This window comes from Emys orbicularis, chromosome 2 (genome assembly GCF_028017835.1).
Source record: "Emys orbicularis isolate rEmyOrb1 chromosome 2, rEmyOrb1.hap1, whole genome shotgun sequence".
NCBI classification, from domain to species: domain Eukaryota; kingdom Metazoa; phylum Chordata; order Testudines; family Emydidae; genus Emys; species Emys orbicularis.
In genome coordinates, this window is record NC_088684.1 from 203,470,993 (window position 1) to 203,543,081 (window position 72,089).

The 72,089-nt window shown below is 39.5% G+C and overlaps 1 protein-coding gene and 2 gene segments (V, D, J or C); 2 read left to right on the top strand and 1 right to left on the bottom strand.

Moving 5' to 3' along the window:
* The first annotated feature begins 7,931 nt into the window (after window positions 1–7,931).
* Window positions 7,932–32,113, top strand: LOC135873777 (immunoglobulin heavy constant gamma 2-like). The segment is given in 5 exon segments: window positions 7,932–8,247; window positions 18,902–18,976; window positions 28,664–28,969; window positions 30,170–30,253; window positions 31,452–32,113. Coding segments are annotated over 5 exon segments (924 nt in total).
* A 14,200-nt stretch (window positions 32,114–46,313) lies between these two features.
* Window positions 46,314–55,353, top strand: LOC135873778 (T-cell receptor gamma chain C region C7.5-like). The segment is given in 4 exon segments: window positions 46,314–46,398; window positions 51,929–52,234; window positions 53,798–53,851; window positions 54,677–55,353. Coding segments are annotated over 4 exon segments (579 nt in total).
* A 3,378-nt stretch (window positions 55,354–58,731) lies between these two features.
* Window positions 58,732–72,089, bottom strand: part of STARD3NL (STARD3 N-terminal like) — a 23,696-nt gene continuing 10,338 nt past the window's right edge. For 2 of the 3 annotated variants that reach the window (XM_065399217.1, XM_065399215.1), the window contains 5 exons: window positions 70,789–70,842; window positions 70,587–70,704; window positions 67,308–67,406; window positions 60,447–60,518; window positions 58,732–59,251 (listed from right to left, as the gene is read on the bottom strand). In XM_065399217.1, coding sequence (XP_065255289.1) covers window positions 60,466–60,518; window positions 67,308–67,406; window positions 70,587–70,704; window positions 70,789–70,842 — 324 coding nt within the window. In that variant the 3' untranslated portion in view covers window positions 58,732–59,251; window positions 60,447–60,465. The remainder of the gene's footprint in view (window positions 59,252–60,446; window positions 60,519–67,307; window positions 67,407–70,586; window positions 70,705–70,788; window positions 70,843–72,089) is intronic. The other variant, XM_065399216.1, reaches the window with a different exon arrangement.

A 72,089-nucleotide genomic window follows, 5' to 3' on the forward strand; every position in this document is an offset into this window, starting at 1 on the left:
ACCCAGTTTGCATTGGTATACCTGACTGCACAAACACAGGACAAAGAAAAATCAAGTCCTTACTCTCTCAGAATCATGATCTGCACAATTATATAAATCATCTAGAACGGTCAGTCTATTTTAAACCCTAATTCACAATCAAGTTTACCTCAGTACCCCTATAGCTCTCAACTAAAGGTAATTTTTTGTAATACTGCCAACTAAAATGAATACGCTATCATAATTAATTCTAAGCATATCAGATCAGAGTCAGCATGTTGCTTTAAGTGAATATTCTATGGACAAAACTCCCATAGATTTACCAGGTGTTTTGACTGTGTAAGGAATGGAGAAGCAAGTCTGTAATATGTGCAGATTGTTTATTACAGTATGAAGACCTAACATTGCTCACTTGATTTATTAGTGTATTAAAACTGTAGGATACAATAAAATGTTTTAGTAACAAAATATCTTCTCAAAGAGAAATATCAAATATTGTCTACGTAAATTCCTCCTAAGAAAAAAATAACACTAAGATCATGGAGAAATTCAGACCCTGGCACAATTCTAAGTAAAATCAAAATTGTGGCTGTTTGTGCCAGGGCTGAATTTGACTCCAGAATTATAGTAGTCGCAGCTTTTCGGTTCTAAGAACATGAGGTGAAATCCTGACTCCAGAGAACTCCATGGCAATGACTTTTCGGCCAGGATTTTACCCATGTTGTATAACCGTACTTCTTAGCAGGGACAACATTCTTCACATATAGTATATTGAACAAGCAGAAATTGCTTTTAAAGTCATATATAGTTAGCAGTCCTGATTTTGCTCTCACACTCGTCATTCCTCTTTTTAAACTGACTTCCCTCCATTCATTTAAAATGGAGTTACTCCAGATTTACACCAGTATAAGTGAGAGCAGAGGACCTACCAGAATTCTTCAGAATTCTTGCTTAGTGGAATAGATGAGTAAAAAGATTTGGAAACAGTACCAAGCTTACTGCTTTCAACGAGCATGACATAAGAATAATGGTGCTTCTCATATTGTATCCATTAAAGTGCATCTAGTCATCATTAAGAAGTTTACATTAAAATGTTATAACTAGATTCTTCTGAACACAATATGATAGAAAAAACCTGGCAGGCTCTGTGCAAAAGCCAAAGATTGAATTGAATGTGGAGACTGAACTATCCCCTCTCATCTCTAAAGGTTGTCCTTTCAGGACAAAATTGACATGGCTTGGTGGCATGGTGTGAAGAAGCTTCCTCTGCCCCTGCCTGTGTGGTATCTATCCTGTGTAGAAAGGGATTCGGTCTACAATGCTATCTATATGGCAACTTTCAGAAGCACTTGGTCATTTTATTTTAAAATAAGAAAAATAATTCACCAACATTTTACATTAAGTTTCATAGCAGAAATAAATGCAAAAATATTTAGCATAAAACATAGACGCAAAGATCATATTTCACATTATATGATGGAAGTTACTTGTTTTTTTATAAAACAAAGTGCATTAAGAACAGAGTGATCAGTGTAGATCATTAGTTATAAAGTACAAAGGAGCTACTATTACTGATAATTATTTTGATGATAAGCTTCTCAAGTGGTCTACGGTTGGTTTAAATTGGTTTCCTGCCTTTTGAAACAGTTCTAGGTATTGATTTTTAAGAATAACGATTGAATATAACAAACTCTTTATAGAAAAAATATATAAGTATCTAATCCAAACCCCATTGGCCCTAAAAGACCAAATCCAAATTTATGGCAGAAAGTGATGTGCAGTTGTGACCAAAGAATCTTCAGAGGACAGGAGTCTACCTTAAAAAACTTCATCATGATAGGTACTGTTGCTGGCACTTTTCGCAGAAATACCAAGAATTTAAGGTATATTAAGAATAATTTACCGTCTCATTCTTTAAAGGTGACCTTTTCAAACAGATTTCAAATACACCGTTAGGACCAGGTAAGAAATCCAGCATTAAATAAAATAGATTCTCCAGCAATGGTCAAAAATTACCGATCACAATTTACAATAGCATTACTAAGCACTGGACCACTGTTGTAGAATGCTGAAGTATTTTCAATATAGGTAGTTTCCAGTGCTGTCAATTTGGCACCTTTCACAAGGACAACACTCACTTTAAAAGAAAAATAGAAATTTCAAGTGATGCTGAGGGATCCCAGCCCAAGGAAATACTAAGCCTTTGGTATGTAGAATGCACTTGAAGTTTTTGACTTATTTTGCATGTCCGCTCCTAAAGAACTCCAAATATCCAATGCAATCCATTGGAGTTTGGGATGTCAGAGGAATACAGGATCAAGCATTTGCCATTTTGTAAGGGAAAGCCATTTTAGTCACGTCTAGAATATTAAAGTGATTCTGTCAACTTCTGTTCACAATTGCACATCGAATAATATGAAGCTATATTGGACCATATGGAAGCTATATGGGCCAGATCATCAATGGAGCTCCTTTGATTTCCAGCAGCTGAAGATCTGGCTCATGAGTTTTTGCAAAGCACATGAACACAGTGAGAACAATGATATCAAAGTCTTCGGCTCTGGCACAAAGCTCGTTGTTTCAAGTAAGTTCTATAGTAGTATAGAGAAAAAGTTACTTGTGATCATATAAATTTAGCAACTGCCGAGTACAATTTATTCAAAAAGGATAACAGACAATGGAAACGTGATATGCAATCTACAGTAGAAGAATGAATGTCTTTACTATCTAAATGTGAGGTTAATGTACAGAATTCAAAGTAAAACAGATTAGTGATCACATTGACTATTAATTATTGACATAGAATTTTTTTGATCACCCCGTGTCAAAGCTGGGTTGTTCTCTTGTTTAGGGGTCAATGCCCCAGACCAGGAGAACATCCACAGTTCCATCCAGTGTGGGGGGCAAGCCAAAAAGGCAATTCTAGGGGACCCCTGTGCACCAAAGAACAGTGGGGACCAGGGGTAGGTGAGTGGTGAGGGCATGGAATGGCCAGTGGGTCTGTGACTAGGGAGATCAACTGGTCAAAATCCCTGTCCCCTGTGGGGACAACTGTATCGAGATTATTAAAGCTCACAACCTATGATGCACTAGCTAGGTTGGGGGAAAGATTTCATCTTCCGGTCCATCATATAGCTTCCTAGAGAAACCCCCTTTACTCTGCTTAGTGTGGTGACCAGGATTTAGCCTCTCGTATCACAAGTACGTATTAGTCAGGAGATGTAAGATGTTAGGGATGAAATCTCAGCCCCGTTGATGTCAATGGGAGTTTTGACATTGACTTGGATGGAGCCCGGATTTCATCCTATTTTTTTTTTCTCTTTGTTAAGAGCGTAGGGCAGGTGGAAGGTCTGGGAGAAAGGATGTGCACTGGAACCAAGAGAGCCAATATTTGTGAATATTGTATATGTCATTACTGACATGAGCATTTTAGATTAGTATTGTAATTTTCTATTGCACAAAATCAATTCAAATTCATACTAAAACATAAATGCCTTCACATAAGAGTGGACGGGTGCAGTAATAAAAGGGCCTGATTCAGCATCAAAATTCCCCATATTTTTAATAAGCATAGGATTGAGCCTGTAACATGCATTGTGAGCCCAATCCTGAAAGCTTCTGATCTGCCATTGACTCTGATGGGAGTTGAGCCTCCTCGGTATTTCACGATCAGAGTCCCTGTCAGTTCTTGACAAATTTAGTCACACTGCATGGGAGAGAGGGTTTCTTCCCTGACATATTGAAATACTGTTGTCATAAGGAATTTTCCAAATTATGCAACAATTAAATGAGTGATTGTTCTCAAACACAAGCAATATGAAGGAAAATATTCTATCTGAATCAAATTATCCTCTGGTTACGTCAGTACAACTCTTATCTCTGCTCTGTCGAGAATTTGGCCCAACATATTTTTTAGCATGTTTATATCGGCGAGACTCTACGCAACATGTGCTATAGAATGTCGAACTAGGATTTGGCACTTGTTTCATAGTGTTCAATAGAGCCAGCTAGACTTAGGTAGCTAAAATATGCATCTCAAAGTATCTCTCTCCTTTGTCATTGAGACTTCAGTAGCAATATAACCAATCCCCAAGCCTACTGGCCTTTTACGATTCCTTTTAATTATACTGCACAGGAAAGCAAAATTGTATTAGACAGTTTTACATTTGAAAAAATTCAGGAAACCATTCAAAATAGTGTTTGGTGGGTGGAAAAATGTCATGAAACATCTTGAGAAGAGGGGATAGGTCACAGTATAATGTAAAATTAGTATTTTTTTCTAATTATGTCTTTATTTATATTGGTATTTTAAAAATGCACCCATTCGACCACTGAGCATCCAGCAGAATTTAACTGAAATAGTCATTTCCATCAATCCACTAAGCAAGAGAAAATAGTACAAGTCCAACATTACGTTTCAACTGTCAAACAGATCCTCTCTGTCAGTGAAATTAATGATTTTCTTTTAAACAGAATTGAAAAGCTACTAAATTACAGTATTTGAAAATACCAATAACAATACCAATCTAAGCTCACCCTGAAAAATACATTGAAATTTCCACCATTTCTTTGGTTGAATTAACTGGCTCGAAGTTGTGCCTATTTATGCTGTTTGGTTAGATCTGGGCCCTCTGAATAGAAATGGCTTGGGCAGATTTTGTAGTAAGTTGCAGCATTGTGGGAGCTGTGAAAATCTTTGGAACTGGCACAAAACTTGTCGTAACTAGTAAGTTTTTAAAGAAACTATTTTAAATGTTTAATGGCATAATCTATCAAATTAAGTTCAATAATTTATCTCAATGCAAGAATGTACACTGGCAATAATTTATTAACAACACTAATATTAATGAAATCATAAGTCACTGGCTAGCAACAGAGAAATGTCGTAACAATCCTTTTCTCTTTTGGATGTAAATAATACCAGGTGCTGAGCACCCTCAATGTCTGTTGGTTTCAATGGGAAATGAGATGCATTCAGAACTTCAGAGGAGCATGTGGCACTTTGCTGGACCAAGCACATAATGCAAAATTAAAATTACAAGCATACCATTTACTTATTTTTTAATAAGTGGCATGCAGATTGCAAACACACACAAAAAATAGTTAGCAGTGAGTCACTTACAACTTAGCCCTGGAATCCTCCCTTTAGAAAACCTCCCATTGAAATTAATAGGAATTTCTTTTGAGCAAAGAGTGAAGCCAAAGGGCCCAAAGTAAACTGCTGTCTTAAAAAAGAGAAGTGATAGTTAAAGTAATAAGAATATATCACATATATTCTTTTACAACATACCTTCCTTGTTAAAAGTTCTACTTAAATAAATTAGACAAGCAAGATGTTTTGAAAAGTTAGGTTGGGACTGATCTTCTTAAAGTGTCTTATCCAAAGCCCATTGATGCCAAGGGAGAAAATCCCATTGGCCTTAAGGGGTTTTAGATCAGGCGTAAAATTAGGTGACAAATTTAAAACTGATTTTGCTCATGCAGCTGCAAATCCACTTATGCAAACACACATGCTGCTTATATATGTACAAAATTCAGATTTTATATTGGATAGACACCCATCTAACCATCATGTGCAAATACAAAATACTACATGTACTTACAAAAGTGTCAACATGTAAATATGACTCCAATTTCTAAAAACATCTAGAGAGAAATGTCAGAAATAATCATTAGATTTTGCAAAGCACAGCATCACTGGGCAGGAAGCTATGTAAAGATTTTTTGAATACATACAAGACTTGAGTGAGTAATATATTTTGTGGAGTATAGGCCAACTCTTTTGTTAAATAGCCTCTAATTTTTCACCTCTATATAAGTGTTGGAACAAACACAGAATGACATGATACCTGATGCCCATTTGGGAACCTTCAACACTACTGAAATATCGACAACCTTCCGTTTCTTCTTTGTGATGCACATTTATAACATGAGAATGTTGCCTCGTTCTGTAGAGAATACTTCTTTGGCAGTTAGCTGGGTTGGGAACCTTATTCTCTTGGTTGTATTCCACAGTGACAAACAGGAGACAGAGTTTAGAGGTAGTAAAAGTGTTTTGAACCTGCTCACTTTTTGTGATAACTAGTAAATTCAATATACTGTTTAAAAAAATGTATCATTTACTGTCAGCCATATGAAATGAGCAGACAGATAGTGATTTTAGTAGGGGAGTCTTTTTTGGTCCAGTTCAGTATTTATTATTTCATGCACTTAACAAACTCAGGGATCAAATAATATTTTTATCATTTCTAGTTTGGACTTTTAATAAAAATATTTTGATTGTTTTATCCAATTTATAGCAGGCAGCAATTTTAAGAAATGTTGTGAAGTGACAAAAAATTGATTTTTTTGCAATTTTTTTTGATCAAATCTATTCCTAAAGTGACAAAATGAATACTGTGGCAGAATTATTTAAAAATAACTCAGGAGATACAGCAGAAGTTCACTAATTGGCACTTTGCTAATCCACTCCAGGATTTGGACACAAACAGCAACATTCCCTCTATTCCTCAGCAAAGATTTGATAATTGAGTTATCTTGAGAGCTCCATTATTATTAATGCTTCATAATCAAGATTTTCAGAAGTGGTTGATTAAAGTTAGGTTCCTAAATACTTATTGGGGCATTTAAGTGACTTAATTTTCAGAAGTGTTGAGAATTATGCGTAACACTCCATTACATTTACCAAATACATGACCAACGCATTTTAGGATGCATCATCCTTGCTAATTTCGTAATTGATATTTGTCATTGAGAGATACATGTTAATGTATTTACTGTAATATCCCAAAATGGCGTTCAGCAACAGTTTCCCCAAAGTTGTATTGGCTGGGTCTGCAATAGAACATATCTTGTATGTTCTTATATCATTTTAAGGTGAATAATTATAATTATAATTGATTAAAAAAAACATTTCAAAATGGTTCAGTTCGTTAGTGTGGAAAAGGCTTAAAAATTACTTTTCTAACTCTCTTTTTAAAGGTGTTAACCAAGGTTCTTAAATAGTATATACAGTTAGTTCAGGGCAAATTTATCTCCTGATAAAATATTCTAATGATATTTAAAGAGAGGCCTTATTAAAACGATTGTGGAATCTTTAATACCCTTCCATTCAGGTACATCTACACTGTAATAAAAATCCCATAGCACCAAGCCTGGGTCAATTGACTTGGGCTCATGTGGCTCAGGCTTTGGTGCTAAAAACAATGTAGCCATTCAGGCTCTGACTGGAGCCTGGGCTCTTAGACCACCTCCGTCACTGGGTTTCAGCGCTTGCGCTCCAGCTCAAGCCTAAACATCTACCCTGCAATTTTTAGCCGCACCACCCCAGCCCTGCAAGTCAGAATCAGGAGACTTGGGCCAGTCGTGGTCATGCCGCAGGGCTTTTATTGCAGTGTAGATGTACCCTTCCTCTCACTATCACGGTGACTTTTATATACAAATTTTGGGTAAATAAAGGGCAGATTTTAAAAGTCACAAATGTTTTGAAATGAACCAGAACATAAAGCTGTACTCAGGATTCATTCAAAAAGTGTTTAATATATTTTGAGTCTGGAAACTAAGTTAGTGGGCACTCTCACAGATTCTTCTGTTCCACAAAAACCTGCATTCAATTTAAGCACGTAAACTTCTGCAATTCCAACTCCCTAAAGCTGTAACTCATAAGTGGATAATTTACTCCCATCTTCAGAGTTTAATAGGCAGTAACAATATATTATAGACTTGAAGTAGTTAAAATACATTTGGCAATGAGATATCGTTCTCATGCTGAACTCAAAGTTAAGATTGAGTACTTGAGTGCAATTTGGAGGAATTGGATGCAAGAAATAAAATTGCCTCTCTCTTCTACTTTCAAATCTTTGAATTCTTTATTGTTTCAGAAGTAAAGCATGATACATATAATGTAATTCTGAATTTACTTAATTTCTAACAAATTCATTTCTCTCTCCAAAATGAATCCAGATATACAAGCAAAACTTGATTCCACCAAGATTCAGGTCCTGCCTCCTTCTACTGAACAAGATGGGAAAGTATCATACATGTGCCTCATTGAGGATTTTTACCCAAATGTTATTAAGGTGACTTGGGAAGATGAGAAGAAGAATGCAGAGAAAAATGCAGTGCACAAGGAAATTTGGCCCCCTGATGACAATCAACAATCATACTCAATGAGCAGCTGGCTGACCATAGATAAAAATAGCAACAAGAATTATCACTGCAACTATCAACATGAAAAAGATACTGGTTCTGTCCCTATCGAATCTCAAGGTATATACTATATTATTAAAACTAGTTCTATATATATATTTAGAGAGTTCACTGTTTCTTTACAATAAAATGTATTACTGTTCCTAAAAGGGTTTGCGCTCTCCAGGCCAATATTAGTTTCCATCTCTCCATAAGTGGGCTATCACTGAAGCTTGCTTTTCCATCAAAAGCTCAGTTTTGGCTCCTCTCCCCCAGTTTAAAATTTTTCTATAATGAAAGAAAATGTTGGCTGAGATCCTCAGCTAGTGTAATTCAGCATAACTCCACTGAAGTCAATGGAGCTCTGTAGATTTACACCCGCCAGAGACCTGGCCTACAGTGTTTTGTTTTGAACAAGTGCTATATACTGCAACAAAAGTAATAACATACACAACCCCCTCATGCACATCAAAAATACCTAAGAGATGGGCCTTAGACTGTCTCCTCATCAGGACTATTTTCTTCTGTGTCTTGTACAGCTATTAAACAACATTACCACTACCCTGAATGCCAACAGTCTCAGGCTCCCTCAGGCTAGAGACAAAATCAGGCGGCCAGGTTTTCATCTGCCGAGTATACATACACATTCCAAAAGGGCAAATTCAACTGAGTAATTTGGTGGGACAAAATGTATCTGGCTCTACGTAAACAAAAACTTGCATACACAGAAGGGCCAATGCCCAGACCCTGCAATCAGATCTACTAGTCCAGACACCGGCACCCATGCAAATGCCAAAGACTTCAAGTGAGCTTGTTACAGGCACAGGGCTCTGCACTGCCTGAGCGTATGCATTTTTCCCAGTTTTATCTCTACTTGGTTTTGCACATCAATTATGTGCTACAGAGCATTTATTCTGTGAATGGAATCTAGGTGTTCATTTTTTAAAATATTAACTTTCCATATTTCAGTCAGTGTAGTTATAATACTTTTACCATCTTTCTCTTTGAATTCTATCAAGAAAAGTATGCCTTAATTTTCAACAAGAATCCCATTTGACAATTAAAGCCTTTTTACGTGATATGCTTTTATCAGACACCTTTTCAGACACAACTGTAATGCCTCAAACCACAGGAGGTTGTATCAAGAATGCTGAGAATGGCACCACGCTTGTATCTCAATTCTCATTTTCTATGCAATACAATTAAGAATTAAGCATTATTCGATATGGTTAAGATAAAAGTGAAAATATTTTCTCTTTCTAGATGTGGAATACTGCTGTAAGGATAGACCCCGACTCTGTTGGTGCTCCGGGGCTGTAGCACCCATGGAAAAAAAATAGTGGGTGCTGAGTACCCCCCAGCCACCTGCCGATCAGCTGTTTGGTGGACCCAGCCAATCAGCTGCTCGGGGGCAGGTGGGAGGCATTGGGGGTGGGGCCGGAGCAGGGGGAAGAGGTGGAGTGAGGGCAGGGCGCACTCGGGGAAGGGGGCAGAGCATGGGTGGAAAGAGGTGGGGCGGGTGCAGGGCCACAGGGAATGGGGCAGAGTGGGGAGGAGAAGAGGCGGAGCGAGGTTGGGACCTTAGAGGAAGGAGTGGAGTGGGGTGGGGCACCCACCCAGAAAGAAGAAAGTTGGCACCCGTCTCTGTACGTTAACATCTGCTGTGGGTTACCAAAAGGGTCCAAAACCTAATAACCATGGGCAGCTCAGATTAAACATTGTAGAAGTCCTGCTGAAATACATGTTTCGGTGGTATTTGTTGTGCTTTGTTAACATGCCACATGGGTCATTGTTCTTTAACCTGCACGTGCCACTGTTCCTTAATCTAACATTTAACATGTTAAATTATAAAAAGTATTCAAAGCCAAAATTTTCAAATGGTGCGTAAAGGTGCTGACAGCTTGAAGATCCAACTGATTTCAGTGTAATTTCAGTACTTCTGAAAATCAGACCATTTGATTGATCAGCTGCTTGGATAACAAATTTAGGCACCCAGGTCTGAAAATGTTGGCCTAAAATCATGCCAACAGCCTATTATAAGAAGCACTATCATTCTGCTTACTCCTTAGCAGACCCCAGCGATACCAGCACTGAGAGTGCCTCTTTGTTTCTCTCAGCTCGGCTGGATGGGAAGGTATGGTCAGAATGTAGACCTGTTCAGAGGACACAATCAGATATTGATTTATGCATAGTCTGATTAGGTGGTATAATTACTGCAATCAAATGCCATGTATACCTTACGCTATCACACATGGTTTTATATATATATATATATATTTGCTGTTATAGTATATGCAACATTAACCACTTCTTCTTCTTGTATTTTGTGTAGATATTACAGTCAGTTTCATACACAGGACGGCGTATTTTATATACATTGTCCTTCTCCTGAAAAGCACCATGTACTACGTCATCGTACTCTTCTTCATATACAGGATGCAAAGTCCAATCAAGCGCCAGGGAAAGAAACCTTAAACTTCTCCGTACACCTTCCAAAGTCAGCATTTGTGTCTGAAATTTACTTTGCTTTGCCATAAGCCTGTTCATATGAAACTAAGGTCACCAGATAGAAAGTGTGAAAAATTGGGACGGAGATGGGGGGTAACAGGCGTCTATATAAGGAAAAAATCCCAAATATCGGGACTGTTCCTATAAAATCGGGACATCTGGTCACCCTCTTTGAAACACCTTGCTCCAAATATTAAGACATGCATTTCAATTTGATTTTGTTGGCTATTTCTCTAATTAGCACAGATGGTTTCTTCTGCTTGAGAGCGAACAGTTTTATATGTGACCATATTTCCTATTTTATTATTTTAATTTTGTAACTGTGGAACTTCAAGGGCTGAGGCTACACGCCTTGATTTCAATGGGAATTTTGCATCACAAAGTAGTGCAGAATCAGTCTCTTAGGCTCTTGTCCTGCAAAAACACTTGTGCACACAAACAACTTTTTGGATGTGGATAGGCCAACTGCATTCAGTGAAGTCAATGGGAAAACTCGTCCCAGAAATATTTGCAGGGGTGGAGTCCTAATCTGTAACTTTAAATGATTCGTCATTTCATTTCCACTAATTACACTTATTTGCCTTATAAAATAAAAACAGGCTTCTGAAATATGACTCAATTTTTTAATTGAAAGATTAATGGATTTTAAATAAAATTCAGCATTGCAGAATTCTGTCCAGTTTATTTATTTAAAGGAAATCAATTCTAGGAACTGCAAGGGAGGGTTCTCTAGTGGTCAGAGACCCATTTGTTTCATCCCCTGCACCAACCGTGTAACATATTTATATGGCTTTTACCATGGTAGTGTCTGAATGCCTCACAATCTCTAATGCAGTTATCACACAACACCGCTGTGAGATAAGGAAGTATTATTATGCCCATATTACAGATGGGGAACTGAGGTCTGTGACTTGCCCAAAGCCACATGGAAAGCCTGTGGCAGAAAAGAGAATTAAACCCAGGTCTCCCAACTCCCAGGCTAGCACTAAGCACTAGACAAGGCCTCCTCCCTTCAGCCTCAACCCCGTCTCTGTCCCCCTCTCTCATAGCCACCCCTCCCCTTCAGCTCCTATCCTCCTGCACATCCATGCCTATACACACCGATATGCTTCCTCTGCCACTCCCTCTAGTCCTATCCACCACCCGTTACTGACAGTCCATTTCTTCCTCTGCTGTCCCACCTGTCCCCTCCTCCCCGCACTGCTTCCTGTATCCCACTGCTTCCCCCCACTTCTGGCAACCATCCCCCCTCCCACTCTGCTTCTTCTCACACTCTGGCTCCTGCACCTGTCTCTTCACCCCTCTGTATTCTCAGTCAGGCTGCTTCCTCCTCCTCCTCACCGCCTGGGTGCTAGCAGCAGGGGTGGGGAGGCATTGATCACACAGAAGTGAGCGGGTCCTTCCTGTCACATTTGGTGCTAAAGTGGCCTGCAGCAGCAACAGTGTTTTCAGCCTCAAAACTCGAGGTTTTGGCAAACACATGTGAAAAGTAGTCCCCAAAATCACCGAGATTGGTGACACTGCTCCTTCCACACTCTCCCTCCCCCAGCAGTAACACTCTTCCCCTCCTCCCTGCAGCACTCTACTGCATAGGTCCCAACCTTTCAAGTGGCTAAAGTGGGCTCTGGAGATGGAGGGCCAGATGAGACAAACCTAACTGGTGCCATGACCCCATGTGCTAGGTTACAATGCCACTTGGTTTGGGGGGTCTGGGGCAAACAGAAGATTGTGGTAGTCAAAGAACAGTCCCACAAAATCCAGGACTTTGGGGAGTTCTGGTAATATAGTCACTTCCCCCCCGCAGTAACCCCCAAGGGGTGTACACAGACTGCTGTTGGCCCTTGCTCCTCCCCATACCTGTGGCTGCAGCATCCCCTTCTCACACTGTTCTCTCCACTGCCTGCCTGGCTCTTTGTTTCCTGGTACCTCCACCTCCCACCTCCTCCTTTTCCTCACATGTATTGAAAGCAAACAAGCGTGATGGCTAAGAATACAGCTATATCATGCTTGTCACCATTGTCACGGGCCGGGAACTTTGCCCGTTACATGGCTGCTGCTGCCACGCGGTATCAGAGAGTTAGATCACTTTGATCAGCTGCCACACATTAACAGTTTGTGACTTCACTTTGAGCCAGTGGGTCCAAAGGTGGCCGTGACCATGGAGTGACTTGATCTGTTTTTACCATGACTGAGCTGTGAATTATGCATAATTTTACCAGGATAAAATCGTATCTAGAATCATGGCGGTGGCTATGAGCAGGCCGCCTCCCTGTTCCCTGGCTCTGCCCACTGAGACTCCACACTACCCACCATTGCCTGTGCAAAATGGACCTCACAATGAGGCCTCAGCTCCCTGCACCTGTGCCGGCTCAGGCCCGGCTGCTCTCCGTGAGCCACCTGCAAACACCAGGCCTGGCCCCTGCCTGGGCTCTACCTGCAGCCATTCCCCCCATACCACAGAGAGGAGGCACCTTTGGGGCTGGGCACTGCAGCTACTCAGCCTCTCCCCTCTCTCACTGGTGCTGTGCTGCATGGGGGGAGGGGCACAAAGCAGCAGAGGAAATAGCTCCAGGTGGGAGGAAGGAAAAGGTGCCCCCACCCGCTGGATGAAACAGGCACTGGGAGCTGTTGCCCCTGTGCGCTCCATGAAGGTGTCATGGCAGCAACTGTGGCTCCCTCGCACATGGGACAATTCTGTGTCTATACCATGCTCCCACTTCTCCACTGGCTGCCTCCCCACCCAGCTGTGTACGCGCCATGGTGGCTGCTCATTCACAAAGGCAGGGCCGGCTCCAGCATTTCTGCCGCCCCAAGCAAAAAAAAATTGGGGAAAAAAAAAAAAAAAAAGCCGCGATCGGCGGCGGCAGTTCGGCGGCAGTTCAGCGGCAGGTCCTTCGTCCCTAGAGGGAGTGAGGGACCTGCTGCCCCCGAATTGCCGCAGGTGCCGCCCCTCTCCCTTGGCCGCCCCAAGCACCTGCTTGTTAAGCGGGTGCCTGGAGCCGGCCCTGCACAAAGGGCACCTGTGGCAGCAGAGATAGGGCCCATCTGAATCACCCAGAGATTACCCAAAGGGTCACCTGTCACCAACTAAAGGGTTATTGGCTTGTGGTGGGGAGGTTTGCTGCCAAGGCCTTTCAAAAGGAGGCAAGTCAGTGAAAAATTGCCAAGGTTGGCAACACTGAGAAGCAATTACAAGGAAAGTCCTGCTCAGCCCCCGAAGCACCAGGTTGCAGCATGCTCAGTAGCTTTGTGGGGATGCCACATGGGCAGACTGACCACACATCTGAACTGGGAGGGCGTGCTTATTGCAGATGGAGTCTTCATGGACTGGAGCTGCCAAACTTGAAAGTCAGAACAGGAGGAGGAGAGAGGATGATCCTTATATTTCTCTTTTATTCACTGCTCCGGGGGCCTAGAAGTGAGGAGATTTTGACCACTCCTTACAATCTATCACAGAAACCATTGGTGGTCTATAGCCTTCCATGTCCTATTTTATATTGTTATTTATCGCTCATCACTGAAGTGTCTGAGTGGTGATGCATTAGGGTGATCCCAGTTGGTATGAGCATGGGTTATCTAGGCTACTACAAAAGGATTGGGTTAAACAGCTGCCCTTCCTGGTGTTGCAAGTGCTTTGCAGGATAGGATTAAAATTCAAAATGATCTGGACAAATTGGAGAAATGAAGTAAATAGGATGAAATTCAATAAAGACAAATGCAAAGTACTCCACTTAGGAAGGAACAATCAATTGCACACATACAAAAAGGGAAATAACTGCCTGGGAAAGAGTACTGTGAAAAGGGATCTGGGGATCATAGTGAATCTCAAGTTAAATACTAGTCAACAGTGTAACGCTGTTGCAAGAAAACTGAACGTCATTCTTGGGTGTATTAGCAGGAGTGTGGTAACCAAACATGAGATGTAATTCTTCTGCTCTACTCAGTAGTGGATTAATGCATGAGCCCATGGGATCCATGCCCAGAGCCCTGGCCAATTTGGGGGCCCCCACAGGGGTGCTGGAACTTATGTAGAAGTGGGGGGCAACCAGCACCGGGACTGTGACCCCGCCCCAGCTCTCTTTCTCCTGAGTCTCTGCCCCCTGCACCTCCGCACCCTTTCTTGCATGATGAAGTCACTTATCCTCTCTGGGTTTCAGTTTCTCCTGCTGTGAATAATACCTACCTCACATAGACATTGAAACTTAATGCATTAAAGTACATTGAAATTCTTGGATGGAAAGTGCAACACCAGTGCAAGTTATTATGCATCATGATTAGACTATGGCACAATCCAAGGAGCAGTTTATATGCCAAAGGGTGCGTGTGAACACTCCAGGAGTAGGGGTTCTCACAGCAGAGCAAGGTAAGGCTGGCGCCCAGAATCAAGGATTGGAGTGACCTAGCAGATCACTTGTCCAGAGCACACAAGAGTGGATCGTCACAACCTCCTGCTGTACAGCCCCACCAAGGACACCAAGTGCAGCAGTGCTAGTGCTGGCGTTTTTATGATGATGTCACTTAACCCTTCTCAGAGCAGATCTAGAAGACATGGTGGTAACATCCCAGTGAATGCTATTGGCCTCACTACACCAGTTCTCCCAGTACTCACCAGTGAAGATTCACCAGCACTATTGCAATACTGGGAGATATTCCCAATAAACTCTTGGGTAGACAAGCACTTTGACACAACCACCTGTACATCTGGGAGGAACCTCTCTCTGTATGTTCCTTTTCAATGTTCTTACCCACTGTCAGTTATTTCCCAGAATTATTCTGCAGGTGAGTGAGGTGGGGTTTGCAGTGTCTGTGTCTCTGAGAGGGATCAAATACTCTGGTTAGTTCCCTTACAATTGCTGGATTCTCATCCACACCTTTTGTCTGAAATGAAGTGGGCTTTCTCAGATGTTATCTCTGTTCTGTTTTAAAACGTCTGTGTATGTAGAGGAAAATATTTTTCTCCTCCCCAGCAGTCATGTGAAAAGATACCAGTAAATTGGTAACACACAAACTACAACAATCCCAACATACAACAGAATATGTATCTAGGGTACAGACCCCCAGCTGCAGTCTATGGAGCTCTTTGTGCTAGTCTCTGGAGAGCTGGCTGATCACATAATGCTGGTTCCTCCTCATTACCATCTATTCAATTTCAGTAATACAGCTAAGAATGAAATTCTTTCCCGGCATTATTTTTCAATGTAAGCAATTGCTACAGAGATGTGATGTGATTGCGGATGGGAGGAGGAGGAGGTGGTCAATGCTATTGGGAATGTGAGAGGGGTTGTAGTCCATGAGACAATCTCTCTTTTAATATGAAAATGTTTGAGAACCGTCTGATCCAACAGTCTATTTACAACAGTAAAATCAAATAGAAGCCATCACCTAGTTTCCATTTTAAGGAGTGAGGATTCCTTAACAGAAAAGCTGCAAGGACAAATAGAGTCACTGGGATGAGAATTTATGTATCAGCTTTATGGGGGGACAAAAATGTGAATTCATTAAATTCTCCAAACAGTCAAGAAACCAGAAATACTTCATTAGAAGTATTTTCCCATCTACCGGTTAGAGTGCCTGGTTATTTGAGCAAGGACTCAGCAGCATAAGTAAAGTACTACAGCTTATTGTAAAATGAAAAGTCAGCGTGATACTTCAAGCTGGATCAAGTACTTTGGCACAGGAACCAAACTAGTTGTTTCTGGTAAGTATTTTTATTCTTGATTGTTTTTCTTTTGGTAAATAGAATCAAGGGACAAAAAAATGTACCAAATAAATTAATATTAAAAAAGGAATTTGCACATAGTCCATATATTGCTCTTGACCGGTGTATGGAACTCCCAAGGACACCAATGGGTTCACTGAGGGCAGTATATGATTCTAATAAGTAAAGTGAATACAAGAGTAAAAGGCTAGAATATTTACTGAATAGGTGTTAAGAATCAGGAAGGAGGGAAATGGAGAGCTTTAAATTTAAAATTATGTCCAAATGCCAGCAAGTGCAAAATTCACAGCACAGGTTTCAATTTAGCAGGTATGAGATTATTAAAAAGTTTGTTATTAGGACTATATAAGTGTATGATGATTAACGAAGGAAAATTGCCTGAGGTGTAACAGTCTTCAGGTTCTCAGTAAGTGTATGTTTTCCCTTTTGTGTACTGTATAAAATTCTTTATCGGATTAAAGCTACAGAAACAGTCCAATCAATAATATAAGTGCTAGTTAATGTTGAGTACATAACAGTATTTATAATACATTGTCTAGCAAATGTCATTTTCTAAACTATACATTAAGAACATGTTAAAATGTAAAGTGAAGCACAGAGACTGTGCTTTGCCCAAGGGCAGAGAGGGAGAGCCAGAAAAAAAGGCAAATCTCCTGAGTCCCAATCTGGTGCTTTAACCACAAGACCATCCCACTTATCCAGGCACATTGGAGATCATAGTACTAAATCCTGCTCATCTATGGAAATTAATGAAATTGCATGATGACCAGGAAATCACCCCACTCAATTTGCCATGTAGTGATGTATGTCAAGGAGCAAAAAACATTTTTGGTAGAAGGTGGCACAGGAATTCACAAAGTCCATAAACTCAGTTTAATACTCACACAATTAAGTGGCCGATAACAAGCCTTGTTTAGATTGTGACCTTTGCATGAAAAATATGAACTTCAGAATTTTAGTCTGATGAAATTCATAGATTGATAATTCATTAGTTTTTGTAGAGGATTTCAATGATGTGAGTATGGAGTAAAGTACTTTGGCTCGGGCACCAAACTGGTGGTTTCAAGTAAGTTTCTCAAGATGTTTTCAAAGCATACATTTACTTTCTGTATTTACTATGCTTGTTATCCAGGACAAAATCAAGTTATTCATAAATATACTGGGTGAAATCCTGATTCCACTGAAGTTAAAGGTAAAACTCCAATTGATTTCAATGGGGTCAGGATTTCACCCATAGTAGTCTCTCTAATTCAGAATGAACCAGTTACACTTGTGTAATCAATGAGAATGATGTAAATTGTTTGGAGATCTTATTTGGTATTGTCACACTGTGAGATGATTATGCAAAAATATTCAGAAGTGGAACCACTTATTGTTAGCAGTAAATGTGAAATGTAGAACTTATGATTTTTATACAATAACGTATATTTAGCATCCCATCATATGAGATGTTGAGCTTCTTTAATGCTCAGACATTTAAATAGGAGTTGAGGATACTCAGCACTTGGAGGATCTGGCCATTAGGTAGCATTAAAAGGTACATTTCTATTAGTAATATCTTAATGCAATTGTGTTTTCTTTCCTAAAAAAAGCTCCAGTTCAGGAAGGCACTTAAGCATGTTTCATTTTGTATTGAGCAACATATTTAAGTATGCGCTTAATTAAAGGCCAAAAGCAGGCCAAAATGCAGTAAATCTTGTTGATTCCATATAGTAATAGGGAATAAAGAGGTGTGCTTATTTTTTACATAAACACAAGATATATGTGCTAGAATAATCCTTTTAATAAAATATGATAATTGATCCAATAATATGACTCTCAATTTTATTTTTAAAGATGATTTCCAATTGTTAAAATGGTTTAGCCATGTTTGGATTTAGTGGGGTTGAGAGAACTCTGGGTCTTTAATTAAACTTATTCTTCCCTCCAGATACTGCTAAATCGTCCTTGCTGGGTGCCTAGTCCCTGAGCCAAACAAATATTTCTGTAAAGCAAATGTTTTCTGTTGGGGAATATTTCTGATTACACCAAATGGCAGAAGTTAGCCAAAATAATTCTCATGAATATACCCAATTTAAGAGCTATATTCTACCCTCAATCTATCGTTATCATTAGGAGCACCATTGCTCCTAATGATAACGATATGATGGCAGCATGCAGGCTTAATTTTATAACCAGAGCATGTGGACCCTAATTTAAAAAGTAATTTGTTCCTTTCCACAAATTATTTGACATGCCTAATCTTAACCATGTTTTATCAGATTTATTTTAGGGGCAGATTTTCAATGGCATGCAGGTGCCCAGGAACGATAGTTAGATGTCTAAGTGTCTTTTACCCCTTTGAAAATCACCTCCACAGTTTTCACATTATTTTACATGGACTCTTCTTATTTACTATTTTATTGCAAGGCCAGAAAACTATTTAAATAGCAAATCAGATTTTTTTTAAAGCAACAGCTACAAGTTCATCAATATAAAGATACTAGATCTGTACAGTATTTTGCAAAGGACTTGCTCACTGTGATACTTCTAGGGGCTATAGCTTCAAAGTATTTGGCTCTGGTACCAAGCTCATTGTAACAGGTAAGTTATGTGGTAATTACAGTAATGAAAAGATAAAGACACCTATTGTGATAATTGAAAATCTTTTTATCACAGGTTAGGTTAACAACTGTAAGCTCGATCTTGTGAACTACTGAGCACTTAATGTGAGGTACTGAACACCATCAATTCCTGTAGACTTCAGTGCAGGTCAGGGTTATTAGACCTCGTAGGATCTGATCCCAAATACTTCAACTTTTCAATCCCAGAGCAAACCTGCAATATTTACTGATAGATTTAAAGTAGATTTTTTCAAGGTAATGAATCGTTCTAATATTTCAGCTGTTAAATGTCATTTTTCAGAGGCTGTGCCGCCAGAAGCATGCTGGTCCTTGGTCCAGTTGCAAAAATTTATCTTAGCTTTGATTTTATTCAAATTCTTTAACTAAAATTCATAAACATGCATAAAATAAAACAACTCTGAAAGAAGTAACAACATCATACTTCTCAATTAAAACAAAAGAAGCAATCTCTGAAGTAGTCAGTATCTTCATAGCTGAATTCTTGTAGTTACACCAGTTCAAGTGAAAGAATTTGGCCTAGAGATTGTCATCTTGTGTGAAGTACCTTGGCATTGCAGGCAAACTGACACTTGCAATTATTCTTAATAGTGTTTAACAATATATACTTGGGGTCTGAGTCTTCTTTGCCTTTCTCTCGGACGTCAAAGAAAAGTCAATGGGAAATACTATCATTCTGATTAAGTAGCATGTTACACCCAGTTTGCATTGGTATAACTGACTGCACAAACACAGAACAAAGGAAAATCAGGTCCTTACTCTCACAGAATCACGCTCTGCACATTTATATAAATCAGCTAGAACGGTCAGTCTATTTTTAAGCTCAATTCACAATCAAGTTTACCTTAGTACCCCTATAGCTCTCTTCTAAAGGTAAATTGTTGTAATGCTGCCAATTAAAATAAATACACACAATCATAATTCATTCTAAAAATATCAGATCAGGATCAGCATGTTGCTTTTAGTGAATATGCTATGGTATTAAGAATGTAGATACAATTTAGTTAGCATTATAGTTTACAATGGACAGTTTTCCTAAATCCTCTTACCTGTATAAGATCCTGCACTCTTTGACAGGCAAAACTCCCATAGCTTTACCAGCTTTTTTGACTGTGTAAGGAATAGAGAACTACGTCTGTGATATGTATAGATTATTTAACACAGCATGAAAACCTAAGATTGCTCACTTGATTTATTAGTGTATTAAACCTGTAAGATACAATAAAATATTTTAGTAACAAAATATCTTCTCAAAGAAAAATATCAAATATTGGCTAAGTAAGTTCCTCCTAAGAGAAAAATAACACTAAGATCATGGAGAAATTCAGACCCTGGCACAATTCTAAGTAAAATCAAAAGAAATTGTGGCGGTTTGTGCCTAGGGGTGAATTTGACTCACTATAACTGATATTTATTTTGATGATAAATATTTATGAATGATGATATTGATGATATTTATTTTGATGATATTGATGATATTTATTTTGATGTTTGTGCCCAGGGCTGAATTTGACTCACTATTACTGATATTTATTTTGATGATAAGATTCTCAAGTAGTCTAGGGTTGGTTTAAATTGGTTTGCTGCCTTTTGAAACAGTTCTAGCTATTGATTGTTGACATTAGCGACTGAATATAACAAATTCTTTATAGAAAAAAATATAAGTATCTGATCCAAACCCCATTGGCCCTAAAAGACTAAATCCAAATGTATGGCAGAAAGTGATGTGCACTTGTGACCAAAGAATCTTCAGAGGACAGTTGTCCACCTTAAAAATTTTCATCATGATAGGCACTGTTGCTGGCACTTTTACCAGAAATACCAAGAATTTAGGGGATATTAAGCATAATTTACCATCTCATCCTTTAAAGGTGATCTTTGCAAATAGATTTCAAATACATTGTTAAGACTAGGTGAGAAAGCCAGCATTAACTAAAAGAGATTCTCCAGCAATAGTCCAACATCACTCATCACATTTTACAATAGCATTACTAAGCACTGGACCACTGTTGTAGAATTCTGAAGTATTTTCAATATAGGTAGTTTCCAGTGCTGTCAATTTGGCACCATTCACAAACCCTAAATTCACTCTAAGAGAAAAATAGAAATTTCAAGTGATGCTGAGGGATCCAAGCACGAGAAAATTCTAAGCCTTTGGTATGTAGAACGCATTTGAAGTTTTTGACTCATTTTGCATGTCTGCTCCTAAACTACGACAAACATCCAATGCAATCTATTGGAATTTGGGGTGTCAGCGGAATACAGAATCAAGCATTTGCCATTTTGTAAGGGAAAGCCATTTTAGCCACATGTCTAGCATATTAAAGTGATTCTGTCAACTTCTGTTCACAATTGCACATCAAAAAATTGGGCCATATGGAAGCTATATGGGCCAGATCCTCAATGAAGCTCCTTTGATTTCCAGCAGCTGAAGATCTGGCCCATGAGTTTTTGCAAAGCACATGAACACAGTGAGAACAATTATATCAAAGTCTTCGGCTCTGGCACAAAGCTCATTGTTTCAAGTAAGTTCTATAGTAGTATAGAGAAAAAGTTACTTGTGATAATATAAAATTAGAGACTGCAGAGCACAATTTATTCAAAAAGGATAACAGACAATTGAAATGTGATGTGCAATCTACAGTAGCAGAATGAATGTCTTTACTATCTAAATGTGAGGCTAATGTACAGAATTCAGAGTAAAACAGATGAGTGATCACATTGACAATTATTGATATAGAGGGTTTTTTTACTCATCCTGAGTCAAAGCTGGGTTGTTCTCTTGTGTAGGGGTCAATACCCGAGACCAGAAGAACATCCATAGTTCCATCCAGTGCGGGGGGGCAAGCCAAAGAGGCAATTCTAGGGTACCCCTGTGCACCAAAGAACATCGGGGATCGGGGGTAGGGGAGTGGTGAGGGCATGGAATGGCCAATGGGTCTGTGACTAGTGAGATCAACTGGCCAAAACGCCTGCTCAGTGGGTGGGCAACTGCATGGCCTTTACTAAAGCTCCTGGCTATGATGCTCTAGCTAGGTTGGGGGAAAGATTTCCTCTTCCCGTCCATCATGTAGCTCTCCTAAAGAAACCCCCTTTACTCAGGTTAGTGCGGTGACAAGAATTTAGCATCTCGTATCAGAAGTATGTATTATTCCGGAGATGTAAGAAATTAGTGGGTGGAAAGATGTCATGAAACATCTTGAGAAAAGGGGATAGGTCACAGTGTACTGTAAAATGAGTATTTTTTTCCAATTATGTCTTTATTTTTATGGGTATTTTTAAAATGCACCAACATGACCACTCTGACAGTACAGGGACAAAGACACTGAGCATCCAGCAGAATTTTAACTGAAATACCCTTTTCCATCAAGCCACTAGGCAAGAGAAAATACAAGTCCAACATTAGGTCTCAAATGTCAACCAGATCCTCTCTGTCACTGAGATGAATGATTTTCTGTTAAACAGAATTTAAAAGCTACCAAATTAATATTGATATACAGTATTTGAAAAGACCAATGTAAGCTCACCCTGAAAAATACACTGAAATTTCCACCATTTCTTTGCTTGAATTAACTGGCTCTCAGTTGTGCCTATTTAGAAATATTTGTTCAGATCTGATCCCTCTGAATAGAAATGTCTTAGGCAGAACTGGCACAAAACTTGTCGTAACCAGTAAGTTTTTAGACAAACTACTTTAAATGTTTCATAATGGCAAAATCTATCAAAATAAGCTCAATAATTGATCTCAATGCAAGAATGTGCACTGGCTAAAATTTTATTATGAGTGTAATAATTTATTAACAACACTAATGTTAATGAAATCATAATTCACTGGCCAGCAACAGAGAAATGTCGTAACGATCCTTTTCTCTTTTTGGTATAAATAATACACTCAGTAAATAATACTGAGCACCCTCAATGTCTGTTGGTTACAATGGGAAATGAAAAGCGTTCAGAACTTCACAGGCACATTCGGTACTTTGCTGGACCAAGCACATAATGCAAAATTAAAATTACAAACATACCATTTACTTATTTTTTAATAAATTCTGACAGCATAATGGACTTTGTCCTCAAATAGTACATCAGCATTATTCATGTATGATAGTTTACCTATTAGTGGCATGCAGATTGTGCGGTGAGCAGGATTTAGCCTCTCATATCACAAGTATGTATTAGTCATGAGATGTAAGACGTTACAGGTGAAATCCCGGCCCTGTTGATGTCAATGGGAGTTTTGACATTGACTGGAATGGAGGCGGATTTCATCCTAATTTTTTTTCTCTCTTGTTAAGGGTGTAGGGGCAGGTGAAAGGTCTGGGAGAAAGGATGTGCACTGGAACCAAGAAAGCCAATATTTCTGAATATTGTATATGTCATTACTGACATGAGCATTTTAGATTAGTATTGTAATTTTCTATTGCACAAAATCAATTCAAATTCATACTAAAGCATAAATACCACCACATAAGAGTGGAGGGGTGCAGGAATAAAAGGGCCTGATCCAACATCAAAAATCCTCATATTTTTAATAAGTATAGGATTGAGCCTGTAACCTGCATTGTGAGCCCAGTCCTGAAAGGTTCTGATCTGCCATTGACTCTGATGGGAGTTGAGGGTCCTCAGTACCTCAGGATCAGAGTCCCTGTCAGTTCTTGACTAATTTAGTCACACTGCATGGTGGAGCGGGTTTCTTCCCTGATATATTTAAATACTGTTGTCATAAGACAAGGAATTTACCAAATTTTGCAACAATTAAATGAGTGATTGTTCTCAACAACAAAAACAAGCAATATGAAGGAAGATATTCTATCTGAATCAAATTCTCCTCTCGTTACATCAGTACAACTCTATCTCTGCTGTGTTGAAAATTTGGCCCCACATATTTTGTAGCCTATCTAGATCAGCGAGACTCTACGCAACATGTGCTATAGAAAGTTGAACTAAGATTTGGCCCTTGTTTCATAATGTTCCATAGGGCCAGTTAGATTTAGGTTGCTAAAATATGCATCTCAAAGTATCTCTCTCCTTTGTCATTGAGACTTCAATAGGAATATAACCAATCCCCAAGCCTACTGGCCTTTTACGATTCCTTTTAATTATACTGCACAGGAAATCAAAATTGTATTAGACAGTTATACATTTGAAACCATTCAGGAAACCATTCAAAACAGTGTTTGGTGGGTGGAAAGATGTCATGAAACATATTGAGAAAAGGGGAAAGGTCACAGTGTACAGTAAAATGAGGTTTTTTTTCCAATTATGTGTTTATTTTTATGGGTATTTTTAAAATGCACCAACATGACCACTCTGACAGTACAGGGACAAAGACACTGAGCATCCAGCAGAATTTTAACTGAAATACCCTTTTCCATCAAGCCACGAGGCAAGAGAAAATACAAGTCCAACATTAGGTCTCAAATGTCAACCAGATCCTCTCTGTCACTGAGATGAATGATTTTCTGTTAAACAGAATTTAAAAGCTACCAAATTAATATTAATATACAGTATTTGAAAAGACCAATGTAAGCTCACCCTGAAAAATACACTGAAATTTCCACCATTTCTTTGCTTGAATTAACTGGCTCTCAGTTGTGCCTATTTAGAAATATTTGTTCAGATCTGATTCCTCTGAATAGAAATGTCTTGGGCAGATTTTGTAGTAAGTTGCAACACTGTGGGAGCTGTGAAAATCTTTGGCACTGGCACAAAACTTGTCGTAACTAGTAAGTTTTTAGAAAAACTACTTTAAATGTTTCATAATGGCAAAATGGCAAAATCTATCAAAATAAGCTCAATAATTTATCTCAATGCAAGAATGTGCACTGGCTAAAATTTTATTACGAGTGTAATAATTTATTAACAACACTAATGTTAATGAAATCATCATTCACTGGCTAGCAACAGAGAAATGTTGTAGCAATCCTTTTCCCTTGAGGGTGTAAATAACACCAGGTGCTTCCGTTGGTTTCAGTGGGAAATGAGAAGCGTTCAGAAATTCACAGGCACATTCGGCACTTTGCTGGACCAAGCACATAATGCAAAATTAAAATTACAAGCATACCATTAGCTTATTTTTAAAATATATTCTGATGGTATAACGGACTTTGTTCTCAAATAGTACATCAGCATTATTTACATATGAGAGTTTACCTATAAGTGGCATGCAGATTGCAAACACACACCAAAATAGTTAGCAGTGAGTCACTTACAACTTAACTCTGCAATCCTCACTATAGAAAACCTCCCATTGAAACTAATAGGAATTTCTTTTGAGCAAGGAGTGAGACCAAAGGGCCCAGAGTCAATTGCCATCTTAAAAAAGAGAAGTGATACATAAATTAATAAAAATATATCACGTATATTCTTTTACATCATGCCTTCCTTGTTAAAAGTTCAACTTAAATGAATTAGACAAGCGAGGTGTTTTGAAAGGTTTAGTTGGACCAAAACAACAAGTAGCTCCACACTGGAAACTATAATTGACTTGGAAATTAAGGGTCTGATCTTCTTAAAGTGTCTTATGCAAAGACCACTGAAGCCAAAGGAGAAAAATCCCATTGGCCTCAAGGGATTTTAGAACAGACCTAAAGTGAGGCCAGAAATTTAAAACTGATTTTGCTAATGCATCTTCACATCCACTTATGCAAACACAAAAAAAACACTTAGCAAAAAGCTGCTTATATATGTACAAAATTCAGATTTTATATGGGATAGACACCCATCTAACCATGTGCAAATACAAAAAACTACATGTATTTGCAGAAATGTCAACATGTAAATGTGACTCCAATTTCTAAAAACATCTAAGGAGAAATGCCAGTAATAATCATTAGTTTTTGCTAAGCACAACATCACTGGGCAGAAATCTATGTAAAGGTTTTTTGAATACATACAAGACTTGAGTAAGTAAATCATTTGGTAAACATACTATTCAAGCCCAATCCTGTATTCCTGGGTGTTTTTGGTGCATATGGAATGTAAGATTGAGCTCCAAATGTTGAACTAATTAGTGCCGGAGCATGAGGATCTAAATTGAAAAGAACAGAAAAATCAATTCCCTTAATTGGTGACAATTTCCAAAATGAGAGAAAGTTCTTTAATGAAGGAATTTTTCTTGGTTAGGTAGTCTTACATCTCAGCTATGTTCATTTGCTTTTAAATTTAAGATATTTTAAATACTTTTTGACATAACACTAGTTACAGGGTTATAGTTTGGATCAGTTCCAAATAGTTTCAGAAAACTCTAGAATAGCCACACAGCACAAAAATAAACTGAAATCATTTTAGAAAGGAACCTTCACAAGCTTTGACATCAGTGGGACTATTCACAATGTATAAAAGGCCTTAGTATGTATTAATCTATTTGTGTCTCAGTTACTAAAGAAAATGGGTGACATTATCAAAGGAGCCTGAATTTCAAAGATATTTGGGCACCTAAATACCTTCTTACTGCCTTTAAAAATTCCAATCAAAATGTTTTGTGGAGCATAGGCCAACTATTTTGTTAAATGGCTTCTAATTTTTCACCTTAAATTAAGTGTTGGAACAAATAGAGAATGCACAGAATACATGGTGCCCATTTGGGGACCTTCGATACTACCGAAATATCAACAACCTTCCGTTTCTTCTTTGTGATGCACATTTATAACATGAGAATGTTGCCTCATTCTGTAGAGAATACTTCTTTGGCAGTTAGCTGGGTTGGGAACCTTATTCTCTTGGTAGTATCCCACAGTGACAAACAGGAGATGGAGATTAGCGGTACTAAATGTGTTTTGAACCTGCTCACTTCTTGTGATAACTAGTAAATTCACTATACTGTTTAAAAAAATGTATCGTTTACTGTCAGCCATATGAAATGAGCAAATGGATAATAATTTTATTAGGAAAGTCTTCTTTGGTCTAGTTCAGTATTTATTATTTCATGCACTTACACAAACTCAGGGATCAAATAATATTTTTATCCTTTCTAGTTCAGAATTTTGATAAAAATATTTTTGGTTGTGATTTATCCAATTGCTGGCAGGCAGCAATTTTTAAAAATTTAATGAAGTGACCAAAAAAAATTTTGCAATTATTTTTGATCAGCTCTATTCCGAGTGACAAAATTAATACTGTGGCAGAAGTTCACTAATTGGCACTTTGCTAATCCACTCCAGGCTTTGGACACAAGCAGCAAAATTCCCTCTATTCCGCAGGAAAGATTTGATAGCTGAGTTCTGTTGAGAGCTCCATTATTAGTAACGCTTCATAACCAAGATTTTCAGAAGTGGTTGACTAAAGTTAAGCTCCTAAATACTTATTGGTGCATTTAAGTGACTTCATTTTCAGAAGTGTTGAGCATTATGCATAACACTGCATTACATTTCCCAAATACATGAACAAAGTCATTTCAGGATGCATCATCCTTGCTAATTTCTTAAGGGATATTTGTCACTGAGGGATACATGTTAATGTATTTACTGTAATTTCCCAAAATGGCGTTCAGCAACAGTTCCCCCAAAGTTGTATCGGCTGGGTCTGCAATAAACATATCTGGCATGTTCTTATATCATTTTAAGGTGAATAATTGATAAAAAAATTCAAAATGGTTCAGTTTCTTAGTGTGGAAAAGACTTAAAGATTACTTTTCCAATTCTCTTTTTAAAGGTGCTAACCCAGGTTCTTAAATAGTATGCACAGTTAGTTCAGGGCAAATTAATCTCCTGATAGAATATTCTAGAGATTTTTAAAGTGAGGCCTTATTAAAAGGTTTGTGGAATCTTTAATACCCTTCCATTCAGGTACATCTACACTGTAATAAAAATCCCATAGCACCAAGTCTCAGAGCCTGGGTCAATTAGCTTGGGCTCATAGTCTCGGGCTTTGGTGCTAAAACCTGCAGTGTAGACATTCAGGCTCTGACTGGAGCCTGGGCTTTTAGACCACCTCCGTCACTGGGTTTCAGAACTTGCACTCCAGCTCAAGCCTAAACATCTATACTGCAAATTTTTAGCCGCGCCACCCCAGCCCTGCAAGTCAGAATCTGGAGACTTGGGCCAGTCGTGGTCGTGCCGCGGGTCTTTCATTGCAGTGTAGATGTACCCTTCCTCTCATTATCACGGTGTCTTTTATACACAAATTTTGGGTAAATAAAGGGGAGATTTTCAAAGTCACAAATGTTTTGAAATGAACCAGAACATAAAGCTGTACTTAGCATTCATTCAAAGAGTGTTTAATATATTTTGAGTTTTGAAGCTAAGTTAGTGGGCACTCTCACAGATTCTTCTGTTTCACAAAAACCTGCATTCAATTCAAGCACGTAAACTTCTGCAATTCCAAATCCCTAAAGCTTTAACTTATAAGTGGACAATTTACTCCCATCTTCAGAATTTTAATAGGCAGTAACAATATATTATAGACTTAAAGTAGTTAAAATACGTTTGGCAATGAGATATCGTTCTCATGCTGAACTCAGAGTTAAGATTGAATACTTGTGTGCAATTTGGAGGAATTGGATGCAAGAAATGAAATTTTCTCTGTCTTCCACTTTCAAATCTGTGAATTCTGTCCATATTGTTTCAAAAGTAAAGCATGATACGTATAATGTAATTCTGAATTTACTTAATTCCTAACAAATTCATTTCTCTCTCCAAAATGAATCCAGATATACAAGCAAAACTTGATTCCACCAAGGCTCAGGCCCTGCCTCCTTCTACTGAACAAGATGGGAAAGTATCATACATGTGCCTCATTGAGGATTTTTACCCAAATGTTATTAAGGTGACTTGGGAAGACGACAAGAAGAATGCAGAGAAAAATGCAGTGCTCGAGGAAATTTGGGCCTCTGATGCCGATCAACAATCATACTCAATAAGCAGCTGGCTGACTGTAGATAAAAATAGCAACAAGAATTATCGCTGCAAATATCAACATGAAAGCAAAGAGGGTTTTGTCCCCACCAAATCTCCAGGTATATACTATATTATTAAAACTAGTTCTATACATATTTAGAGAGTTCACTGTTTCTTTACAATAAAACAATAAAATGTATTACTGTTCCTAAAAGGGTTTGCGCTCTCCAGGCCAATATTAATTTCCATCTCTCCATAAGTGGGCTATCACTGAAGCTTGCTTCTCCATCAAAAGCTCAGTTTTGGCTCCTCTCCCCCAGTTGAAAATCTTTCTAGAATGAAAGAAAATGTTGGCTGAGATCCTCAGCTAGTGTAAATCAGCATAACTCCACTGAAGTCAACGGAGCTCTGTAGATTTACACCAGCCAGAGACCTGGCCTACAGTGTTTGGTTTTGAACAAGTGCTATATACTGCAACAAAAGTAATAACACACACAGCATCTAGCTTATTAAAACAGACCAGAAGAATTACACAAAACAAAATCAAAAAGATAATGCAAGAGAAAAGAGATTCAGAGAAGTAATTTCTGTTCGGTTCTTGTCTGAGATACAATAAATTAATAACAGCAGATACAAATTTATCTCTTTCAAATGCAATGGAAAAAAGGCGTTTATTGACCATCCCTCTCTTGCACATCAAAAATACTTAAGAGATGGGCCTTAGACTGTCTCCTCATCAGGACTATTTTCTTCTGTGTCTTGTACTGCTATTAAACAACATTACCACTATCCTGAATGCCAACAATCTCAGGCTCCCTGAGGCTAGAGACAAAATCAGGCGGCCACGTTTTCATCTGCCGAGTATACATACATATATCAAAGGGGCAAATTCAACTGAGTAATTTGGTGGGACAAAAGGCATCTGGCTCTACATAAACAAAAACTTGAATACACAGAAGGGCCAACGTCCAGACCCTGCAATCAGATCTGGTAGTCCAGACACCGGCACCCATGCAAATGCCAAAGATTTCAAGTGAGCTTGTTACAGGCACAGGGCTCTGCACTGCCTGAGCATATGCATTTTTCCCAGTTTTATCTCTGGTTTTGCACATCAATTATGTGCTACAGAGCATTTATTCTGTGGATGGAATCTAGGTGTTCATTTTTTTAAATATTAACTTTCCATACTTGAGTCACTGTAGTTATAATACTTTTACCATCTTTCTCTTTGAACATCTATCAAGAAAAGTTTGCCTTAATTTTCAACAAGAATCCCATTTGACAATTAAAGCCCTTTTTACGTGTTATGCTTTTATCAGACACCGTTTCAGACACCACTGTAGCACCTCAAACCACGGGAGGTTGTATCAAGAATGCTGAGAATGGCACCACGCTTTCCACAGGTAATTGTGTCCCAATTCTCATTTTTTATACAATACACTTAAGAATTAAGCACTATTTGATATGCTTAAAACAAAAGTGAAAATATTCTCTCTTTCTAAAAGGTCCAAACATAATTACTGTAAATGTGGAACACTGCTGTAAGCACAGGCCCCAACTCTGTGGGTGCTCTGGGGCTTGAGCACCCATAGAAAAAAAATAGTGGGTGCTGAATACCCACTAGCCACCTGCCGGTCAGCTGTTTTGTCGGCCCAGCCAATCAGCTGCTCGGCGGCAGGCGGGAGGCATTGGGGGGGAGGGGCCAGAGCAGGGGGCGGAAGAGGAGGAGCGAGGGCAGGGCACGCTCGGGGGAGGGGGCAGAGCATGGTGGGAAGAGGTGGGGCAGGTGCAGGGCCAAAGCTAAGGGGGAAGAGTGGGGAGGAGAAGAGGCAGAGCGAGGGTGGGACCTTAGGGGAAGGAGTGGAGTGGGGTGGAGAACCCATGCGAAAGAAGAAAGTTGGCACCTGTCTCTGTAAGTTAACATCTGCTGTGGGTTACCAAAAGGATCCAAAACCTAGTTCCCTTGGGCGGTTTAGGTTAAACATTGTAGAAGTCCTGCTGAAATACATGTTTTGGTAGTATTTGTTGTGCTTTGCTAACAAGCCACATGGGTCATTGTTCTTTAATCTGCTCGTGCCACTGTTCCTTAATCTAACATTTGACATGTTAAATTATCAAAAGTATTCAAAGCCAGAATTTTCAAATGGAGCTTAAAGGTGCTGAAAGCTTGAAGACCCAACTGATTTCAGTGTGATTTCAGTACTTCTGAAAATCAGACCACTTCATTGATCAGCTGCTTGTATACCGATTCAGAACAAACTTAGGCACCCCTGTCTGAAAATTTTGGCCTAAAATCATGGCAACAGCCTATTATAAGAAGCACTATCATTCTGCTTACTCCTTAGCAGACACCAACGATACCAGTACTGAGAGTGCCTCTTTGTTTCTCTCAGCTCAACTGGATGGGAAGGTATGAGCAGAATGTAGACCTGTTTAGAGGACAGAATCAGATATTGATTCATGCCTAGTCTGATTAGGTGGTATAATTACTGCAATCAAATACCATGTATACCTTGCGCTATCATACATGGTTTTATATTTATTTTTCTTTGCAGCTATAGTATATGCAACATTAACCACTTGTTGTTGTATTTTGTGTAGATATTACAGACAGTTTCATGCACAGGACGGCGTATTTAATATACATTGTCCTTCTCCTGAAAAGCACCATGTACTACGTCATCGTACTCTTCTTCATGTACAGAATGAAAAGTCCAATCAAGCACCGGGGAAAGAAACCTTAAACTTCTCCGTACACCTTCCAGTGTCAGCATTTCTGTCTCAAATTTACTTTGCTTTGCCATAAGCCTGTTCATATGAAACACCTTGCTCTAAATATTAAGACATGCATTGCATTTGATTTTGTTGGCTATTTCTCCAAATAGCACAGATGGCTTCTTCTGCTTGAGAGCGAACAGTTTTATATGTGACCATATTTCCTATTATATTATTTTAATTTTGTAACTGTGGAACTTCAAGGGCTGAGGCTACACTTCTTGATTTTCAATGGAAATTTTGCATCATAAAGTAGTGCAGAATCAGTCTCTTAGGCTCTTATCCTGCAAATACACTTGTGCACACAAAGAAATTTTTGGATGTGGATAGGCCAACGGCATTCAGTGACGTCAATGGGAAAACTCGTCCCATAAATATTTGCAGGGGTGGAGTACTCATCTGTAATTTAAAATGATTTGTCATTTCATTTCTACTAATTACATTTATTTGCTTTATAAAACAAAAACAGGCTTCTGAAATATGGCTAATTTTTTAATTGGAAGATTAATGGATTTTAAATAAAATTCAGCATTGCAGAATTCTGATGAGTATTTATTTATAGGAAATCAATTCTAGGGAACTGCAAGGGAGGGTTCTCTAGTGGTCAGAGTCCCATTACTTCAACCCCATTCACCCAACCATGTAACATATTTATATAGCTTTTACCACAGTAGTATCTAAACACCTCACAATCTCTAATGCATTTATCCACACAACACCGCTGTGAGATAAGGAAGTACTATTATCCCCATATTACAGATGGAGAACTGAAGTCTGTAGAGACTGAGTGCTTTCCCCAAAGCCACATGGAAAGCCTGTGGCAGAAGATAGAATTGAACCCGGGTCTCCCAGGACCCAGGCTAGCACTGAGCACTAGACCAGGGGTTGGCAACGTTCGGCACGCGGCTCGCCAGGGCAAGCAGCCTGGCGGGCCGGGCCAGTTTTATTTACCTGCTGACGCGGCACATCGCTCGCCCGCGCCGCTTCTCACCGCCCAATGGGGGCCGCGATCGGCCGAACCTGCCGCGTCAGCAGGTAAATAAAACTGGCCCGGCCCGCCAGGCTGCTTACCCTGGCGAGCCGCGTGCCGAACGTTGCCGACCCCGGCACTAGACCATGCATCCTCTCTTCAGCCCCAACCCTGTCTCTGTCCCCCTCTCTCATATCCACCCCTCCCCTTCAGCTTCTAACCTCCTCCATCTTCTGCCCCATCCCCTTCTGCTCCTATCCTCCCACACATCCTATATCCTCCTCCCATGCCTATACACACTGATATGCCTCCTCTGCCGCTCCCTTTAGTCCTATCCACCACCTGTTACCTCCAGTCCATTTCCTCCTCTGCTGTCCCACCTGTTCCCTCCTCCCCATACTGTTTCCTATACCCCACTTCTTTCCTATACCCCCCCGCCTACTTCTGGTAACCATTCCCCCTCCCATTCTGCTCTTCTCACACTCTGGCTCCTGCACCTGTCTCTCCCTGTGGTCCCCCCCCACACACACACACACACACATTCCTCACCCCTCCACATTCTCAGTCAGGCTGCTTCCTCCTCCTCCTCACCACCTGGGTGCTAGCGGAGGGGGTGGGGAGGCATTGATTACACAGAAAAGAGCGGGTCCTTGTTCTCACATCTAGTGCTAAAGTGGCCTGCAGCAGCAACAGTGTTGTCAGTCTCAAAACTTTCGCTTTTGGCAAACACATGTGAAAAGTAGCCCCCAAAATCGCCGAGGTTGGTGACACTGCTCCTTCCACACTCCCCCTCCCACAGCAGGAACACTGTTCCCCTCCTCCCCGCAGGGCTCTAGTGCATACGTCCCAACCTTTCCAGTGGCTAAAGTGGGCTCTGGAGATGGAGGGGCAGATGAGCCAAACCTAAGTGGTGCCATGACCCCATGCACTAGGTCACGATGCCACTTGGTGGGGGGGCCTGGGGTAAACAGGGGATTGTGGGGGTCAAAGGACAGTCCCACAAAATCCAGGACTTTTGGGAGTTCTGGTAACATAGTCACTTCCCCCCCCCCCCCCGCAGTAACCCCCAAAGGATGTACACACACAGGCTGCTGTTGGCCCTTCCTCCTCCCTGTACCTTTGGCTGCAGCATCCCCTTCTTACACTGCTCTCTCCAGTGCCTGCCTGGCTCTGTTTCCTGGTTCCCCCACCTCCCGCCTCCTCCTCTTCCTCACACGTATTGAAAGCAAACAAGCATGATGGCTAAGGATACAGCAATGTCACAGTTGTCACCACTCTCACGGGAAGGGAACTTTGCCCATTACATGGCCCCTGCTGCCACCCGGTATCAGAGAGTTAGGTCACTTTGATCAGCTGCCACACATTAACAGGTCGTGACTTCATTTTGAGCCAGTGGGTCCAAAGGTGGCCATGACCATGGAGTGACTTGATCTGTTTTTACCATGACGGCGCTGTGAATTATGCATAATTTTACCGGGATAAAATCATATCTAGAATCATGGCGGTGGCTATGGGCAGGCCATACTCAGCCCTCCCCTCTCTCACTGGTGCTGTGCTGCATGGGGGGAGGGGCACAAAGCAGCAGAGGAAATAGCTCCAGGTGGGAGGAAGGAAAAGATGCCACCACCCGCTGGATGAAACAGGCGCTGGGAGCTGTTGCCCCTGTCAGGGGCGGCTCTATGTTTTTTGCTGCCCCAAGCACGGCAGTCAGGCAGCCTTTGGCGGCATGCCTGCGGGCGGTCCGCAGTCACGCGGATTCAGCAGCGTTTCTGCGGGTGATCTGCTGGTCCCGCGGCTTCGGTGTAACCGCCGCCGAATTGCCGCCGAAACTGCAGGACCGGCGGACCTTCCGCAGGCACACCACTGGTAGGCCGCCCCCCGCGGTTTGCTGCCCTAGGCACGTGCTTGCTGCGCTGGTGCCTGGAGCCGCCCCTGGCCCCTGTGCGCTCCATGGAGGTGTCATAGCAGCAGCCGCGGCTCACTCGCACATGGGACAATTCTGGGTTTATACCCTTCCCCCACTTCTCCATTGGCTGCCTCCCCACCCAGCTGTGCACGCACCGTGGTGGCTGCTCATTCACAAAGGGCACCCATGGCAGCAGAGACAGGGCCCATCTGAATCACCCAGAGAGCACCCAAAAGGTCACCTGTCGCCAACTAAAGGGTTATTGGCTTGTGGTGGGGAGGTTTGCTGCCAAGGCCTTTCAAAACGAGGCAAGTCAGCGAAATATTACCAAAGTTGGCAACACTGAGCAGCAATTACAAGGAAAGTCCTGCTCAGCCCCTGAAGCACCAGGTTGCAGCATGCTCAGTAGCTTTGTGGGGATGCCACATGGGCAGACTGACCACATATCTGAACCGGGAGGGCGCTATAGCCCAGGGCCGGCTCTAGGTTTTTTGCTGCCCCAAGCAAAAAAATTTTTGGCTGCCCCCCACCCCAGCCCTGGGCTCTCCCCCCCCCCAACTGCACCCTCCTGCCGCCCCAGCCCTGGGTCACTGGTAACTCGCTCCCAGGGCAGGTCATTCAGCAGGAATTTTGGATGTGCACAGAACACAGACAGGATTGGTTCCCATATGGTTACAGAACTGCAGTAAAGTGGAACAATTTTCAGCTTGTGTGACTGGAGGATAGCTGGATGCATATTATAAGACTGTCCCACATAAATGAGGAAAAGTTGAGGTGCCTTTATTATTCTTTTGTTCCATTCTTTGTTTCTATGGGGAATGCACTATCACGGTATTCCTTTTAAACAAATAAAACTAAAACTTTTAAAAAAAAGAAAAGAAAAAAAAAAAGGAATGGCTGTTGAAAATAGCAATTCCAGTCCTAATAACCACTGGGAAGCATTTCTTGCTCAATTTATTCTACTTTTTCTACAGCAAGTTACAGTGGATCAGTATATTTGATTTGGGGGAAATGAAGTAACAGCTGCCCAAATTGAGCTTGAGCACTCCTGAATTTTGAGGGTGTTAAAATCTGGAAGGCAGGTGCTAGATTCCCTTTCTGAATATTAGCTATATCTGGAAAGGAAAAGTCAATTTCTGCTTCCATGGCTCAGAAGTGGAAATCCTCCTAAGTGCCTGGTACTGTATCTAAAGCTGCCCAGGTCCAGAGCCTCCCCTCCCTTACTTTTCATTTTAAATTCTAGTGGGATCCACATACCTCCCTTGCTAGTCTTCAGATAGAGAGGTGCACCATCCATTTAGTCCCCCCAATTCCTTCTTTGGGGGAGAGCCCAGGGCTGGGGCGGCAGGAGGCGCAGGGGGGGGAGAAGAGCCCAGGGCTGGGGGAGCAGGGGAGTGCAGGTGGGGGCCAGAGCTGGGGCTGCAGGGGGTGTGGGCGGGGGAGAGCCCAGAGCTGGGGTGGCAGGAGGTGCGGATGGGGGCCAGAGCTGGGGCGGCCGGGGATGCGGGGGGAGGGGGGGAAGAGCCCAGGGCTGGGGCGGCAGGAGGTGTGGGTGGGGTGAGAGCCCAGAGCTGGGGCGGCAGAGGGTGCAGGTCGCGGGGGAAAGCCCAGGGCTGGGGCAACAGGGGGGTGTGGGTCGGAGGGGAGAGCCCAGGGCTGGGGCAGCAGGGGGGTGCGGGGGGGGGGGGAAGAGCCCAGGACTGGGGCAGCAGAGGGTGCGGGGGGGGGGGGGGAAGAGCCCAGGGCTGGGGCAATACAGGGGTGCGGGGGGGGGGTGGCAAAAAACCTAGAGCTGGCTCTGTTCCTACCATTCACAGTAAGCTGCAGATTTCAGTTCCATATTCCTTCCCCCACCCTTTCCTGTTGCTAGTGGCCAAGGGAATGCTGGGAAATGTAGTTCTTTCCCTGCTCCAGGGCTGGCTCTATAGGCAGGGAGCTAACCAAGGAACTACAGCTCCCGGGGCCCCCTGTTGGTTCTCAGCTCCCATGCTGGATTCTTGCGCCCCTTGCAAATCTGCCACCCCAAGCAACTGCTTGCTTTGCTGGTGCCTAGACCCGGCCCTGGCTATAGCGTGCTTATTGCAGATGGAGTCTTCAGGGACTGGAGCTGCCCAGCTTGAAAGTCAGAACAGGAGGAGGAGAGAGGATGATTCTTCTATTTCTCTTTTATTCACTGCTCCTAGGGCCTAGAAGTGAGGAGATTATGACCAGTCCTTACAATCCATCACAGAAACCATTGGTAGTTTACTGCCTACCATATCCTATTTTATATTGTCATTTATCGCTCATCACTGAACTGTCTGAGTGGTGATGCATTAGGGTGATCCCAGTTGGTATGAGCATGGGTTAACTTGGCTGCTACAAAAGGATTGGGTTAAACAGCTGCCCTTCCTGGTGTTGCAAGTGCTTTGGAGGATATGATTAAAGTTCAAAATGGACAAACTGGAGAAATGGTCTGAAGTAAATACGATGAAATTCAATAAGGACAAATGTAATGTACTCCACTTAGGAAAGAACAATCAATTGCACACATACAAAAGGGGAAATAACTGCCTGGGAAGGAGTACTGTGGAAAGGGATCTGGGGGTCATAGTGAATCTCAAGTTAAATACTAGTCAACAGTGTAACACTGTTGCAATAAAATTGAACGTCAGTCTTGGGTGTATTAGCAGGAGTGTGGTAACCAAACATGAGATGTAATTCTTCTGCTCTACTCAGTAGTGGATTAATGCATGGGCCCATGGGACCCATGCCCAGGACCCTGGTCAATTTTGGGGGCCCCTACAGGGGTGCTGGAACTTATGTAGAAGTGGGAGGCGACCAGCACCAGGACTGTGACCCCACCCCAGCTCCTCCTCTTTCTCCCGAGTCTCTGCCCCCTGAACCTCCGCACCCTTTCTTGCATGACAAAGTCACTTATCCTCTCTGGGTTTCAGTTTCTCCTGCTGTGAATAATACCTGCCTCACATAGACACTGAAACTTAATGCATTAAAATACATTGAAATTCTTGGATGGAAAGTGCAACACCAGTGCAAGTTATTATGCATCATGATTAGACTATGGCAGAATCCAAGGAGCAGTTTATATGCCAGAGGGTGCGTGTGAACACTCCAGGAGTAGGGGTTCTCACAGTAGAGAAAGGTAAGACTGGCTCCCAGAGTCAAGGATTGGAGTGACCTAGCAGATCACTGGTCCGGATCACACCAGAGGGGACCGTCACAACCTCCTGCTGTTGCACTAACATCAGTACAGCCCCACCAAGGACACCAAGTGCAGCAGTGCTACTGCTGGTGTTTTTATGATGGTGTCACTTAATCCTGCTCAGAGCAGGTCTCGAAGACATGGTGTTAACATGCCAGTGAATGCTATTGTCCTCACTACATCAGTTCTCTCAGGGCTCACCAGTGAAGATTCACCAGCACTATTGCAATGCTGGGAGAAATTCCCAATAAACTCTTGGGTAGTAGACAAGTCTTTTGAAACAACCACCTCTCTCTATATGTTACTTTTCAATTTTTCTTATCCATTCTCAGTTATTTCTCAGAATTATTCTGCAGGTGAGTGAGGTGGGGGTGGTGGGTGGGGGATGGCTGTGGCTGTGAGAGAGATCAAAGACTCTGATTAGTCCCCTTCCAATTGCTAGATTCTCATCCACACCTTTTGTCTGAAATGAGGTGGGCTTTCTCAGATGTTATCTCCGTTCTGTTTCAAAACGTCTGTGTATGCAGAGGAAAATATTTTCCTCCTCCCCAGCAGCCATATACAAAGATACCAGTAAATTGCTAACACAAACTGCAAGAATCCCAACATACAGCAAAATATATATCTAGGGTACAAGCTCCCCGCTGCAGTCTATGGAGCTCTTTGTGCTCGTCGCTAGAGAGCTGGCTGATCACATTATGCTGGTTCCTCCTCATTACCATCTATTAAATTTCAGTAATACAGCTAAGAATGAAATTCTTTCCAGGTATCATTTTTCCATGTAAGCAATTGCTACAGAGATGTGATGTGACTGCGGATGGGAGAAGGAGGAGGTGGTCAATGCTATTGGGAATGGGAGAGGGGTTGTAGTCCATGAGACAATCTCTCTTTTCATATATGGACCACACAGTGAAAATGGTTGAGAGCCGCCTGATCCAACAGTCCATTTACAACGTTAAAATCAAATAGAAGCCATCATCTAGTTTCCATTTTAAGGAGTGAGGATTCATTAACAGAAAAGCTGCAAAGACATGCAAATAGAGTCACTGGGAAGAGAATTTATGTATCAGCTTTATGAGGGCACAAAAATGTGAATTAATTAAATTCTCCAAATAGTCAAACACCAGGAAAACTTCATGAGAAGTATTTCCCCAGGTACTGGTTAGAGTGCCTGGTTATTTGAGCAAGGACACAGCAGCATAAGTAAAGAACCACAGCTTCTTGTAAAATGAAAAGTCAATGTGATACTTCAAGCTGGATTAAGTACTTTGGCACAGGAACCAAACTAGTTGTTTCTGGTAAGTATTTTTATTCTTGATTGTTTTTCTTTTGGTAAATAGAATCAATGGACAAAAAAATTGGACCGAATAAATGAATATTAAAAGAGGAATTTGCACATAATCCGTGTATTGCTCTTAACCTGTGTATGGAACTTCCAAGGACACCAATGGGTTCACTGAGGGCAGTATATGATCCTAATAATAAATTGAATACAAGAGTAAAAGACTGGAATATTTACTGAATAGGTGTTAAGAATCAGGAAGGAGGGAAATGGAGAGCTTTAAATTTTAAATTATGTCCAAATGCCAGCAAGTGCAAAATTCACAGCACAGATTTCAATTTAGCAGGTATGAGAATATTAACAAGTTTGTTATTAGGACTATATCAGTGTACAATGATTAACGAAGGAAAATTGCCTGAGGTGCAACAGTCTTCAGGTTCTCAGTAAGTGTTTTTACGGAAAGTATCTTTTCCCTTTTATGTGTAATATTCTTTATCAGATTAAAGCTACTTAAACAGTCCAATCAATTCTATAAATGCTAGTTAATGTTGAGTACATAACAGTATTTATAATAGATTGTCTAGTAAGTGTCATTTTCTAAACTATACATTAAGACGTAAAGTGAAGCACAGAGATTGTGATTTGCCCAAGGGCAGAGAGGGAGAGCCAGAAAAAAAAAGGCAAATCTCCTGAGTCTCACTCCGGTGCTTTAACCACAAAACCATCCTTCCCATCCAGGCACATTGGAGATCACAGGACTAAATCCTGCTCATCCACTGAAATTAATGGAATCGGGTGGTGACCAGGAAATCACCCCACTCAATTTGCCATGCAGTGATGTATGTCAAGGAGCAAAACACATTTTTGGTAGCAGGTGGCACAGGAAGTCACAAAGTCCATAAACTCCGTTGAATATTCACATAGTTAAGTGGCTGACAGCAAGCCTAGTTTAGATTATGACCTTTGTATTAAAAATATGAACTTCAGAATTTTATTCTTATGAAATTCATAACTTGATAATTCATTAGTTTTTGTAGAGGATTTCAATGATGTGAGTATGGAGTAAAGTACTTTGGCTCGGGCACCAAACTGGTGGTTTCAAGTAAGTTTCTCAAGATGTTTTCAAAGCATACATTTACTCTTTGTATTTATTATGCTTGTTATCCAGGACAAAATCAAGTTATTCATAAATATACTGGGTGAAATCCTGATTCCACAGAACTCAAAGGCAAAACTCCAATTGATTTCATTGGGATCAGGATTTCACCCATAGTAGTCTCTGTAATTCAGAGCAAACCAGTTACACTTGTGTAATCAATGAGAATGATGTAAATTGTTTGGAGAGCTTGTTTAGTATTGTCACACTGTGAGGTGATTGTGCAAAAATATTCAGAAGTGGAACCACTTATTGTTAGCAGTAAATGTGAAATGTAGAACTTACGGTTTTTGTACAATACCGTTTATTTAGCACCTCATCATATGAGTTTTGAGCTTCTTTAATGCTCATACATTTAAATAGGAGTTGAGGATCATCAGCCCTTGGAGGATCTGGCCATTAGGTAGCATTAAAAGGTACATTTCTAGTAGTAATATCTTAATGCAATTGTGTTTTCTTTCCTAAAAAAAGCTCCAGTTCAGGAGCCATTTGCATACAGCAACGTATTTAAGCATGCGCTTAATTAAAGGCCAAAAGGCGGAAAAAATGCAGTAAATCTTGTTGATTCCATATAGTGATGGGAAATAAAGAGGTGTGCTTCTTTTTTACATAAACATAAGGTATATGTGATAGAGTAATCCTTTAAATAAAATACAATAATTGAAGCAATAATATGATTCTCAATTTTATTTTTTAAAGATGATTTCCAATTGGTAAAAGGTTTTAGCCATGTTTGGATTTAATGGGATTGAGAGAATTCTGGGTCTTTAATTAAGTTTATTATTCCCTCCAGATACTGCTAAATCGTCCTTGCTGGGTACCTTGTCCCTGAGACAAACAAATATTTCTGTAAAGCAAATGTTTTCTGTTGGGGAATATTTCTGATTACACCAAATTGCAGAAGTTAGCCAAAATAATTCTCATGAATATACCCAAGTTAAGAGCTATATTCTACCCTCAATCTATCATTATCATTAGGAGCACCATCATGGAACGATGGCAGCATGCAGGCTTAATTTTATAACCTCAGCCTGTGGACCCGAATTTAAAAGTAATTTGTTCCTTTCCACAAATTATTAGAAACAGCCAATCTAAACCATATTGAAACAGATTAATTTTAGGGACACATTTTCAATGGCACGTCTAACTTAACCATGTCTAAGTTTCTTTTGCACCTTTGAAAATAGCCTCCACAGTTTTCACATTATTTTACATGCACTCTCCTTATTTACTATTTTATTGCAAGACCAGAAAGCAATTTAAATAGCAAATCAGAATTTTTTAAAGCAACAGCTACAGGTTCATCAATATAAAGATACTAGATCTGTACAGTATTTTGCAAAGGATTTGCTCACTGTGATACTTCTAGTGGCTATCGCTTCAAAGTATTTGGTTCTGGTACCAAGCTCATTGTAACAGGTAAGTTATGTGGTAATTACAGTAATGCTAAGATAAAGAGACTTATTGTGATAATTGAAAAGCCTTTTATCACAGGTAAGGTCAACAATTGTAAGCTCGATCTTGTGAAGTACTGAGCACTTAATGTGAGGTGCTGAACACCATCAATTCCTGTAGACTTCAGTGCAAGTTAGGGCTGTTAGCACCTCGTGGGATCTGATCCCAAAAACATCAACTTTTCAATCCCAGAGCAAACCTGCAATATTTACTGATAGATTTAAAGTAGATTTTTTCAAGATAATGAATATTTCTAATATTTCAGCTGCTAAATGTCATTTTTCAGAGGATGTGCTGCCATAAGCATGCGGGTCCTTGGTCCAGTTGCAAAAATTTGTCTTAGCTTTGATATTATTCAAATTCTTTAACTAAAATTCATAAACATGCATAAAATTAAACAACTCTGAAAGAAGTAACATCATGATGCTTCTCAATTAAAACAAAAGAAGCAATCTCTGAAGTAGTCAGTATCTTCATAGCTGAATTCTTGTAGTTATACCAGTGTTAGTGAAAGAATTTGGCCTAGAGATTGTCATCTTGTGTGAAGTACCTTGGCATTGCAGGCAAACTGCCACTTAATAGGTGTTTAACAATATATACTTGGGGTCTGAGTCTTCTTTGCCTTTCTCTTGGAAGTCACTTATGCTCATAAAAAGTCAATGGGAAATGCTACCATTCTGATTAAGTTGAATGTTACACACAGTTTGCATTGGTATAACTGACTGCACAAACACAGAACAAAGGAAAATCATATCCTTATTGTCTCAGAATCGTGCTCTGCACATTTATATAAATCAACTAGAACGGTCAGTCTATTTTAAACCTCAATTCAAAATCAAGTTTACCTTAGTACCGCTATAGCTCTCAACTAAAGGTAAATTGTTGTAATGCTGCCAATTAAAATAAATACACTATCATAATTCATTCTAAAAATATCAGATCAGGATCAGCATATTGCTTTAAGTGAATATTCTATGGTATTAAGAGTGTAGATACAATTTAGTTAGCATTATAGTTTACAATGGACAGTTTTCCTAAATCCTCTTACTTGTATAAGATCCTGCACTCTTAAGGCCTTGGCTACACTGGCAATTCACAGCGCTGCACTTGCTGCGCTCAGGGGTGTGAAAAAACACCCCCCTGAGCGCAGCGAGTGCAGCGCTGTAAAGCGCCAGTGTAATCAGCGCCTGCAGCGCTGCACGCTCCCTCGCAGCGCTGCAAGCTACTCCTCTCGGAGAGGTGGAGTACTTGCAGCGCTGCGAGAGAGCTCTCGCAGCGCTGGCGGCGCAACTATACTCGCGCTTCACAGCACTGCCGCGGCAGCGCTGTGAATCCGCGAGTGTAGCCAAGGCCTTTGACAGGCAAAACTCCCAGAGCTTTACCAGCTCTTTTGACTGTGAAAGGAATGGAGAACCATGTCAGTGACATGTGCAGATTATTTATTACAGCATGAAGACCTAAGATTGCTCACTTGATTTATTAGTGTATTAAACCTGTAGGATACAATAAAATGTTTTAGTAACAAAATATCTTCTCAAAGAGAAATATCAAATATTGGCTAAGTAAGTTCCTCCTAAGAGGAAAAATAACACTGAGATCATGGAGAAATTCAGACCCTGGCACAACTCTAAGTAAAATCAGAAGAAATTGTGGCGGTTTGTGCTCAGGGCTGAATTTGACTCCAGAATTATAGGAATAGGGGCTTTTCCATTCTAAGAACATGAGGTGAAATCCCGACTCCACAGAACTCAATGGCAATGACTTTTGGCCAGGATTTTACCCATGTTGTATAACCGTACTTCTTAGCAGGGACAACATTATTCACAAGTATACTGAACAAGCAGAAATTGCTTTTAAAGTCATATATAGTGAGCAGTCCTGATTTTGCTCTCACACTCATCATTCCTCTTTTTAAACTGACTTCCCTCCATTCATTTAAAATGGAGTTACTCCAGATTTACACCAGTATAAGTGACAGCAGGACCTACCAGAATTCTTCAGAATTCTTGCTTAGTGGAATAGATGAGTAAAAAGATATGCAAACAGAACCAAGCTTGGTGCTGTCAACGAGCATGACATGGGAATAATGGTGCTTCTCATATTGTATCCATTAAAGTGCATCTAGTCATCATTAAAGAAGTTTACATTAAAATGGAATAACTGGATGCTTCTGAATGCAATATTCTAGAAAAAACCTGATACTAATGGCAGGCTCGGTGCAGAAGCCAAAGATTGAATTGGAGACTGAACTGTCCCCTCATCTCTAGAGGTTGTCCTTCCAGGACAAAAATGACATGGCTCGGTGGGATGGTGTGAAGAAGCTTCTCCTGTCCCTGCCTGTGTTGTATCTATCCCGTGAGGAAAGGGATTCAGTCTACAATGCTATCTGACAACTTTCAGAAGTACTTAGTCATTTTGTTTAAAATAAGAAAAATAATTCACCAAAACTTTACATTCTTTCATAGAAGAAATAAATGGAAAAATATTTGAAATGCTTATTAAAAGGTTGTCCAAAGATCATATCTCACATTATATGATGGAAGTTATTTGGGTTTTTGTAAAAAAAAAAAGTGCATTAAGAACAGAGTGATCAGTGCAGAGCATTAGTTATAAAGTACAAAGGAGCTACTATTACTGATATTTATTTTGCTGATAAGATTCTCAAGTAGTCTAGGGCTGGTTTAAATCAGTTTGCTGCCTTCTCAAACAGTTCTAGGTACTGATTTTTGACATTACTGACTGAACATAAACTCCTTATAGAAAAAATATATAAGTATCTGATCCAAACCCCATTGGTCCTAAAAGACCAAATCCAAATTTATGGCAGAAAGTGATGTGCAGTTGTGAGCAAAGAATCTTCAGAGGACAGGTGTCCACCTTAAAAAACTTCATCATGACAGGCATTGTTGATGACACTTGTATCAGAAATACCAAGAACTTAAGGGATATTAAGAATAATTTACCATCTCATCCTTTAAAGGTGACCTTTGCAAACAGATTTCAAATACACTGTTAGGACCTGGTGAGAAATCCAACACTAAATAAAATAGATTCTCCAGCAATAGTCCAAAATCACTCAGCACATTTTACAATAGCATTATTAAGCCCTGGACCACTATTGTAGAATGCTGAAGTATTTTCAGTATAGGTAGTTTCCAGTGCTGTCAGTTTGGCACCATTCACAAACCCTAAATTCACTCTAAGAGAAAAATAGAAATTTCAAGTGATGCTGAGGGATCCAAGCACGAGAAAATTCGAAGCCTTTGATATGTAGAACGCATTTGAAGTTTTTGACTCATTTTGCATGTCTGCTTCTAAAGTACTCCAAACATCCAATGCAATCTATTGGAGTTTGGGGTGCCAGCGGAATACAGGATCAAGTATTTGCCATTTTGTAAAGAAAAGCCATTTTATTCACAAGTCTAGTATATTAAAGTGATTGTCAACATCTATTCACAATTGCACATCAAAAAATATGAAGCTATATTCAGCTATATGGGCCAGATCCTCAATGAAGCTCCTTTGATTTCCAGCAGCTGAAGATCTGGCCCATGAGTTTTTGCAAAGCACATGAACACAGTGAGAACAATTATATCAAAGTCTTCGGCTCTGGCACAAAGCTCATTGTTTCAAGTAAGTTCTATAGTAGCATAGAGAAAAAGTTACTTGTGATAATATAAAATTAGAGACTGCAGAGCACAATTTATTCAAAAAGGATAACTGACAATGGAAACGTGATATGCAATCTACAGCAGAAGAATGAATGTCTGTACTATCTAAATGTGAGGCTAATGTACAGAATTCACATTGACAATTATTGATATAGAGGGGTTTTTTACTCATCCTGAGTCAAAGCTGGGTTTTTCTCTTGTGTAGGGGTCAATACCCCAGACCAGAACATCCATAGTTCCATCCTGTGTGGGGGGCAAGCCAAAGAGGCAATTCTAGGGTACCCCTGTGCACCAAAGAACAGTGGGGATCGGGGGTAGGGGAGTGGTGAGGGCATGGAATGGCCATTGGGTCTGTGACTAGTGAGATCAACTGGCCAAAATGCCTGCTCAGTGGGTGGGCAACTGCATGGCCTTTACTAAAGCTCCTGGCTATGATGCTCTAGCTAGGTTGAGGGAAAGATTTCCTCTTCCCGTCCATCATGTAGCTCTCCTAAAGAAACCCCCTTAACTCTGCTTAGTGCGGTGACCAGGATTTGTCATCCCGTATCAGAAGTATGTATCAGTCAGGAGATGTAAGAAGTTAGTGTGTGGAAAGATGTCATGAAACATCTTGAGAAAAGGGGATAGGTCACAGTGTACTGTAAAATGAGTATTTTTTTCTAATTATATGTTTATTTATATTGGGATTTTTAAAATGCACCAATTTGACCACTCTGGCAGTACAGGGACAAAAACACCGAGCATCCAGCAGAATTTAAGTGAAATACCCTTTTCCATCAGTCTACTAGGAAAGAGAAAATAGTACGAGTCCAACATTAGGTCTCAAATGTCAACCCGATCCTCTCTGTCAATGAAATGAATGATTTTCTTTTAAACAGAATCTAAAAGCTACCAAATTAATATTAATATACAGTATTTGAAAATACCAATGTAAGCTCACTCTGAAAAATACATTGAAAATTCCACCATTTCTTTGCTTGAATTAACTGGCTCTCAGTTGTGCCTATTTAGAAATATTTGTTCAGATCTGATCCCTCTGAATAGACATGTCTTGGGCCGTTTTTGTAGTAAGTTGTAACACAGTGGGAGCTACGAAAATCTTTGGAACTGGCACAAAACTTGTTGTAACTAGTAAGTTTTTAGAAAGTTTTTAGTCAAACTACTTTAAATGTTTCATAATGGCAAAATCTATCAAAATAAGCTCAATACTTTAGCCAGTGTACGTTCTTGCATTGAGATAAAATTTTATTATGAGTGTAATAATTTATTAACAACACTAATGTTAATGAAATCATAAGTCACTGGCTAGCAACAGAGAAATGTCATAACAATCCTTTGCTCTTTTGGGTGTAAATAATACCAGGTGCTGAGCACCCTCAATGTCCATTGGTTTCAGTGGGAAATGAGAAGCGTTCAGAACTTCACAGGCACATTCGGCACTTTGCTGGACCAAGCACATAATGCAAAATTAAAATTGCAAGCATACCATTTACTTATTTTTTAATATATTCTGATGGCATAATGGACTTTGTTCTCAACTAGAACATCAGCATTATTTACGTATGAGAGTTTACCTATAAGTGGCATGCAGATTGCAAACACACACAAAAATAGTTAGCAGTGAGTCCATTATAACTTAACCCTGCAATCCTCACTATAGAAAACCTCTCATTGAAACTAATAGGAATTTCTTTTGAGCAAGAAGTGAAACCAAGGGGCCCAAAGTTGATTACTGTCTTAAAAAAGAGAAGTGATACTTAAAGTAATAAGAATATATCACGTATATTCTTTTACAACATGCCTTCCTTGTTAAAAATTCCACTTAAATAAATTAGACAAGTGAGGTGTTTTGAAAAGTTAAGTTGGACCAAAACAACAAGTAGCTCCACATTGGAAACTATAATTGACTTGGAAATTAAGGGTCTTATCTTCTTAAAGTGTCTTATCCAAAGGCCATTGAAGCCAAAGAAAAAAATCCCATTGGCCTTAAGGGGTTTTATATCTCACCTAAAATGAGGCAAGATATTTAAAACAGATTTTGCCCACTTATGCAAACACACATACTGCTTATATATGTACAAAATTCAGATTTTATATTGGATAGACACCCATCTAACCAAGTGCAAATACAAAAAACTATGTGTGCTTGCAAAAGTATCAACATGTAAATGTGACTCCAATTTCTAAAAACATCTAAAGAGAAATGCCAGAAATAATCATTATATTTTGCAAGGCACAACATCACTGGGCAGGAAGCTATGTAAAGGTTTTTTGAATACATACAAGACTTGAGTAAATAAATCATTTGGTAAACCTACTGTTCAAGCCCAATCCTGTATTCCTGGGTGCTTATGGTGTATATGGAATGTAAGATTGAGCCCCAAATGTTGAACTAATTAGTGCTGGAGCATGAGGATCTAAATTGGAAAGAAGAGAAAAATCAATTCCCTTTTTGGTGACAATTTCCAAAATGAGGGAAAGTTCTTTAATGAAGAGATTTTTCTTGGTTAGGTAGTCTTACATCTCAAGTATCTTTATTTGCTTCTAATTTCAAGATATTTTAAATACTTTTTGACACAACCCTAATTACATACAGGGTTATAGTCTGGTTCAGTTCCAAATAGTTTCAGAAAACTCTAGAATAGCCAGACAGCACAAAAATAAGCTGAAACCATTTTAGTAGAAGAACCTTCACAAGCTTTGACATCAGTGGGACTACTCACAATGTATAAAATTAAGCACATGTGTAAAACTTCTTTGATCTCCTTCTTTGAGAGGTAACATTTTTTTAGACAAAGGAAACGCTGTGGATCTAATTTACCTCGATTTCAGTGAGGCATTTGATACGGTTCCACATGGGGAATTATTAGCTAAATTGGAAAAGATGGGGATCAATATGAAAATTGAAAGGTGGATAAGGAACTGGTTAAAGGGGAGACTACAACAGGTCATACTGAAAGGTGAACTGTCAGGCTGGAAGGAGGTTACTAGCGGAGTTCCTCAGGGATTGGTTTTGGGACCAATCTTATTTAGTCTTTTTATTACTGATCTTGGCACAAAAAGTGGGAATGTGCTAATAAAGTTTGCGGACACAAAGCTGGGAGGTATTGCTAATACAGAGAAGGACCGGGATGTCATACAGGAAGATCTGGATGACCTTGTAAACTGGAGTAATAGTAATAGGATGAAATTTAATAGTGAAAAGTGCAAGGTCATGCATTTAGGGATTAATAACAAGAATTTTGGTTATAAATTGGGGACACATCAGTTGGAAGTAACAGAAGAGGAGAAGGACCTCGGAGTATTGGTTGATCACAGGATGACTATGAGCCGCCAATGTGATATGGCCGTTAAAAAAGCTAATGCGGTCTTGGGATGCATCAGGCGAGGTATTTCCAGTAAAGATAAGGAGGTGTTAGTACCGTTATACAAGGCACTGGCGAGACCTCATCTGGAATATTGTGTGCAGTTCTGGTCTCCCATGTTTAAGAAGGATGAATTCAAACTGGAACAGGTACAGAGAAGGGCTACTAGGATGATCCGAGGAATGGAAAACCTGTCTTATAAAAGGAGACTCAAAGAGCTTGGCTTGTTTAGCCTAACCAAAAGAAGGCTGAGGGGAGATATGATTGCTCTCTATAAATATATCAGAGGGATAAATATCAGGGAGGGAGAGGAATTATTTAAGCTCAGTACCAATGTGGACACAAGAACAAATGGATATAAACTGGCCATCAGGAAGTTTAGACTTGAAATTAGATGAAGGTTTCTAACCATTAGAGGAGTGAAGTTCTGGAACAGCCTTCCAAGGGGAGTAGTGGGGGCAAAAGACATATCTGGCTTCAAGACTAAGCTTGATAAGTTTATGGAGGGGATGGTATGATGGGATAGCTTAATTTTGGCAATTAATTGATCTTGATTATTAGCAGGTAAATACGCCCAATGGTCTGTGATGGGATGTTAGATGGGGTGGGATCTGAGTTACTACACAGAATTCTTTCCTGGGTGCTGGCTGGTGAGTCTTGCCCACATGCTCAGGGTTTAACTGATCGCCATATTTGGGGTCGGGAAGGAATTTTCCTCCAGGGCTGATTGGCAGAGGCCCTGGAGCTTTTTCACCTTCCTCTGCAGCGTGGGGAACGGGTCACTTTCTGGAGGATTCTCTGCACCTTGAGGTCTTTAAACCACGATTTGAGGACTTCAATAACTCAGGCATACGTTAGGGGTTTGTTACAGGAGTGGGTGGGTGAGATTCTGTGGCCTGCGTTGTGCAGGAGGTCGGACTACATGATCATAATGGTCCCTTCTGACCTTAAAGTCTGAGTCTATGACTTTGCGGGAGCAGGGCCTTAGTATTAATCTATTTGTGTCTTAGTTGACTAAAGACAATGGCTGACATTATCAAAGGAGCCTGAATTTCAAGGTGATTTGGGCACCTAAATCCCTTCTTACTGCCTTTAAAAATTCCAATCAAAATGTTTTGTGGAGTATAGGCCAACTATTTTGTTGCAGTTAAGTGTTGGAACAAATAGAGAATGCACAGAATACATGGTGCCCATTTGGGGACCTTCGACACTACTGAAATATCAACAACCTTCCGTTTCTTCTTTGTGATGCACATTTATAACATGAGAACGTTGCCTCGTTCTGTAGAGAATACTTCTTTGGCAGTTAGCTGGGTTGGGAACCTTATTCTCGTGGTTGTATCCCACAGTGACAAACAGGAGACAGAAATTAGCAGCAGTAAAAGTGTTTTGAACCTGCTCGCTTCTTGTGAAAACTAGTAAATTCAATATACTGTTTAAAAACATGTATTGTTTAATGTCAGCCATATGAAACGAGCAGACAGATAATAATTTTAGTAAGGAAGTCTTCTTTGGTCTAGTTCAGTATTTATTATTTCACGCACTTACACAAACTCGGGGATGAAATAAAATTTTCATCCTTTCTAGTTCAAACTTTTAATATAAAATATTTTTGGTTGTATTTTATCCAATCCTATAGCAGGCCGCAATTTTTTAAAATTTTATGAAGTGACCAAAAAAAATGATTTTTTTGCAATTTTTTAAGCTTTATTTCTAGAGTAACAACATTAATACTGTGGCAGAATTATTTTAAAATAATTTAGGAGATACAGCAGAAATTCACTAATTGGCACTTTGCTAATCCACTCCAGGATTTGGACACAAGCAGCAACATTCCCTCTATTCCTCAGCAAAGATTTGATAGCTGAGTTCCATTGAGAGTTCCATTGTTAGTAATACTTCATAATCTAGATTTTCAAAAGTGGTTGACTAAAGTTAGGCTCTGAAATACTTATTTGGGCATTTAAGTGACTTGATTTTCAGAAGTGTTAAGCATTATGCATAACACTACATTACATTTGCCAAATACATGAACAAAGTCATTTCAGGGTGTATTATCCTTGCTAATTTCGTAATTGATATTTGTCATTGAGTGATTTATGTTAATGTATTTACTGTAATATCCCAAAATGGTGTTCAGCAACAGTTCCCCCGAAGTTGTATTGGTTGGGTCTGCAATAGAACATATCTTGTATGTTCTTATATCATTTTAAGGTGAATAATTGATAAAAAATGTTTTCACAAAGGTTAAATTTCTTAGTGTGGAAAAGGCTTAAAGATTACTTTTCTAACTCTCTTTTTAAAAGTGCTAACCAAGGTTCTTAAATAGTATGTGCAATTAGTTCAGGGCAAATTTATCTCCTGATAAAATATTCTAGTGATTTTTAAAGAGAGGCCTCATTAAAAGGTTTGTGGAATCTTTAATACCCTTCCCTTCAGGTACATCTACACTGTAATAAAAATCCCATAGCACCAAGTCTCAGAGCCTGGGTCAATTGACTTGGGTTTGTGGTCTCGGGCTTTGGTGCTAAAACCTGCAGTGTAGACATTCAGGCTCTGACTGGAGCCTGGGCTCTTAGACCACCTCCGTTGTTGGGTTTCAGTGCTTGCGCTCCAGCTCAAGCCGAAACAACAACACTGCAATTTTTAGCCGCGCTACCCCAGCCCTGCACGTCAGAATCAGGAGACTTGGGCCAGTCGTGGTCGTGCCGCAGGTCTTTTATTGTCGTGTAGATGTACCCTTCCTCTCACTATCACGGTGTCTTTTATACACAAATTTTGGGTAAATAAAGGGGAGATTTTTCAAAGTCACAAATGTTTTGAAATGAACCAGAACATAAAACTGTACTTAGTATTTATTCAAAAAGTGTTTAATATTTTTTGAGTTTGGAAGCTAAGTTAGTGGGCACTCTCACAGATTCTTCTGTTCCACAAAAACCTGCATTCAATTTAAGCACGTAAACTTCTGCAATTCCAACTCCCTAAAGCTGTAACTCATAAGTGGATAATTTACTCCCATCTTCAGAATTTAATAGGCAGTTACAATATATTATAGACTTGAAGTAGTTAAAATACGTTTGGCAATGAGATATCGTTCTCATGCTGAACTCAGAGTTAAGATTGTGTGCATGAGTGCAATTTGGAGGAATTGGATGCAAGAAATGAAATTGCCTCTCTTCTACTTTCAAATATTTTGAATTCTTTATTGTTTCAAAAGCACAGCATACCATGTATACTGCAATTCTGAATTTACTTAATTTCTAATAAATTCATTTCTCTCTCTAAAATGAATCCAGAAACAGAAGCAAAACTTGATTCCAACAAGGTTCAGGTCCTGCCTCCTCTTACTGAAAAAGATGGGAAAGTAACACACGTATGCCTCATTGAGGATTTTTACCCAAATGTTATTAAAGTGACTTGGGACGACGACAAGAAGAATGTAGAGAAAAATGCAGTGCTTGGGGAAATTTGGCCCCCTGATGACAATCGACAATCATACTCAATGAGCAGCTGGCTGACCGTAGATAAAAATAGCAACAAGAATTATCGCTGCAACTATCAACATGAAAAAGATACTGGTTCTGTCTCTATCAAATCTCAAGGTATATACTATATTATTAAAACTAGTTATATATATATATATATATATATATATATATATATATATATATATTTAGAGAGTTCACTGTTTCTTTACAATAAAACAATAAAATTCATTACTGTTCCTAAAAGGGTTTGCGCTCTCCAGGCCAATGTTAGCCAACTTATGGAGAGATGGAAACTATCTCCATCAAAAGCTCAGTTTTGGCTTCTCTCCCCCAGTTTAAAATCTTTCTAGAATGAAAGAAAATGTTGGCTGAGATCCTCAACTAGTGTAAATCAGCGTAACTCCACTGAAGTCAATGGAGCTCTGTAGATTTACACCAGCCACAGACCTGGGCTAGAGTGTTTGGTTTTGAACAAGTGCTATATACTGCAACAAAAGTAATAATACACACAGCATCTAGCTTATTAAAGCAGACCAGAATAATTACACAAACCAAAATCAAAAAGATAATGCAAGAGAAAGAGAAAATAAATTAAGAGAAGTACCGTAATTTCTGTTTGATTCTTATTTGAGATCAGGTTTAGATCTTTAAGAACAAAATCTGTCTCTGTTCTTTTGATTGAATAGGTATTTTTCAAACTTCTATTCCCACATAACTAGATTCTCAGATGGTGTAAACTGGCATAGCTCTAGTCAAGTTAATAGAGCCAGGCCAGTTGACACTAGCTCAGAATCTGGCCCATAATCCTTACATTTCAGTTCTCAAAGTGCCTTCTGATAAAAATATATTTTCAGGTTATTTATTGATTTGCAGTATGTATCTTACCCCCAGGTCTCAGTCAGCATGGAGGCAATTAATAAGAGAAGATACAAATTTATCTGTTTCAAATACAATAGAAAAATAGACTTATTGACCATCCCCCTCTTGCCCATCCAAAAGGCCTAAGAGATGGGCCTTAGACTGTATCCTCATCAGGATTATTTTCTTCTGTCTCTTGTACAGCTATTAAACAACATTACCATGAATGCCAACAATCTCAGGCTCCCTCTGACTAGAGACAAAATAAGGCGGCCAGGTTTTTATCGGCCGAGTATACATATACATTGCAAAGGGGCAAACACAACTGAGTAATTTGGTGGGACAAAATGCATCTGGCGTTACATGAACAGAAACTTGCATACACAGAAGGGCCAATGTCCAGACCCTGCAATCAGATCTGCTAGTCCAGGCCCCGGCACCCATGTAAATGCAAAGACTTCAATTGAGCACCTAAAGGGTCAGAGGTCTGCACTGACTGATCTGATTGCAACATCAGTACCTAAATCTCTATATAAGGCATACAAGTACTCACTTGCAGGAGCATATGCATTTTTCCCAGTTTTATCTCTACTTGGTTTTGCACATAAATTACATGCTACTGAGCATTTACTCTGGATGGAATCTAGGTACTTATTTTTTAAAATATTAACTTTCCATATTTGAGTCACTGTGGTTATAATACTTTTACCATCTTTTTTTTTTCTTTAAACTTCTGTCAAGAAAGGGGTGTGTTAATTTGCAACAAGAATCCCATTTGACAATTAAAGCCCTTTACATGTTATGCTTCTATCCTTTCAGGCACCTCCATAGCGCCTCAAAGCACAGCAGGCTGTACCAACCGACTTTTCACAGGTAATTGTGTCCAATTCTCATTTTCTCTACAATATAGTTAAGAATTAAGCACTATTTCATATGGTTAAGACAAAAACAAAAATATTCTCTTTGTAAATAGTCCACACACAATTATTCTAGGTGTGGAACACTGCTGTAAGTTAACATTTGCAGTGTGTCCAGTACCTAATGCCCATGGGTAGCTCAGGTTAAACACTAGGTTCTGCTGAAATACATGCTTTGGTGGTATTTGTTATGCTCTGTTAACATGCCACGTGTGTCATTGTTCTTTAGCCTACACATGCAACTGTTCTTTAATCTAATACTTAACATGTTAAATTATAAAAACCATCCAAGGCCAATATTTTCAAATGGTGCGTAAAGGTGCTGAATGCTTGATGACCCAACTTATTTCAGTACAATTTGTGGGTGATCAGGAAGTCTTAAAATCAAACCACTTTTATTTAGCTGCTTGAATATGGACTTAGAAGAAACTTCCAGGTCTGAACATTTTGGCCTAAAATCATGGCAACACCCTATTATAAGCTGTCAATGCCAGAAGCACTAGCATCATGCTTACTCCTTAGCAGATAGTAGCGATACCAGCACTCAGAGTGCCTCTTTTCTATCAGCTCTGCTGGATGGGCAGGTATATTCGGAATGTAGACCTGGTTAGCAGACACACTCATTTATGCATAGTCTGATTAGCCAGTATAGTTACTGCAACTGAATACCGTATAGACCTTCCACTATCAGACACATGGTTTTATACTTATTTTTCTTTGAGGCTGTAAAATATGCACCATTAACTGTTTGGGTTTTTTTAATTTTGTGTTGCTATTACAGAGCGGTTCATGCACAGGACGGCATATTTAATATACATTGTCCTTCTCCTGAAAAGCACCATGTACTACGTCATCGTACTCTTCTTCATGTACAGGATGCAAAGTCCAATCAAGCGCCAGGGAAAGAAACCTTAAACTTCTCCTTGCACCTTCCAAACTCAGCATTTTTGTCTGAAATTTACTTTGCTTTGCCCTAAGCCTGTTCATATGAAACACCTGGCTCTAAATATCAAGATATACATTTCAATTTGATTTTGTTGGTTTATTCTCTAGTTAGCACAGATGGCTTCTTCTGCTTGAGAGTGAACAGTTTTACATGTGTTCATTTTTTCTATTTTATTATTTTAATTTTGTAACTGTAGAACTTAAAGGACTCCTTGATTTCAATGGGAATTTTGCATCACAAAGCAGTGCAGGATCAGTCTCTTAGGCTCTTGTCCTGCAAAAACACTTGTGCACACAAACACCTTTTGGGATGTGGACAGGCCAACGGCATTCAGGGAAGTCAATGGGAAAAACTCACCGCTATAATCATTAGCAGGCATGGAGTCCTAATCTGTAATTTAAAATCATCTGTCATTTCATTTCTATTAATTTCATTTATTTCCTTTACAAAACAAAAACAGGCTTTGACATATGAGTAATTGTTTTTAAAAATTGAAGGATTAATGTATTTTAAATAAAATTCAGCATTACAAAATATTCTGTCCAGTTTATTTATTTAAAGGACATCTAAACACTTTAAAAAAAGATTTTTCAAGGCAGACATACACAAGTTTGGAAGAGAATGGTAAAGCTAAACACCTACACTTGCCTCATACATGGCAAACTTCCATATTATATCTTTTAACAACATACAAGTTATAATGAATGAAATACAATCTTAACTAGATATACCCTCTTCAGTATATGCCTAAAGAATTTCAAAAAGTGAAATACTCTCTTCAATGCATACTGTAAGCTCAAACAGTTCATTTTAAACCAATAAATAAAGGCAAGAGTTCTCGGGTATCACTCTGAACTCCTCTCCAAACTTTGCAAGTCCTTATTTTGATAAAATCATTAATATTAATCTGTTCTAAAAATTTTGTCCAAGTCTGGGCAAAGTATTGGCATAAGTACAAGCACATTGGGCCCTGAATGTTTGCAGTATCCATATAGGAAAAATCATATTAGCTGTATTTTACATATATACACAATTAGCAGTATATCTTTTACTTTAATAGTTTGTGCAGCTATGTTCTTAGTATTCCCACATCCTGTATAAAGATTAGACGGGCTCTGCATACTTATATTTACTTTTCAAGAGGTTAAAATTCTTTAAAGCAAACAATTGTGTTATTTCCTGAATCATAAATAGGATGTGTTTTCCATTACTTAACCAACAAAACAATTTATAAAATAATTCTGTTTTCAAAGGATGACACATTTTCAGGAAAACAAAGTACTTTGTACCAAATTCTGCCATTCCCACTCATTTTAGAGTAATTTGCCCAATGAAATCAACAGGATTAGTCATAGATTAGGATACTACATACTGTTCAATATAAGGGTGGAGAGTCTGGCCCTTATTCAGTTGGTAATGTCTTAGCCTTGAAACTTTTCAAACATACTGGCATTTAAATTGGCTAGCTTGGGCTGCTTAAGTGAAAATAAATACCTACAAAGCTATCTTTGAACCAAATACTTTATATACAATTTCAATGGACTCTAGTACACATTTATATTTTGGAGAAAAACAAAACGAAACACACCTCTATTGCTGCTGTTGCAGTCCAGAACACAAGAAGACACAGCACAATCCACTAACGTTAATAAGCCAAGTTTGTTCTGATCAGGCCAGATCCTCAGCTGATGTAAATTATCATAGCTCTGCAACTGAGAATCAGGCCTGAGTTTGAAAGAAAAATATTTGTTTGATGTTGTATTAAAGCACCTACTACTTACCATTGAGACTTATTTTGTACTATGATTTCATTTTGTTTGCACAACACCCTGAACATGATAGCAAGAGGGGAAACTTTAAAAAATGAATTAGATTGCAATAATTAGATTTGTAGTGCCGATTCTGCCCCCTCCATTTGTTTTTATGGGAGCTGTGTGCATAACCATGAGCAGAACAGGTTTTTATGTTTTTAAGCTTCTTGTGGAAAGGCCTTTGCTTACCCCAGCCCTGAGTGAAGTCACCATGTAGCAATTACTGAGGTTTATCAAGTGTGTGGTAGCAAATCTCACAGCTGCAATGGCTCATGTGCACCTAAGGTGACCTCCTGCTGCACTTTTACATGCTGAACATGGAAGCCGGGGGTTATTTTAAGTATTATTTTTGAGGTTTGAGTTATTTTGTTTGCTGGAAGATGTGGTTATTTAGTGGAAAATTCTATAAACTAAGCTAGTCATTGCTGTTGCAGAAAAGGTAGCTTGTGATTGGCGTGTGTGATAACATGAGGACAGTTAAACCACAGTCAGTCCTGCGCCCCACCACATACGTATTTATGAGCCACAGCTAATGGAAATACAATGTATTACAAAGACATGCATGAGTTGCATGTAGAGAGTACTGTAACACTTCATAGTCTACCACTATGGTATTTGTAGAAGTAGTGCAGTTTAATCTACAGTGTGTTGGAGGCACATTAATACACACAGGCTACCATTGCAAGACTAGGAGGACTGCAAGAAAGCTACATGCACTGATGTTCCTCCTTCCTATCATGGAGTCATTACATGAAGTTAGATTTTGTCTAGTGAGTTTAATACCATTCAAGAGTTAACCATCTTTTCAACTGTGAAGGCAAGCATCCTATCATACTGTATCCACGCACACGGTTGAATACGTATTTTCTACCAGTTATGATTTCATAGGTCACAGTGCCAGAATGACAATCCACATTCAATTAGGGCAACAGTTACTAAGAATTATGAATAATGTACAAATTCCACCCACCGCACATTGATTATAGACCAGCAATTGTTGACAAAAATGCTAGAAAAATGACAAGGGAGTCACAGTCTGAAGGAAGCGTGTGGTACTTCTAGAGATAAACACCATACAGTCACTTCCTCCAGTAGAGCACAAGTAAGATTCTTACACAGAAAGCCTGAATAATGTAAAACACCCTGATACATGTTATGGCAACTACCCGTGGATTATTTTCCCCCTCAAATAAGTGCTTCATGCAACTCTGGATGAAATATGATCTGCTAATGGCTGTTATAGAGCTGTGAAAAAAGCTACTATTTCACTGTTTTTCTACTTGGTAATGTGTGGCTAGGTTTTGAAACTACTGCTATCATATCACAGGTCACCTGCTACTCATTAAACCCTGAGTAAAGCACGGACACCCACATAATAAGGTATAGGAGGATGTCTGTTATGCACCTGGGTGTTAATATTAACAAACAAATGGCACAAGATTTTGAAGTAACTAGTAATTTGGGGGTAGCCAATTTGTGACACCTTAAGTGCAGGTGCTCAGCACTTTCTGAAAATCAGGGCCCCTTTGAGGTGTCCCAAGTTGAGCACCCAAAACTGAGACTCCCAAAAAAATCACACCCATAGGTTTAAAGTTTCCTGTTTTCTCTGGCTAATGCTATTTAAAAAGGAGACTATCAATAAAAACTGAATAGATTTTCTGTCTGTGAATAGTTTTCATATGCTAGGCCTTAATTTCATTTTAAAGTAGATTACAATTTCAACCCTCCCACAATCCACATAATTATTGCAGAAGCTCATTTCCTGAAACTCTTCACCAAAACAGAGTTGTTTACTATCTGCACTGAAAACTTTGTCCAAAACATTTATTAGAATAAATTCCACATTTACCTCCTGCTTGAACAAACAGGATTCTACTGTCGCACTGGCTATATTTATAAATTACACTCCACCACACTAGTCTGTCACAATAGGCAGAAATAAATTAACTTTACGTGTATGTCCCACAAAATCTATACAAAAAATGAAAGTCAACATAGACCCCCTGTTTCCCAGTGAGAGACAAGGAGGTTGAAAAGGTCTTCTTACTATGTGAAGGGACAGACAAACATGTCACAATATGTCACATTGTTTTTATTAACATTTTTCTTTATTTTACAAAGAGTGCATAAGTCCATTAAAAAAAATGCATGGAGTTTAAAAAAAAGAAAGAAAATGTAAAAATTAACAGGACAAATATTTCACAACGTAAAATAGTTTTATCTGGTGAATTCAAACAATCATTAAATATACTTCCATCATACAGAAACGTTACTTCAATATATTACCAGGTTTACTGATTAGTTACACAAGCACAACGCTTTCTAGTAGCTACCTAGCTGTTAGAAGATCAACTTCAAGAATCACTGAATACAATATGAGTAATTGAGTAATTTTTCATAACAGCCATGAGGCAGTCTAATATATATATGTGAACAGAACAAGTTTGTGAGGTATTACAGTACAAGGGAATCACTCCTCTTTGTTCTCTAATAAATAAATTCTTTTGTTAGCAGTTCCACCAATAAGTCAACTGCAGACATTGTCATTACAGTTTCAATATAAGCAATTCCCTAATGGCCTTTGATTCAGATTTTCACTCTGTAAGAGATAAAAAAAAGTCAAGATGAATAAATAGAGTTTGATCCAAGACAATGGACATTAAGATAGATAGAGAGGCATTAAGATAGAGAGAGGCTCAAAAAGAGAGAGCAATATCCCATTACTATTCATATAAAAATCAGAAATGAGCTATGAAAAAAAAGACAGGTAGGAACTTAAGCCTCTTAAGAGGATTAATTCCCCATCAAATAGAAACAATATCAGTTTTAGTACAGTGAGCACATTTGAGGGAAAGACTACTGTGAAATAATATAGAAAGAATTCTGTTTCTTCAATAGTTAATAAAATTGATATGTAAGAAAATAATTTGTACTAAGTATTAAGAGAGGGTAACATATAAAACATAAGGAATACACCAAGTAGCCAAGCCCTTTCCTGACCCTGATATGTTCTCCTGTCCCTCTTCTTTCTGTTGTTTAAAGCACTTTAACATGCAGAATCCCCCAATGTTCTACACTTATGTCTACACTACAGATACAGCACCATAGCTATACCACTGTAGCACCACAGCATAGATACTACAGCAGTGGAAGGGGTTTTTCCCCTGGCTGTAGGAACTTGACCTCCCCAGGGAACAGCAGCATTCTTTTATTGACCTAGCTGTGTCTACAATGGGGGAGGGGAGCGCAGGTGCCACAGCTACAGCGCTCTAGCGTGTGGATTTTTTCACAGCAACTACATTGACCTAACTTTTAAGTGTAGGCCAGACCTAAGAGAAAGGACTCAAGTAACTTCTACTCCTTTCTCTCTTCCACACAAGATCCTCTAACTTCTTGTCCTTCCCCATCCTCTAAAGCGAGAAACAGGAGAAATGTCAGGGGGGCAACAGATGCATGCATGCTGCTAGCCCACTTCCTTTCATGTGCTCCATGATAGTTCATCTCAGACCCTACCAGAGTACCCAGTGTGCCTTGACCTCATCTGTTGCTGTCTCCAGGAAGAGAAAAACTGGGATAGTCAGAACTCATTGTAGGTGGGTCCTAATGCACCCTTTCAGCAGTCAGATATATTTGCCAGTGCTCCGTAACAGCTAGCTCAGACATTAGAAACAGGCCAGTTCCAACAGTGTTAACCATTTGGATTGTGGCTAATTCCTAGGTGATTAAATGGAAGGAAATTAAAAAGAAACATTAACTTTTTATGCAAGAGACATTTTCCCTAAAGAAAGACTTGCCTGTTATCTCCCATAGTTGCTATACAATTGGTTTTTCACTATCCTGTTTTTCTTCAGATTCTTCATCAGATCCTAAACAGGAAAAGAGTAAAATTATTAGTTTGGTAAGAGAAACTCAGAGTCCTTATTTAAAAATCTGTTCAAATTATGAAGATAAGGTTTTCCTAATGTAACCCACACATCTGGGTGTGGTGCTCTGTCCCATCTAGTGGCACTGAGACCACTTAGAGATTAATGAGTCTGCTCTACAGCCTGAGCTAACAGCCATATGGCTTTTAGCTTATGCAGTAGAGACTGAGGCACTAAGCTCCAGAGGTCCCAGGTTTGATCCCGCCCGCCGATGACTGGGGTCTGTTGGCGTTCCCAGTTGAAATCCTGAACGAGCCCCCACTTGTAAGACTCTGAAGCTTGGGATGCGCTTTCTCAGCTAGGGGAAGTATGTAACCCACACACCTCCTGGGTGTGGTGTTCTGTCCCAGCAAGTGGCACCGAGACCACTTAGAGAGAGAGATTAGTGAGTCTGCTCTGCAGCCTTAGCTAAGAGGCATATGGCTTTTGGCTCATGCACTAAGCTCCAGAGATCCCGGGTTCGATCCCGCCCACCGAAGACTGGTGTCTGTCGGTGTTTAATTTAAAATAAGAGATTTTAGTGTAAAATGGAAATGCTAGTAAAGGCCTAAGTAAAGTATTTTGTAAGCATCAGGTCATTAGTAATCCAAACACCATTACTGAAATAATGGTATTCATTTATATGAAATGTGAAGACTGAACTAATCAGAATTATCACAGGACAGTTGTGACCACCATTGGTAAATTATTAACCCTATTTTAGAGACAGGAATACAAAGAGGTTAAATTACTTACTCAAGATCACAGAATGCATTAGTATCAGAGATGGGGTTAGAATTCTGGAGATCTTTGCTCCCAGTCTTAAGCTCAAACCACTGTACTACACACATCTATAATCAGTAAACCCTTTAGAGCTGTGGTGGGCCCTTTCTATATCCCCACCTAGAACCTCAACCTACTGTGCCATATTGGAGGGAGTGTCCCTTCAGAATCTAGTGCCCACTCAACAGGACAAGTCCACTTGACTGACCCTTATTCTGTCTCACTGTGCCATCCCATATACGATTAGGGTGAATGGGCCTACAGAAGATTTTTCCAGAGGCTAAGAATTTGTTCTGTAACCATGCCCAGCTAGGTGACAAGCTACAATTCTAAATTCATTCATTGATGAGGAGATTTTCTGACTTTAAATTACACATCCCATCATCCAAAAAAAATTTCTTTAACTTTAAGGCTGTTTCTAGACCAATACTCAAAAAACAAAATGTTGCTATCTAGATTAATTAACATGTAAGCCAATGTGAGGAAGAATCTGTAGCCTAGCATGCAAACTATACTTTTTTGTTACATAAGGTCCTAGTTTGGACCAAGTGAGAAAAGAGGAAACAAGACCAACGTTAGAGCTAATTCACTGGAAGTTTGAAGGCCACCTTCACTGTCTATCAGTCACATCTCAAGCATCTCCCTCTCCTGGTCTCCCATCATCAGCTTGCCATCTCTTCATCTGGACCTCATCTCTTTGCCTTTACTGCAAATATGCTGGCATGTCCCAGATGAAATGGCTTAGCTGGACACAGTTCTGTACCTCCCATGCAGCACTTCTTCTCACTAACTGACACTAACTGACAGGAGATACTCTGAACAGCTCAGTCACTTCACTAAGGCACAATACTGTATTAGCAGAACTAGGTGGACCTCCCAATGCTGTGTGGATACTAAACAGGTCAGATGAGGACTAGCAAATAGAAGTTCTGTAGCTATGTTTCGAGTTATAGATTCCTTTGTCCCCACCACACCTGGCACTGAACACTGCCTGTGGCTAGTGAGAAATTTCTCAGCCTCTGAACCATTCCAGCTTTGAGTATGTGTCTTGAACAGTTATTTTTCCTGTGAGAATCTCATTTGTTTGTAATTGTTTATGATGAAAAATGCCTGGGAAACTTACTCTGGAGATCTGTGCCACTATCTTAAAGCCAGATTGTGGACCACAAGAATAATGCTGTATTTTTCACATGAAATCTGTGGTAAAAAGCCACAGAGCCTGGAGGGAATTTTAAAATTCTTTGTCGTGGTTCAACTGCCTCCATTATTTTGAAGTTGAAATTTAAAATAAACTGTAAAAATCTAACTGCTGCCTGGCTCAGTTAGCACCTGCTCTCACCACAATGGTTACTCAGCAACCATTAGCTGCTTACTGAAGATAAAGGGGCTGTAAGTACAGTAAACTGAAACTGAGCTATTCCTCTTAAAGGGACACAGCTTTACATTTTTGAAAGGACTAACTTAAAAATATTTCATGTTCCTCTAGGGCACCCTTCAAGGGCTTGTCTACACAGTACCAGAAGGGTGTAAACTGTAAAGTGTTCCCATGTGTTGTACTCTAACTGCCCCATGTAGACCCTGTTGACTCGCGCTAAAAGGTTCGTAATGCGTGTTGATGTAGTCCCATATGAAACAGTACTGCATTAACACGCATTAGGAACATTTTAGAGCGAGGCAGGAGGGTCTACATGGGGCAGAGTGCAATATTTTAGAGCACTCTAGAGTTTACTCCCCTCTGGTGCATGTGGCCATGCCATGTAGACAAGCCCTAAAAATTTAAAACAAAAAAGTGTAAAGGGTTTTTCTGCTCTCCTGTTTGTCTTTTTAGCATAGAAAAAACTGATTAGCAAGGGGAGCGTTGAAAGGAACTATACGTAAAGCTATCAGACGCACAAAGGAAATAAACAGAGAATTTTTTTTTTTTTTAACCATCTTGTAGTTACAATAATCACTGGTTTTACTTTTAGCAAGAGTAGGTACAGAATTTTCAAACGTGTGATTTTCATAGCACTTCTGTGCTATGTTTATTGCACAGCTTTCCCAATGGACTGGGAACTACTTTGTGACATTCTAGACCATCACCTAGATATACACTGAAACATTCCGATTTACTATCTCTTACATTAATTATATCCCAGTGTTGCTCTTCATTCTCTTTTTAGTCTCTCCTCATTGACAATGAAAAATATGGTCATCAATTTATATCTCCAGTGATACTGCCTATACTATTTCTGACTTTAAATTTATTGGCTGAGCTTGCAAAGGCCTTATACTCCACTTGACAGCATTTCTCTGTTCATAACTCAGTATCTTTCAATTCTAAAATTTCAAGAAATGTTCTAGGCATCAATGGCCAGACCCCTATTGATTTTGGGGAAAACTGGAAAACCAGAATGGGGAAAACGAGGGATAACACTTTAAGCACCTCTACAATAGTCCACAGGTCAAACAACTGGTTGCTGGCACCCAATAATGCCTTCCAGCATGACAACACCCTATCTAACCTCTGCTTGTCTTTCCAATACAGTAACATATTGACACCCTGAATGATACATCCCCCACAAAAATCATAATGGTATAGAGAGGAATGGGGGGCATGCAGGTGGGGAAATGCACACAGCCCCTGGGGTGGAGGGGACAATGGAGATTCACATAAAACCCTCCAGGGAACTTGGCATAGGGGGAGAGAAGAATGGTGAGCACATAATTTTTGGAAGAGGAAAATTGGAAGGACTTTGGTATGGGATGCACACAGAGCTGTTGCTATGGGAGAGAATGGTGGACCCTGGCATAGAGGGATAAAGGCATGGGGCACACAGAATCCCTATCAGGAAGAGGTTGGGGGGAGTCCCTAAAACAGAGAGGGATGGGAAGATGACAGACAGGGAGCTTGTGGGATGGAATGGAAGAATGCAAGGATCCCCTGGTTGTGCAATAATCTTGGCTCACACAACCTAAGGAATCCATGGCAGCAGTAAGGATCATTTCTAGAATGAGTATACACTTCAGCAGACCTTTAAAAATCCCAGTTTCAAAGGTTGCTATGAAACCCCAATTCTCTTGTCTGTAGCAGTAGACTGGACAGCACATCCCTATTTTTTTTTAAAAACTCTGTTTTTCTGCCACTAGATTGGATACTACTGCTTACTTCTGCCAATCTACTCAAAATCTACTAGAAGCCAGATTAGACCAGTGGATATTTATTATAATTTTCTAAAATATCTTCTGATTTAAAGTTATCTGTATGACTTATTTTTACTCTATGCATCTTTCCATGATTCTACAGGCAAGAAAGAATGCAGCATTGTGGATTTCAAAATAAGGTTACAAGGGTAACAATGCAATACTTCCGATACTCAGCCTGTATTCTTAATGTCTCAGAATTACAACCTACTAGATAGATGATATCGCTCAGATACAAGGTGCCACAAGTACTCCTCATTCTTTTTGCTGATACAGACTAACATGGCTACCACTCTGAAACAGGTGACTCAGTATATGGGTACAGGAGCAATTAGCTTTTTTATTCTGACAGGTTTCAGAGTAGCAGCCGTGTTAGTCTGTATCCGCAAAAAGAACAGGAGTACTTGTGGCCACAAGTACTCTAAGGTGCCACAAGTACTCCTGTTCTTTTTTATTCTGTGCTCTACATTGTCCTAATGCCTCTTACCACCACTAGATGGAACTATACGACAGCTATCTTTATTATATTATGCTGCTAAACAGTTTAACCTTATACTGTACTAAATTCAGCAGTTAATATCCCGTCTTCATTAATATATCATCATTATAACAAGATCATCCTTGATTATATTGCACTTTTGCTCCTGATTGTATTGCTAATCTAATACTTCTAGATTAACCTCCACATAACGTGCAAAATAACTGTCAATAGTAGCCTTATGGACATAAAATACTGTATTTATCACCAATACAAAGTTATAAAAAAGTGGATATGTGATCTTCCCATGTAAGTTTCTCCTTCGTACAGAGATTGCCACTGTGACCTCTAGGTTGTTGCTCCTTATTACAGGTACCTCCACCCCACAGCTGGTTATTGAAGCTTTTGTTACCCTGTCTAAATCCTGTACAAGCCTCTCTCAGCCCAGTGAAAGATTTCCTAACCTGTAACACTTCCTCAAAGCACCTGAGAACTGAAGCATTCTATGTAGATTTCCTTAGTGCAGGAATACAGCTATGAACAACTGCAAAGACTTTCTCCTCTTTGTTGCACTTTCAATAGCACAAACCAAAGTTTGATTTCCAAAAATTCAGGGTTTAATTTTAATGGCTTGGAATACATCCAAGGAACACCGTAGGTGCCCTGGGGCAAGCATGGAAGAGGCCTGCCGCAGAAAGGACCAGGCTCACTCCAATCACTGGGGTGACCACTGCATTGCTCTGATCCCGCTGCAGCAGCAAGATAGCAGCAGAGGGACTGAGATGGGATTGCTTCCAGGAAGTGTTTTGTTAGGTGCCAAAAGCCATTCAGCCAGCTATCTTCAACAGTGTAAAAAGACCAGCAGTCCAGATTCCTGACAGATGAGCTCCTCACAGAAATCTGAGACAACTGTTTTTGTTTTTTTTCCCCCCATGTGACAGGACAGAGCTGTGAAGAGTCTCTAATGGAACTGTAAGGGTAGGAACTCAATTAACCTGTAAAAAATAATGCCAAAGTATACCTTTATAAAGCACACCTTACAAAATCGCAGGAAGATATTTATAATATTTTGCAGATGACGATATTTGATTTGATTTCATATTTTAAAAGGTATGAACAGACAGCATGAAAGTGAAGTCCTATTCTGAAAAATGACTAGTGTGGTATTGTGGGGTTCCATATTTGTTTCTTAAAGAATTCAGCTGTAGTTCATTCTACAAGTAAACAGATGACAGTGTATCTGCACTCCTTGCAAACTCACCCTTGTATCAGATAGTAAAGCTGTTTCTTTCTGGCTTGTGTCTAGTCACCTCTTACACTGACCCAACTGAGGTGCACCATAGGCCTAGTTAAGATGCAACTGAAGTTTGCCTCAACAAAACTCAACATGCTTACACCTTATCTATCGATAACACTTAGGGCTAGTCTATACTACAGTGCTACATCAGTGCAGCTGCGCCACTGTAGAATGTCTGGTGACGACGTGCTATGCCGACAGGAGAGCACTCTCCCATCAGCATAATTACTCCACCTCAATGAGACGCAGAAGCTATGTTGGTGGGAAAGTGTCTCCTGCCGACATAGTGTGGTATAGACACCGCTTTAAGTGAAAGTAAGTTGTCGCCCCTGAACGACGCAAGTGACATCAATTTAAGCAGTAGTGTAGACAAGCCCTTATTTCTGTTCAGATTTTCTGATGACAAGAGAGCAAGAAACCCCTTGATCTCAAGTTCTGATCTGTTTTAAATTTGTTGGCCTTTCAGTTTAATTGACTGTCATACATAATACAAAAGCAAGATGATAGGACTCGGACTTCCCTACTCCATTCATTATTTTATATACCACTATCATATCTCCTCTCTGAACTTATTTAACTAAACAGATCTAAAAACCAGATATCTAAAGAACAGGTTTTATATTTATTGACACTACTAGAAAAGGATTTTTGAGATTATTTTAAGTGTCAGACTGACCAGCTGACATATTTCAAAATAAATATAACTTCATAGTATAAAGATTTATAGCAATGGATAAGTCTGTTATTTCTGCAGTGTTAAAATGCTACGTGGAATTTTACATGCAACAAGTGCCTAACGTATTGTAGCAAAAATTACAACAGGGAAGCGTAAATTGCAAATTGATCGAATCAGATCGAACGCTGATAAATTAAAATCACCTTTTCTGGTACCAAAACTATAAAATTACTGTGTCACTGCCCTTTAGATTAGACATACTCTCTGTGGGAATCTGCAGGAAACCTAACAGCAACAGAAAATTATTCTCTGCATACACACTCTGAACAAAATTACCTGCTGCAGATTCAGGAGGAGAATAAAACTGCCCATCAGAGAGGAGTCCAGGCTGAAGAAGAGCTGCTCGCTCAGACGCATCTTGCACCAGTAAGAGCCCTAAGAAAAGCAGAAATTAGAAATGTGCATCACTGTTACCACTATCAGTCGGAATATAAGGTACTATATTATAAAAAGTTTAGTTTCCATTGTGGTCTGTGTAAGTTGTGTTACTGCAAGATATTATTTCAATACAAAAGAATTCATAAAAAGTTAGGACTTACTCTTTGGTGGATGGGATTTGGGGAGGAGGGATTATGCATTATCAAGAAGCAAAGAGTGCTGTGGGAAAAAATGTCTGAATCTCAGACAGTCCTATTTGTTTTGATGATGAGGATAGGCAATTCTGAGTAAGGCTGAAGGGAATACCACCCAGTAAATAGGGAACACCTTCTAGTTATTAATTTGTGCCAATCATACCACTTTAGTTTAGAAAAAGTTTTTTCTTTTTCTAAAGTCTGAACTGTTCACTCCACCAGGCAATACAATATATCCTTGCTAACTAAGTTCTACTGATGGGAATGAATTCAAGTTTTGGGGTAGCAAAGAAAGAAAAATCATGCATAATAAGCCTGCATGGACTAGTACTGCCATTTGTTCCATTTACATTCAGCCAGTCTCAGAACTGCAGGTGTTGAATATGGAAGAGATACTAGGGCTTTTAATGCATTTCCATGCCAATGCAGGAATGGTCCATACTTTTTTTTGGTACTTGAACAAATTCAAATTCCCCATCTTTTATTTACTGTCCCATAGGGACTGCCCTGTTTTGTTTTTTTAAATGTTACGGTCACTGAATCTGTACTAAACACTGAAATAACAAATGACAAATATAGTGTGATAATAGGTTATTTTCTAATCAGAGCTGAACCTTGTTTTCCATCTCAGCCACTTATTTGCAGATAGCAATTTATTCTGCCAACCAGTTCCTTGGGAGGCAACAATCTAAGAAAACAAATATTAGTGGCAAGTGGGAAAATGGAGACCAAAATGGGTATCACAAGTGATAAGTCATTAGGAGAATAAAAACAAAGGAGGAATTAAAATTGGTCATACCATTTAAAATCTCACCTGATGGGTAAACCTCAAAATTAGGCAGCTCAGTGCAGGGAAGCACCAAACACTTGGATGTTTACCTGCACTTCTTGGCTTACAAGACTGTTCTGAAAGTCTTACAAGAAGCAGCTCCCATGAGGTTTCCAGTGCTTTTACTTCTAGCATGTCTGGAAATTCTCTCAATATTTTAGCAGGAACCACAAAATACAGACATGCGTGAAAATCAAATATAATACAAAGAGTTAATCTCATTTTTTTCAAATCTCAAAATAAATGTGGGTTTTGTTCAAATGGATCAAGGTAGTTTTATCCAGGTGGTTAGCCCATGTCTAGTTATAATAAATACATGCATATGCATGTTCCTATTTATGAAAATATTTATCTAGAATCATAGTATCCTACATTCCATCTTTTAAAATACAGAAAAAGAAAACTACTGTACTTTCCATAATTCTTGCTTTAACTTAGAACACTCAACTATTTTTCTACGCAGCAAAGGCGTTGTTAAAAATATTATATTTTTCTTCCCCAAAGTGGTGTAATTATAGGGAATTCCTATTGTAGCAAGATTTAATATTGTATATTAAACATAAAAACACAGAACATATACAACCACAAACTTGGGGAGAAATCCCAAGATGTACTAAGCACTTGCAATTCTCAAATACAAGGAAAGAGTCCTGTGGAGCGTCTGAAGTAACTGCACAACAGTGCTCTACACCAGGAAACACAGTTATAGTATTGTTCTAAAGGAATCTTCTGTTTTGAAGTACAGTGTGCTCTTGTTTGAACTACTAATATTTTTAAAGAAAATACTGTCTCCTTTAAACCACCAAAAATGGAAAAAAACATTTAGTTTTTCAACAATTTCTATGAACTGAACCTCAAACAGATGTAGGTTGCACATGTCAAATCTTTTCTTCACTTATGAGTATTCACTGTAAAAGACATACTGCTAATTTTAAAACAATGCTTGACTTTGAATTCACCAGGCTGCTTAGCTGCTGGAATACTGTGTGATGTAAGTGACAGAATAAAAATAACTGGCTAATTAGCAAGGCAAAAAATGATGTGTTACGTTTTCCTATTTAGTGTCCTGGGTTTTTTTAAATAAACAAACCCCTCTAATTTAATTATCTTCTTTTGGATGGGAAAGGAGATTGAGAGGGTGAAAAGATTTGGTGCTCCAATGTGCTGGATTAACTGTAACGTGCTTTGGTGAGGAGAAACTGAGTTCCACTGTTGATGCCACTATCAAGATGTATTGATCTTAGAGGCAAACATTCACTTACGGTCACTTGTTTCAGACCAGATTTAAATTGTTTATGTAAATACAAAAGGTTCACTGTACTATACAGTGCACTTTTTCAAGATCCTGCCCAATTAATGTTATCCCTTACCAAAAAAAACATAAAAATAAAATAAAATCAATTATGAATCCCTCTACCTTTGCTCCATAAATCTGTAGGAAGTCTTTACGCTCCAAGCTCCTCCTCTGCCCCTCATTTGCCTCTTCTTGAAGGAGCAGCGGTTTATAGAATGTGCTGGTCCCATACTATGACTGATACAGTAGCTCCAGGAGCACTATTCTCTCCTTTCCCCATCCTTTTTCAAAAACAACCAGTGGCATCTGGTCTGTTGTGAACTCTTTTGCTCCCTTCAAGAGAAGGAGCCAGCAGCTAAGCTCCTCACCCCACTCCACTCACCCAGCCAAAAATTTTACTTGCCCCAGCTACATGCAATGTTTTTTATTAAAAGATGTAAAGATATATGAAAATAAGACATGCTGGTGGGTTCATGACAAGTTGCCAATGTGGCCCTCCCATGATGTGTAATTTTGGCATTCCTGAACTAGATAAGACAAAACACACTTCCTTCTGTATAGAAATTTTATGATGGGAGAAAAGATAAGGATAAGACATTCAGTGTTACTGCAGCCGTGTTGGCCCCAGGATATTAGAGACAAGCTGGTTGAGGTAACATCCTTTATTGGACTAATAAAAGATATTACCTCCCCCACTTTGTCTCAAGCATCAGATACACTGCTAGAATCTTTGTCTCAAAAATCAGATACACTAGCAGTTTCTGAGTGTGACGGGGGAGAATACTCTTCTATCTTAAAAGGCAGAAAAAAGTTACGAGGTGGACTGCAATAACTGAGGTGTCTATAAGAAGTAAACTTACTGTTTTCTTCTTCTGCTTCTTGTGGTAACACTTTAAAATCCAGGAACCAGGTCTCTATCCAGGCAAGTATGAAGGATATAATGGGCAGCACATAGCCAAAAGCACCCTGGGAAAACAACTTGAAAAAACAAAACACCACATTTTTCCTCATAGAAAACCATGATTTTAAATAAATAAATTAAAATTTGATCTGAATATGTACCTTTGAGAGAATTACTTTTGCTAATAAAAAGGCACTGGTCACTGCTGTTGTAAACTGCAAAAGACAGTTAAAAATAGTTAAAACTGCACTTATAAATTGTGGATTTACTTTCTCAGCACAATACAGTAATTTATTAATCACTAAGGCATGAAATCCAAAGTCACAGCAATCGCATTAAAATTTACCCAACAATTAACAAGGTCAGATTAGTAAGATTGAGGTGACAGGATGTTGAAACTTCAACTCAAATTAGATTGTCCAGGGGTGTAATCATTTTAATTTGGATGCCTCAAAACACCGGGGTACTCATCTATTTCGACACAGCAGAGATGGTAACTTAGAAACTGTGCAGATACTGAGTTATTATAAATTGTAATTTAACTACATATTGATAATACCTTATTTTGTAAATCACCATCCATTTAAAGATATTATACCTACTTCAGAAAAAAATAAACACAGCTATTACTCCAAATACCAACTCACCTATCCTGCTATTCATTTTGCAAGCCATTTTAAAGAATCAAACACTCATATACACTCATGACACTAAACTGGGAGGAGTGGCAGATATGCTGGAGGGTAGGGATAGGCTACAGAGGGACCTAGACAAATTAGAGGATTGGGCCAAAAGAAATCTGATGAGGTTCAACAAGGACAAGTGCAGAGTTCTGCACCTAGGATGGAAGAATCCCATGCACTGCTACAGACTAGGGACCGAATGGCTAGGCAGCAGTTCTGCAGAAAAGGAACTAGGGGTTACAGTGGACGAGAAGCTGGATATGAGTCAACAGTGTGCCCTTGTTGCCAACAAGGTTAACAGCATTTTGGGCTATATAAGTAGGGGCATTGCCAGCAGATCCAGGGACGTGATCATTCCCCTCTATTCGACATCGGTGAGGCCTCATCTGGAGTACTGTGTCCAGTTTTGGGCCCCACACTACAAGAAAAAACGTTTTCACTAGGAGGGTGGTGGAATCTGGAGTGGGTTACCTAGGGAGGTGGTGGAATCTCCTTCCTTAGAGGTTTTTAAGGTCAGGCTTGACGAAGCCCTGGCTGGGATGATTTAGTTGGGGATTAGTCCTGCTTTGAGCAGGGGGTTGGACTAGATGACCTCCTGAGGTCCCTTCCAACCCTGATATTCTATGATTCTATATAGCTACTATATTTGGGTAAACAACCTAGAAAAATACTCCAAGTGGCATAAATAGTGAAGTCTTTTTGGGGAGGTTTTTTGGGGGGGGGGATTGCTAAGTGCAATAGGAGAGAATAAAAATAAATTTGTGAATGAAATTTGTGAT